The sequence below is a fragment of the Mesocricetus auratus genome, unplaced genomic scaffold (genome assembly GCF_017639785.1).
Source record: "Mesocricetus auratus isolate SY011 unplaced genomic scaffold, BCM_Maur_2.0 Super-Scaffold_100008, whole genome shotgun sequence".
Taxonomy (NCBI): Eukaryota; Metazoa; Chordata; class Mammalia; order Rodentia; family Cricetidae; genus Mesocricetus; species Mesocricetus auratus.
In genome coordinates, this window is record NW_024429192.1 from 17082989 (window position 1) to 17155077 (window position 72089).

Genomic DNA, 72089 nt, shown 5'->3' on the forward strand with positions numbered 1-72089 from the left:
TAGTATTCTTTGATGGATTTACAACCAAGAAAGCATTGATAAGATTTTCTATAAATAAACTACATCTCTATAATGCATTCACAATAGTAAATAATTTGCAGAGATCAAACAAATTATTGAGTTGGTGTCCCCATTTATAAATTGCTAAGTGAACAAGGAAAACACACATTTCATAGGTATTGCTTAATAATGCATGTGTGTTCTCAAAACTATTTTGTTAGGAGATTCCAAAAGTGTGAGAACAGTAGTGTGTATGCTTATACAATTGTATAAATGAATCAATCAGTTGACTGGCCTCAGATACAATCAAGAGAGATGGGAAACATTAAATATGAGTCTTTGCCAGCATAACACAGCAGAGTTTTACAACAAACTTTTCTTAATAAATACAAAAATACAAACTAAAACAATGTAAAGTGTAGTAAACACACAAACTGATAACACAGCCATGTCTAGTATTATGAAGTTACATGTGCATAACTTGAGTAATTGTATGTGCCAAGCTTTTATACTATGGCAGCACAGGTCTGCTTCTATCTACAATATCACAAACACAGGAGCAATGTGTTGTACTACGATGTAGTAACAATGGCAATATCACTAGATGATAGGAATTTTGTAGTCCATGATAATTTTATGGGTCCATCTTCACATGTGTATACAGGCATTAACCAGATTGCCATTTCGGGGCATATTTTGAGCCATAGACTTAACAAATTTATTTGTGTTTCTAGTTACTGGTTTGCTTACCCTGTTACCGCCTCAGGGGTGTCCTAGGCTGTTTTCACACTATATTAACCTAATTTAAGCCTTACTCACCTGGTAAACTGACACTGACAATCTGTGGCTTCTTCCCTAGGCATTGGACATGATCAGTACCCAGTGCTGTGTCGCTCTGCATTGTTTCCAACATCTTGTGTGACTTTCCTTGTTTCCCTTCCTTAGTCACTCTTCACAATGATTTTTTTTTCAAGTAGTCATTCCCTCCTGAAATGTATGGAAGACAGAATCTTGTTCCAGAGAGTAAACAATTCATCATGGTTTTGGTTTCTGGTTTTGTTCTTTTGTTTGTTTGTTTGTTTAATGACAGGTGTTATAGGAAAACGGAGATCTCCCAACATTTAAGTACTCGGTATTGACCATGTTGGGAAACACCAGCTAGGTGATTATTCTTGTTTAATAGTAAGCAACTTACTTGTCCAAGGTTTAATCATTCACTAATTCAAGAAATATTAAGTATCTACCAGGTGTCTGTAAGTGTGCTAAAACAGAGGACCTAGAGAGTGAGCAGACAGGTATAGCATCCAATACATCAACCTAGGGCGGTTAAGTCTTAACAGAAATAATCACAAAAAGTCATTTACAATTGAAAACCGAGACAAGTGCTGTGGAGAAAGGGTATGCAGTTCTATGAGCTTGCTAATTATGAATAAGCTATTTTAGACCAGTTGTCTCAATGAGAAAAATACAAAGGTTGACTTAAAAACAAATGTAAATACATCATAAAACTACCACACACTGTGAGAAGTTGATGAAACAAAACCCATCTGGAGAAGAAGGAAATGTCATGCGGTGACCCTGAAAGGATGACTGTTGCTCTTGGGATACTTGCTAATTTCAGTAGAGGCTCAGGAGACTGGAAAGGCTTCTGGTAATTTCCTGGGTTTGGGGGAAGTGTAAAACCCAAGGCAATAGGGTAGGTCTTGAAAACCCCACACACCCAAGTCTGCCTACTCTAAGGAATATTGACTATGCTCTTTGCCTTCAACCAGCACTGAAGACAGTCATGGCTCCACAGTCAGTGAGTGACTCAAATTTTCAGTGTTACTGCATCTGAGCCACCAATTACCTTGACTATGAAGTGTTTCTTCAGCTATTTGTTCAACTGCCATTGAACATGGCAGCAGTAGGAGGAAATCAAGAATATTCTTTCTGTTCTACTGACGCTTCTCCCCAGACCTAATGTGCAGTCAAACCTTTAATCACATTAATCAGTCAGAAACTAACTTGCTCTTGTCGATATATTCAGTGGCATAAAAGAATTCCAAATGACCTTAAGCTCCATTTTAGGTACCTGTAGTCTATACACCAAATGGAATCATTCCCTTTTTAAATACTAACATCTTCTAACAAACTCTGCCATAAGAGTGGGCATAGGTGGTAAAACATGCACAAGTAAATTATTAGGTACGGTAGGAGTAAGCTCCACTCCAGCTTCCATTCTGTCATCTCCAAATCTGTATTTTCAGTCTTTGTAGATATGATACACTGGATGATTCCTTGAGTAAAATGGCATTTCCAAATGGTTTTTAACTCACAAGATACTCTATATCAGTCATACTATGAGACTCTATTAAACCACAGTCCTTCCTGGGTCACAGATGTCCTCTACCTATCAATCACTTCATTTCTTTCTATGCAAGCTAAATTTCCTTGGTCAGAAGGAGTTTGGTAGACTATTAAATAACATATAAATACTCTGTCTGTGGAGTATGTTACTGAAAGAAAGGTGACTTAGGGGACCTCCTAGGATTTTCCAAGGAAGACCCCAACTAAGACTCCTAGCAATAGTGGATACATAACCTGAGCTGGCCATTGTCTGTGACCCAATTGGTGCCTAGCCCAATTGTCATCAGAGAGGCTTCAACCAGACTCTGATGGATAAAGATGCAGACTCATAGCCAAGCATTAGATGGAGTTTGGGGAATCCTGCAGAAGAAGAGAAGAAAGGATTGTGGGAGCCATAAAGATCAAGGACAACACAAGAAAACTCCCAGTCAACTAACCTGGGCTCACAGAGCCTGCATGGGACTGACCTAGGCCCCCTGCATGTCTGTGACAAATGTGTAGCTTGGTCCTCTTGTGGGACTCTTAACCGATGGAACAGGGGCTGTCTCTGACTCTTGGGACCCTACTCCCCATTCTGTGTTGTCTTGCCCGGCCTCAATACACATGGGGTGGGGGATTCTTAGTCTTACTGCAACTTGACATGCCATGTTTTGTTGATACTCATGGGAGTCCTTTCCTAAAAAGAAATGAAGGAGTGGATTTGGAGGTGGGAAGAGAGGAGGGATGGAAGGAGGGAAGGGACTGGGAGGAGAGGAGAGAGGGGAAACTGTGACTGGGATGCTAAATAAAAGGTGAATTAAAACCTAACACATCCTGCCTCCTCTTTAAGGGAAGTAGTCTAGATGGCTATGGGATTGCATGCAAGCTCCAGAGTAGTAACTATTGCTGACAATTGCAGCAAGGTCTTATTTTTGAAAAAAAAAAATACCCGTTTTTAGTGTGTGTCAGCATGTTTACTTTCATCAAGGACTAAGGAAACTGGGAAAGCCAGAAGGCTAGCATGACTAGAGTGAGTCATCTTGTTCACCTGTTAATTAAAAGCATCCCTCTCAGGGGTCTTTGCTGTCATTTATGTAGGATGTATTTAGTCACACTTAGAAACTCCATCCAAAGCTTCATCCATATGTGTCTTTCCCAAGATAGTTTGTGATCAATCTTACAATTCTGTTTCTTTGAGATCCCCGACAATCTAGTTATACCATTAGTGACTGACCATCAATCAGTATAGATGCTTACTTCAGGCTCTCTACTGAAAAGCAAAGTGAACAGTAAGACAAATTGAGTATCTGTCCACTGGGAGAACTTCCTTCCTGGACAATCCTTTGAGCCTACTCCTTAGGGAGGAAATGATGGTTCGGAAGCCTATTTATGCTATGTGCAGACATGGGCAGGGCCCTTTGCCAGTTTTAACCATGGGTTTCCATCTTCAGTCTGCTGGTCTGAGGAATTTAGCATGAGGATGAAATGCAGAGCAGGGAGGCATTGTGAGAGCGGATGAAATTGCATGTGCACTGATTTCTGCAACGGCTTCTGTCTGATCCCGGTTAAAGCACTTCAGTGAGATGATGGAAGACTTGTGGGTTATCCCACTTCCCTGCTGGTCCTAATCCATCATCACTGCCTATGTGTTCCTCTAACTTTATCTCTTAGAGAAACAAATACTCCTCTCTGGCTCTGCTCTACGTCGCTATGTCTAATTCTGCCTGTCATGACAATCACATCCAAAATTTTGAGTTAGCAAGCATATCTGTACAGAAAGTTCTTCCTTTCAGATATGCCAGTCTGACTCAACAACTCCTGAGACTTCTGCCACAAAGTGGCATTCTCCGTGACACTCTGTCTTTGTATAATTTGTAGCACTCTGGAAAGACTGCTCTGTCCAGACATTTTCTCCTTACACACATGGCCACTTGACAGATTATGCATTTTAATTCATTTCTCTCTACTTGAATCATACTATGTGAGAACTTTTCTTTTGTTGGTGTATTATTCTAGCATTATCTAATATTTAGGTAACCAAATTGTACTATTTCATGAATTATCTAATTTTTCACCCATGTCACCAAACAGCCACAATTGATTTTTCTACATGCTTCATGCATAAAAGCTACAAATTTTCATGAGTGTGTTCATGAACATATTTGTACACATGCATATGTCCACATTAACACCTTCCAAGTGGAGAGAAGTCAGTTCAATTTTCTTGTCTTTCCTAACATCTGCTGGGTTTTAGAACAATAATAGCTGTTTTTGATTCAAACACAATGTGATGCTTTGTTTCTTAGACAATTCAACTAAACAAACAAATAGAACTGCTCCCATCCTGAATTAAATCCAGAATCTCAGTAAGCTGTCCCATCCTGATAAAATGAACCTGATCTAAATTTATCGGGTCAACCTTTACAATACACTTATCCTAACATGGACATACAGGAGCAATTCTGCTATGAATTGGAAAAGTTTGCCACTCTTTCATTTCACTGGTTTGAATTTAAAATCATACCCAGTGCTTTTGAGGATCTGAAAATCCCTGGAAACAAAGAGGAAAAGAATGGGACAGACAACTAAGTGGTGTCAGGTGAGCCTTCAAAAGGCCACTAAGAATCTTCATGTCTTTTCAGAGACAGGAGAAGGGCTATCCTATACACTCCCCACCATGGACACCCATTGGAGAGTACAAGCTCCTCTAAGCAACACTCTTGACATTCTTAGCATCTGCTTCTTGATCACTACTCAAACTTTACATAAGACACATGGCAATGCTGAAAATTTGACTGACAGTAAATTTTGGCAACCTACAGGTTCAATGTATGTATGTTGGTTCTCAAGCTAATGACTGCAAGAAATCATATATTTCTTTTACAGAATCAAAAGAAAATCACCGGTTTTTCAATCTGTACCGTATAAATGTAAATCTATTTCTTTAAACTTTGTGGGAACTTGAGTAGCAAATCTTGTACACTGTAAGTTTGACTGAGTACTCCTACTCCCTTCTAGAAGAAGCTAATTAGACTCCCCAAACCTTGCTTTCATTAGTGGTACATTCCATAGTGAAAATTCCAATATACCATGTTGCTTCAATGTACCATAAGCAGTTAGGGATTCATTATTTATTAGCAAAAAAATTTAGTATTTGTATCTCTATTGGTGTGTTAGTTAGCTTTCTGCTACTATTTTTAAAAATATCAGAGGTCAAGTGACTTACAAAAAAAAAGATTTATTAATCCATTCTGGCATCTGTTTCACTCTAGTCAGGTCCCTTTAACTGTATCATGTGGCAGATGGCATCACAGTAAAACTACATATGAACTCAATCACATGGAAATACAGGAAGCCAAAGTGAGAAGGCGCCAGATTTTCCTTTTGTAGCAATCCTTTCTTGGGAACTAATGGGGATACCAATAAGAACTAACTCAGTCTCTTCCAACAGCAGCATCTTCATCAGACCTGACCTCTTAAGGATGCAGCACCCACAACGAGGACAAATCTCTCAACACACAAAGCCTCAGGGAGACAAACACCTTCCAAACAACAGTCAGATAGTGTCACAATGACGATGCACAACAAAGAATTCCTTATTCTTACTTTTATAACTTTAGGTTGTGAGAAGCTTTTCAATCTAGCTTGGGCTCAAATGCATCTCAAAATCTGTCCATATACCTCTCATCCTTCTCAAACCACCATACTCAAACAGCCAGATGATCAATCACAAAGTAGAAGTCAAGAAGAATGAAAGGTGTGAGGTTAGGGATGTGAGGCAAAGGAAAAAAATAAAAGTTCAGTAGTGGAGACACTAATGAGCAATGAATGAGTCTCTTCAATCTAGGATCAAGAGGACATTGTAGCCGGGCGGTGGTGGCGCACGCCTTTAATCCCAGCACTCGGGAGGCAGAGGCATGTGGATCTCTGTGAGTTCGAGGCCAGGCTGGACCGATAGCCTCCAAAACAATACAGAGAAACCCTGTCTCGGAAAAACCAAAAAAAAAAAAAAAAAAAGAGGACATTGTATATTGGAAATATATGCATGTATATGTGTCAGTATAAATGTTATATAGTTACAGATGTAAGACTATAAGACAACATCATAGAAATTACATTAAAAATGGGGACTAGTTGGCATCACCAATGGGCTGAGAATCAACAGATAACAGTTCCAAGATCCTTTATGAAACAGCTGGCTTGTTAGATGATAGCTATGTGATTGACAGACAGATAGATATGTGATAGATGACAGATAGATAGATAGATAGATAGATAGATAGATAGATAGATAGATAGATATGTGATAGATAGATACTTTGTGGTAACCAAAATGGAAAATGCTTACAAATTTATAAAGGGATAGATTATTATAATGAAGACAGATAGATAGAATATTATATAGTTCATATATCATTTCCATAGGATAAAAAGGAAAAGAAATTTGAGACAGAAAACAAAGTAAGCTGCAATGGTTTTTCCAGGAAATTATTACTTTCATTTAAAACCTCTCATTTATTTGCAGATAAAAATCACTTCGATCTAAACTAAATAATCATTCCAGATTCTTCTACACAAACAAAGGCAGGAAGTATAGTCAGGCTGAACCAGAAAATGAAAGACAAATTTGTTTTTCCTATCTCATCAGTTAGGAATGCTTCCTTCTGAGATTCTGCATTGTTCCCTTAACTGTTTGTCAGTGTGCAGAATCCTCAAATGACTGCTGTGGCTTTAATGCTTTATTATGCTGGCTGGTATCTCACATGATAAGTTCCAAAGACCTTCACCATCTGATTGGGTCAATATTTGTCTTAAATCCACAAGAGCAGAGCTGATTGGCTCAGCGTCAATCAAATTGCTTGATGGAGTCCACAGGAACAAGAAATGAGAAGTCAGCTGGTCAAAATATGGAATCACTGAATCCCACAAGTTGGTGCATTTTCTTCGAAAATCATGTTTAGTTCCATCATTGTTCATCATACATGCTTGTCTTAAAATTCAAATAAGGGCCAACAAGATGGATTAGAGGATAAAAGTGCTTGGTGACATGGCGGAAGGAGAAGCAGTACCAGCAAATTGTCCTCTGACCTCCACATGGACACACAGATATCTAGTAAACAAACAGATGTTTAAAACTGAGTAAATACAGAAGCATAAGGAAAAGTAAAAAAGCCCCTTCAATCCTACTTCTCTCACTCCTTACTATTGCTAAGTTTGCAGCCCATGGTGAGGGACAGAGGCAACTCTAACATATAAATCCAAAGAAGACCTGTATTTGACTTTCATGACACATTTGACACGTAACATAAACAATATTCAAAACTCAGTTCTCCCCTTTCTCAAGCATCCTTCTATTTGAGGTGGCTTTCCACAGATGCGGACTTCTCAGAATCTTCAGTTGCGTAGATATAACCACCGGCACCAAGTGCTGCACTGCATAAAATGAGTCTGACAGGCATAAAATCACAGTTAAGAGCAAATTTACATGTCTAAGGAAGCACTGAAATGCTGAGATAGATTCTGAAGGGCAAAATTGACCTGTTGAAACATCTGAACTACAAGATCCCCTCCCTTCTTCGGCGAATGCCCAGTACATACTTATTGAATGTTGTATCATGGAGGAGATAGCACAGAACTGAAAAATAAGACTGGCCATGCAGTACTTTTTTATCGCTATAGTTGTATACGTTATGCATTATCTCATGCATCCCTGTCTGTTCTGGAACTTCCTACCTAGTCAAGTATGACCTTGGCCTTCTAATCCTCCCACACCACTTTCTGGAGTGTTGCTACTACAAGCTTGGACCACAAGACCCAGTTTATGCTGAGGATTGAACCCAGGGCTTCACATAAGCTATGTAAACATTCTACCAACTGGGCTAACGCCCCCCAACCAATGTTTGAGTATTTAAAATTTGAATAATCAGAGAGAAAGACAAAAGACTATCCTGACTATCCCCCAGCCCCCAGCCCTCTGCAGAGGGAATGCAGTTAACAGTGTGGGCTGAACACCTTGGAGTGTTTTTCTAGACTAGATTTAATTTCTAGCTCATTCTTAGGTTTTCTCTTTCATCTTCTCTTCAGTGTGCCTGCTTTTCTTTATGCTGATGGCTCCTTGTCAGCAAGCCTGGCAAATTACATACTCTAATAGCTCAGTATCCAGGACTCATAAAGACTTTTTAATACAGTTCCAATGAGCTAATCCCTTAAATTCTCAGATTTCACCCATTTTTTTTAAAGCAGACATTTTATGAGCTGGTGAAGCAATCATTCAGAAACCTACATCTCTGAAGCGAAAATCGTTTTATAATGCGCTGTGTAGCAAACAGCTAGTCTTCCATGAGGACAGTCCTTCAAATGCAGTATCTAACATTAAAGCCGCTTATGGCTTATTTCAGATAATGGGAGCTGTCCAGTCTGCGATGTGTTCAGTCCTTTCCATTTATGGGGATCAGCTGTGCTAATAGTTGACTTGAAAATGAGCTGTGCACTGCAAATTAAGCGGTGAGTGATGAGAATGGGTGAGCATAGGACATTTACAAGGCATTTCCCCACAAAGAGAATATATTAAGCAGAATGGTAAATTCGATTTTTTTTCAAAGCAGCATATCACATCCTCATGAGATTCTGTGGTAAAGTTTATATGCTACCTACTAAAAAGCACTGACCAGCGTTGGGGATGCAGGTCAGTGGTGGTATATCTATTGGGTCCCAGCCCAATAGAAAAAAACAAACAAACAAAAAAAAAACTACTTTGTAAATTTGTCTAAGTTTTTGAAATAAAAAAATGAAAAATTTGAAAAGCATCTTTGTAAAGGTAAAATCCCTACATTCTGTCCTTCTGGTAATATTTTTCTAGAGACTGTCACATGCGTTATCTCATTATGAATGTGTCATGGAGTTTTTCTGATTCCTATTTTTTCTTCTAAAACTGGACATAACAATATCTATTTTGCAAGATATGTTGATGTAATCTGAATGTTTATGCCCCCCTAAATTGTATGATGAGCCCAATCCCCAATTCAATCAGAGTGAGGAGGTCATAAGTGTGGCACTCCTAAATGGGATTAGTGCCCTTTAAGGGACTAAGAGCTCAGGACTTTTCCCTTCTACCAACCCTGAGCACAGTGAGAACACACCAGTCTACAATCAGAAACCTGGAGAACACAGTGAGAACACACCAGTCTACACCCAGAAACAACCTTGAGAACACACCAGTCTACACCCAGAAACAACCTGGAGAACACAGTGAGAACACACCAGTCTACAATCAGAAAGGAACCCTGGGAGCACAGTGAGAACACACCAGTCTACAACGAGAAACAACCTGGAGAACACAGTGAGAACACACCAGTCTACAACGAGAAACAACCTGGAGAACACAGTGAGAACACACCAGTCTACAACGAGAAACAACCTGGAGAACACAGTGAGAACACACCAGTCTACACTCAGAAACAACCCGGAGAACACACCAGTCTACAATCAGAAACAACCTGGAGAACACACCAATCTACAACAAGAAACAACCTGGAGAACACAGTGAGAACACACCAGTCTGCAATCAGAAAGGGACCCTGAGAGCACAGTGAGAAACTGAACCCTCACAAGACACTTCATCTGCGGGAGACTTAACTTCAGACTTCCCAGCCTCTGTCACTGTAAGAAGTTTCAGTTGTGTAGTTCACCCAGATTCTGCACGAATACAATAGCCTGGTCAAAAAGGTATAGAATGTAAACAGCAGTGGTAGTGGTTTTGCCACTTAGCAGGCCCACCATTGATTCTGTTTCCATCCTGAGGCAGACTATTAATTTCTGTGCATACTGGCAAAACTTCAAAGTCTTTCTGACTTCCAATTCATTCAAAAGATGTAATATCTTCTGTTCTTTTGAGGGACGGCACTGAATCCTATTCTGTGCATTCCCCCGAGGAAGCCAGTTAAAATTACACACCAGCCATGCATAGAAATAACTGACTCAATAACGCATGCATAATTGGCTTCCGGGAACTATCTCTCACATAAATGACCTTCATTGAGATGTTTATCCATGAGTGAAAAACAATCAAAGATGTTACAGAATGTGTTTTTCAAAGGGCCCACAACAAACATTGGTGAGAGTTCCCTGCTCTGCATCTCTTTGGACAATGCTGTCCTCTTTAAGGATGAATCAGTGTCCAGTCCTTAACAATGACTCCTACTGGGCAAAATGACCTCTTCCATAGAGCAGCCACACGTGGCTACTGAAAACTTGAAACGTACTATTCAAAATGAAAAGGGATGGTAATATAAGCTGCCAAACATATTTAGAAAACACAGAATAAAAACTTTAAGGTAACTCATGAATAATTATTGTGTTGCTTAGATGAGATATCACATTGATATGCTGGATTGTGGCTTTGATGTTTGTGGTATTGGGACTAGAAGGCAAGGACTCATGACAACTTGCCATACATGGTATATTAGTAATGAAAAACATTAATAGTAGTCCTGACTGCTTAATTTTCATAATGTGGCTCTCCCCAAAAATATTAAGTTACTTTAATTGTTTGATTTATTCTTGTGGTGGATTATACTACCCTAGATAGTGTGAGAAGGACTCAGATATGAACTAAATGGAGAGAAAGAGAGAGAGAGAAAGCAATATACAAGTATGCTCAATCACAGAGAGAGAAAATATTCAATAAAGTGTTTAATATTGAATTGTGTCACATAAAATTTAGGCTGAAATACAGAAGAGAGATTTTGTGTTTTTATATGTTCATAGGTTCATGGGTGTACACATGGAGGGTATGTGTGCATGTGTTGTGCATGTATATGTGGGCAAGAGACATCAGATGTCTGCTTCAATTGCAATACACCTCATTTTTGAGATAGGATTTCTCACTGGCCCTGAAAGTCATTGATTTCAGTTAGGCCAGGTAACCAGCAAGCCCCAGGAATCCTCCTGTTTCTACTTCTCCAGTGATAGAATTGAGGTGTGCAAGCATTTTATGTAGGTTCTGGGGATCCAAATCCAGTTCCTCAAGCTTGCTCAGGAAGCATTTCACCAACTGAGCCATCTTCCTGACTGGGAAAAACACACAGCCTGACATATTTCCTGTCTACATACTACTTGCATACATGTGATCAAACACATCCTGTACAGTCGAAGCAATCAACCTTGTTCACAGAAGTGTAAACATGGGGCTTGTTATCTTATATACAGAGCCCCTAGCATTCCAGAAAGTTATCTGTCCTTGGGCAAGTCGGGCTTATAGGTTAAAGGCATTTTTGTTTTATAGATCGCTTAAGTATAGTAATTTAAACTTAAAACATACCTTTAGCCCTCACATATAGTGTTGGAGTAAGATTGGGAGGAGTGGACAAAATCATTTGCCTGGACAATCTATAGTTTGTATATCCCTGCTTTTAGGTGTGGGCAAAATGGGGGAATTCGCTCTGAGAAGCCTATCTAAGGTTTCATCAACTAGAAATCATTGTCACTTGGCCCTTTAATTTGGGAGGCTTAATATATAACGAAACTTAAATGTTTCAATCAAGTAATCAAACTGTTCCAGTGGAAATTCTACCACTCTCCCTCCTAGACCCCAAGACTATTTTTTACATGGCTATCCCACTGATGGTGAACCTGGCATTGCCAACTGTTGTTCCTATGGGCTATGTAGTTAGCATCACCACTGACAGCCCCTCCAGAAAAGACCCTTTGAACATTGCTACCCTCAATTCAGTGTCTGACTAACAGAGCATGAGTGGCATTCCCACGACCTAGCTTTTTATCACCATCTCTTAATTCTATTGTGCCATACTTTCTGCTTAACAAAACAGGGGTCTCACACAAAGTGAGCCTTAGAAAAAGCAAGGCTGTGTTTATATATTAGGTGATTAAAAATGGGGAGAGGTAGTATGGATTTTTTTAAATGTGATAATGGTCATTTATTATTAACCTAAAACCCTTTCATAATCCTGTTCTTTATGAGATGTTTGCTCAGAAAAAGAAACATTAGGATAAAGCGATTTCATACTCTGCATATTTCTTAAAAAAGAACCTTCTAAGACAGCAAAGACTTTGGAAGAATGCTTACAGAAAGAAGTTTAAGCCCTTTTGCTTCATGCAAACTCCAGTAGCAAGTGAGAGAGGTTTGAGGCCCTGTTTGGAGCTTCTAACAGGGGATTTCTAGATACACCCTTGAATGAAAATGTTCTTCCTCTACTGACAAAGCCATACTCTTCAGAAGGGTGCACAGGTTTGAGAGTGGGGAGTGAGTGGGAAAGGAAGTCTTCTGGACAAAGCCTTGGGGCTTGGGATGCACCTGGAACAGTGAGGGAGAAGGGAATTCTGGCCTAGCTAGACAGATGAGCTTAATCAGCTCTGATGATGGTCAAAGAGATAACCGATGTCATATCCATATCTGCTCACTCCAAGGGTGACTTGAATTAGTCGTGTAGGAACAGCAGGAAGGGTAAATACATATTTAAAAAAATGACTGGACTCTGACCCTTTCTCCAGGTGAGGAACAAGGGAGTGAAAACATCGGAGAAGAGTGTCTTCTAAATCTGACACACCTACCTGGTAGGCCAGCATTAGAGCAGAAATGGCAGTGTGGGTTGGGTCTCCACAAAGGCCATTTGCCAATGGAATTCAAGAAATAAATTCTCCTTACATCTAAGCAGGTCTCAGAAGTTATTTGAAAAAGACATCTGGAGACCAAAGAGGCTTGGAATTTTAATTCAACTTTAACTATGAGTCAGTCAAGTAAGGTCGCAGGGACTTCAGAAGATAGGTAGACTTTGGATGACTGACAAATATAACAACAAAAGAACAGACATCTCCTTCCCTGAACACTTTGCAGATCCACTGGGTCAAAACTACACAAAGGAACAATGTAGTAGTACTTTATTGTCTAGACCAAAGGCCCACAAATAAAGACACAGAGACTTGTTATTATGAAAGTTTTGCCTTTAGCTTAGGCTTGTGCCCAACTAGCTCTTATAACTCAAATTAACCTGATTCTGTTAATTTACATTCTGTCATGTGGCTCAGTTACCTCTGCTCTGTACCTCTGTATGTCTGACTTTTCCAGAGTCTCACTGGTGACTCCCTAGAGTGCCTAGATTCACCCCAGAGTTTTCTCTCTTCCCAGAAATGTGCCTATTCTCTCCTGTCTAGCTATTGGCCATTCAGCTCTTTATTTAACCAGTCACAGTGACACATCTTCACACAGTGTAGACAAATATTCCCACAACAAACAATAATAGTGTCATGAAAGGAAAAGAAGGATAGACTCTAGATCTGACAGATATAAACTTGAAGTGACTAAAAAGGCATGAGAAAGTCTACAGTTTTATACCATTCTAGGAAACAGGGCATATGAAGGAGAACAAGCTCAATTAGAAATGTTACCTCTTTCATATCTATGAAACCTATACTTACCATGGCTATAAAGGAATTTACTGTAATCTTAAAAGGACTACACATTCTCTGAGCCACAATATGTACTGTGTTAAAAGAACAGAAAAACATAAATCGCTGACTTAGCTGAATAGTGAATTACTATTTTCTTTATGCTTACCTTTCCCTCTACAGCAAGCTCTGCTCATACCTGAATGCTATTTGGATCATCAGAGTGGTTCTAGCCAATATTCTTTGTTGGGGACTGCTAAGAACCTTGAACAAAATGAGGTCTGTCAGCCATTTCTTGGCCTTCTGCCTACGTGACTGTGGGCACACATGCCCTTGAGACAAAGGAAATAGCTAACCACAAAAGTTAAATTTACACAGGGCAGCCCACCTGCCTAGCCAGGGGGAAGTAACCCTTATAGAACAATTGCCTTTGTTATCAAAAGGCTAATGTGTTCCTTTGGATGCTTTTACCATAATGATAGGCGGAAGTAACCCTTATAGAACAATTGTCTTTGTTAACAAAAGGTTAATGTGTTCCTTTGGATGCTTTTTACCCCTCCCTATTTCCTGCACCTGGCTTACGCTGATAAGCATTTGCGGAATGCAACTGATGGAAAATTACAGCTTCGTCTTTACCTTATTTGGTCTATATTTGAGTTGAGACTTGATTGGCATGCTTGTACCACCCCCTGAGTTGCTCTAACTATAAAAGCTATTTCACCCCCAAGAATAACCGCTCTTGATCAGCAAAAGTTGTCTTGAGCCTGTTTCCCTTAACCTCTTGAAGTTTGCTTTTTAAGATCGGATCTGCTCTTGAAGACCCACCAAATTAGTAGCGACCCTCATCACTTCATCCTTGCGGGTCGGGGGTCCCCTCCGGGGGTTGCAATTCTTGCTATAAGACAGTTCAAAGATGTCCAGGTGAGGCTTAGTTAACTGGTCTTGATTAGTCAGAAAATACAGATTAGCTATTGAAGTTGATCTGTCAGTTGGGGTAAAGTCAAGGAGAGTAGACTCATTCTCTGGCAGTGGGAGGATTTTGACTTCCCATGGGACAGTTAACAAGGACTGGGGAAATCTCAGGTGTTTCCAATGAGGGGATGACTGGAACTTTCTGGGTAGAAGATAAAATAAAATCTCTAAACATTCCCCCAATAAATAGTCCCTGTAACAAAAATTTATCTTGCCCCAAACATAAACAATCCTGAGGTTGAGCAATCTCAGGTACAAGTAAGCTAGAAGCCTATCATTTTTAGAATATTGGGGGACTCTGGAAGCTAACCTATCCCTTGGAATTGTTAATATTTCATGTACAGGAGATGCATCATTTTGTAAAGGACATGATAGACAGGACTCTAGAATTGTTGGGATGAAGGGCATCCCGTTGAAGAGTTCTTGGTTAGAGCATCATTGTTGAACTTAGTTTTAGTTGTAGCTAAGAGCAAGAAGTATACTGATAGCACTCAGCTCCCCTGTTTGAGTATGAATCCTGTTCTATAAAAAGTGAGGAAGCCAAAGGAAGAACAACACAGAGGAAAGGAAGGAATCTGGTAAAAAACAGGTTCAACATTTTAGCTGTGACAGACCAAGAAACAAATCACTAAGTGAAAAAATACAAAACTTAAATTATAAAATGGTCGCCAGATTGTCTGAAGAAATATTCTAACTTCTAAATAAAAGAAAGGCACAAATTATTTAAGCAATTGCTTTATTTAAATGTAGAATTCAATTATCCAACCAATAGTCATCAGTCTTCTGTGTGGGGGGGGGGAGGGGTGGGGTGTGTGTGTTGGGGATTAAACCTAGGGTTTTGTCCATGCTTGATAAGCATCCTACTAGGAAGTTTTATTCCCTAACACTTTTGGGAAAGTTTTATTGTGAGAGTCTCATTAAATTCACAAAGCTGGCCTTGAATTCATTCCATTGCCCAGGCAGGCCCATGAATGTATAATCTTCCTGCCCAACCTCTTTATAAGTTGAGTAATAGCCCGTGCTCCTTGTGCCTGCCTGGTCAGTCATCAACCCTCTTAAGATCTTAAGGAGTACTATGTAAAAGGACTAACGAGGTACCTAATTGCTATAATTTATAATGCAGTACATATTAACCCCAAACCCAAAGCCAATTTGCTAAAACATATCTGAAACACAACAAAACAAAAAGAGTTCAGCTACAACAGAAAACTGACTCAATCAGTACAAAAGGAGGAAAAGTCTTGTTCGGCTCACAGGTTCAGCAGTCTTAGTCCATAGTGAGTTGACCGTATTGCTTTGGGTTAGTGATGAGGCGGAAACCTGAGTGGGTTTCACACAGCAGGGGAAGCTGTTGGCTTTATTCCAGTGAAGAAGTGAAAGCGAGGAAGGGGTCCAGGTCCTAATGTCTCCTTCAAGAGCACACCTACAGTGTTCTTTCTCCTAGCGTAGTCCATTCCCACCGCCTTCCGAAAGAACCACGGGCTGGAAACCCTTAAACGCCAATGATAGCAGGTACACAATGTACGATTCTAATTACATGGCATTCAACACAGATAACACTAATTAATACTTAGAAATTTTAAAGTCATTGTCACAGAGTGAGGCCACATAGGGGGATGGGGAGTTTACCAAGGTGATGAACTGCTTTACATCTTGACAACAGTGTGGCTCACCTTGTTTCTGACAATGGTGTGATTTACACTTATAATGCTAATGGTGCATGAATTTGTTATAATGTGCACTTAGAATCCATATATTTCATCACATGTAAATATAGCTCAAAGAGTGGGCAACATATTTACCCTTAATGTCACATCAACTGAAAGATGTGTACATTTTCTAAAGTTCGGTTATTAAGTCACATTGTAGCTTAGTGGTTTTCAATCTTCCTAGTGCTTTGACACTTTAATACAGTTCCTCCCGTTGTGAGGAACCCCAACCATAAAATTATTTTCATTGCTACATAACAACTATAATTTTGCTACTGTTATGAATTTTGAGGTAAATATGTGATATGTGACCCCTTTGGGTTGAAAACCACTACTGTATCTGGACATGGTAGTTTATGTCTGTAATCCTAGCACTGTAGAAGTTAAGGAAGGAGGTTTGTTACAAGTCCAAGGCAAAGCCTGGCCTGCATAGTGAGTTCCCAACAAATCTGCCTTGCAGTGTGAGATCTAGCCTCAAACAAAAGACAAAACAAAACCTGAGTTCACTTGGGAGCGCTAGGGCAGGGAGAGAATTACGTCCAGCAGTGGAGACAGTAATAAGGGGAACTTGCACCTAAAGCAAGCATGTGGGTCCTGGGGTTAGGAGGGAGGGAGAAGGGTACCAAAGGGAGTAATGGGACAGCGGGGAACGGGGAACGTAATGGAGATACGTCATGCAAATGTATGCAAATTTCATATGAAACTCGTTGTTGTATATAAAATGTGCTAACAAAAGCCAAAAGGAGAATACAAGCTATGAACAAGAAGTCATCTCTCTCTGCTTCTTGACGGGGTATGCAATGTGACCACACACATCTGCCACCATACCCACTCCCACCCATCGGGACAGACCATAGCCCTTAGAACTAGAAACCAAAACACACCTTTGCTCCTTTAAAGGAAAAGGCTGAGCTGAGGGGACTCTGCGAGCCTAAAAAGATCGAGCTCCACCACCCCTTCAGACGGAAGTGCAGTCGGGATGCCCACAGGGAAGTTGTCTCACTGTGGACAGCTCTTTAACCCAGTGGGAACTGTTAAAGGTACACTGTCTTCTCTGCTATGTCTGATCTACGCCAGTGCGCAAGTGTGAAGAATCCATTCTTTTCTCTACCTGTAATTGTAAACAAAAATGCAATGCAAGAGGATTTTGTTTATAAGCTAAAGTGACTGGAAAATGTTAGCTATAAAATTAAATGTCACCCACTCCATTTTTATCAAGGACCAGTGTTCTGCTAAACCTCAGATGTTGCCTTAAAGGTAAAAAAGGAAGATAAAACCTGTAGGTAAAACATGGGCAAACCAAACCTTTTGCTTTTACAAACAAACTCAGCGTTACTCTTCAAGCCTTGCTTCCTAGAAACCTCGGAAGGCTAGGGGTGGGAGGGGTGACAGCATTCCTTATGATGAGAAAACAAGGAATTGGTATCTGGCAGGAGAAAAACTGTAAACTGATAGAATCTGGTGGAAAACCATAGTTTGGGGATTTCTTTTTTCAATTTTTATTTAAATTGAAAACAATCTTATTTTACATACCAATCCAGTTCCCTCTTCCTCCCATCCTCTCAAGTCTCCTACCAACCCCCCATCCCACTCCCCATTCACTCCCCAGGGAGGGTGATGCATCCCATGGAGGATCATCAACATCTGTCACATCACTTGGGGCGGAGCCTAACCCATCCCCTCCCCCCAAGGGGGTGTGTCTAGGCTGAAAAAGTATCCCTCCATAGGGAATGGGCTCCCAAAGCCTGTTTATGCATGTGTTAGGGATAAATACTGGTTCCACTGCCAGAGGCCCCATAGACTGCCAAGGCCTCCTAAGTGTCACCCACGTTCAGATAGCCTGGTTCTCCAGCTGTCAGACAGGGGTCTGTGAGCTCCCACTTGCTCAGGTCAAGCTGTTTCTGTGGGTTTCTCCAGCGTGGTCTTGAGCCCTTTACTCATTACTCCTCCCTCTCTACAACGGGATTCCAGGAGTTTGGCTCAGTGCTCAACTGTGAATCTCTGCTGCTGCTTTCATCAGCTACTGGATGAAGGCTCTATGATGGCAATTAAGGTAGTCATCACTCTCATTATTGGAGAAGGGCATTTAAGGTAGCCTCTCCACTATTTCTTAGATTCTTAGTTGGGGTCATCCTTGTGGATCCCTGGACATTTCCGTAGTGCCAGGTTTCTCTTTAAACCTATACTGGCTCCCTCTATTATGGTAACTCTTTTCTTGCTCTCCTCTATTCTCTCGCCTCAATCTTCTCTATCCCTCATGTTCTCCTGCCCTTCTCCCTCCTCTTTCTCCTACCTCCCTTGGTGCTCCCAATTTGCTTGGGAAATCTTGTCCCTTTCCCCTTCTCCAGGGAACTATGTATGTCTCTCTTAGGGTCCTCCTTGTTTCCTGGCTTCTCTGGGGTTGTGGACTGTAGGCTGGTAATCCTTTGCTCTATGTCTAATATCCACTAATGAGTGAGTACAAACCATGTTTGTATCTCCGTGTCTGGGTTATCTCACTCAGAATGGAACATTTACACAATGGAGTACTACTCAGAAAAAACAAAAAAACAAAAAAGAAACAATGACATCTTGAAATTCGCAGGCAAATGGATGGAACTAGAAGAAACCATCCTGAGTTGTTTGGGGATTTCTGAATGATTCTTGGAGACACTCAGGCTCAGTACAAAGACTCTGAAAACGATGTCTCAAACACTGTCATAAGAGAAGGATGCTCCCATTGGAGGCAGGAGCGTTTAAGCCACAATGGACCACTTGAATATTTCTCATCTCCATGGGACTGAACCGTACATCTGGCAACCAAAGTTCACCTCCTGGCTGATGTGAAGATATCTGCAGAAAAAGTAAGTGGAGAGACATACCCAATACAGCCCTCTAATGCATTTCTTGCCCTACATTCTTCTGTAGTGTGTGTAGGAGGGGGGACCCTTAAGAGCCATCCACCTTATTACTTTTTAAATGTTTATCTTATCTTGGGTGTGTGAGTGTTCTGCACATGCATCTTCAGTCCTCATATCTGACAGCAAGTAATTTACCCAGTGAACCACCCTCCCATTCCCCTACATTCATCTAATGATCCCTATGGAAGTCTAGCGAACCTGATCTCTAGAAACTCTCCTGATGGGCACTTCAATGACTCAGTACACAACAGAGAACACTTGACAGAATGGTAACAAATAAACATGCCTCTCATTATTGATGTCACAGTCAGTGCTCTTAGTCTCATGTTCATCTCTGTCACCATGGAGCTGTCACTGTAAGTCATTCTTCAATGCCACCAATAGGAACTGTAGATGGCATATGACCCTGGGTAGCAGTGGGACTGCCAAGAGCAGAGGAAATGCTTATGACCACGTTAAAAGAAAGATCCTAGAAATCCAAAATATCATTTGATCCAGGAACAGCAGATTGCTTTGTTAATATTTTCTCCTTTTAGAAACTAATCTTCTATTTTTGTTTTCCTTGTAAATATATACAAAAAAAATGGGTACAAAAATAATAAGTTTGCATGTGTTTAGGCCTCTGAGGTGAGTTGTCATGGCAGACAGAATGAGGTAGTACATGCTTCTCAAGTGTCCAGAAGCAAGAACAGTGCAAGGAGCCCACAATCCCTTTAAGCGGCCATGACTCTGGTGACTTAATCACCTCTTTTTTTTTTTTTTTGGTTTTTACGAGACAGGGTTTCTCTGTATTGTTTTGGAGGCTATCGATCCAGCCCAGCCTCGAATCACAGAGATCTGCCTGCCTCTGCCTCCCGAGTGCTGGGATTAAGGGCGTGTGCCACCATCGCCCGGCTCGTTTGCATATGTTTAAATGAAGATTCTGTTGCCTCTTTTATATCTAATTAACTACATCTAGTGACCATACACTACAAACCCAAAGTAGCTGTCATATCCTGTGAGAGAACTTGGTGATCATATGTAGATTTCATCATTCTTAAAGAACAATGATAAAAAGAGGGATACTTGGGCATAAATGTGCTTGAGATGAAGTTTGGATTACAACAGTCCATCTCCTAATGTGTCAGAAGTCAGTTCTGCTCATTATTGTGGGGATCATAGACCCTGGCCGGAAACCCACCCCTCCATCAGCCTGGGAGCAGGCAGCTGCGAGATAATGTTTACTGAAAACAATTCAGTGCCATAAAGCTCTTGATAGGGCTCTGATAAGGGCTGGCTCACTGAAACACCATGACTTTGATCCCTCCCAAGGCTAGATGCTTCTTCCTGCTCCCTGCTGTTTCTCCCCGATTCTGGGGCCGGAGATTAAACCACCAGCCAGGAGGGTGAGAAGTCTGTGAGAGCTGTGAGAGGTGTGTGAGAGCTCGGTTGGAGAATTGTGTGTGTATGGATGGCAGAAGTCTTTAAAAAGGGAAGCGTTTTTTCTTGGGGGATTCTCCTAAGCCGACTTGGGGAGCACAAAGTTTTCTTAAAGCAACCGACCAGTCTCTGTGTCATCTATTCCGACCACCTCGCTACATTCTCGGATGCAGGCTGCTCAGCAGGTGCGACACATTATTGCTCTTCTTGTATTTGCAGGCTGGTCTTGAACTACCTATAAGGACAATCCTAAACTCTTTATCCTCCAATCTCCAATCCCAAGTCTAGGCTATAGACAAGTGCCACCATGCTCAGTTTAAGTTGGTCCTGGGAACTGAACCCAGGCATTCAAGAGCTCTCAGCAACAACTCCACTAACAGAGATAAATCCCTGAAACTTGCCACTGCTTTTACTTGTGTTTTCTAGATAAACTATTTCCCTAGACAAACTTTTAATTAAGTCTGATACAGTAAATACAATAAGTAAGCCTCATGGTGAATGACATGCTTCTCAAAGGTGAGAGTCTCACCCTGAGTACGTATGAGTCATTTAAGTCAAGCCATCATGAGAGTTGACCATATTCTACTTCCTTTCCAGATCCAGGCATAAACTCACATGCTTGCCTGACATACAAGTGTGATAACCTGGGTTTAATACCCAGATCTCACAGTGGAAAGAGATAACCAACTCCTGAATGTTTGTTTTCCTCTGACCTACACACACACACACACACACACACACACACACACACACACACACACACACACACACGCACGCACGATACAAGCATACTTACACAAAGAGAGTGGGGAGGAACAGAACGACAGAGGGAGAAAGGTGTATAACAAAATAAAACTGTAGTGTTCTTTCTCACTTATCCTCAAAGCTATCATCTCTCAGCCACAAACTTTTCTGAATCACAAGGAAATCTTATATTTTATGCCTATCTCAATGCATACACCACCAGTGGAGTCCAATATCTGTCTAGATTTCAATTTCTGGTTTGAGTATTCCACACCCAGATGTTTGATATTTACATCGTGGGCTATAAAAGTAAACCTCTGGTAAAGTGTTACAGAACAGAACTTCCTCTAACATCAGATGTCAAATTTAAGCTTTCCTTTTATTGCCTTGATTTTAACAATAAGAACTGTATACAGTATAGTGACTGTATTTGATCTACTGTGGAGAAAAATCAGTATCTTTGTAGTTAACTCTGAGTCTTCTTCAAGGAATGCTCAGATGGAATTTATCCACAGGCTAGAAAAGCACTTGATGTGTTCTTAACAAGACAGTGGATCAGGATACAGCTTTCCCATCATGTCATATCCCTTAGACAGAAAATACCTTGAATGCAAATATTTGTAACCCAAATTTTCAAAGGGGTGCTTGCCTAAGATTAGAAAAGGTCATCATTGTAAACGCGATATTTCCTTTAGGATTAATAATTCCAATCAAGCAGCACTTGAAAAGGATTAGGCACTTAGAAAATTGATGAACAAAACTGAAATAAACCCACCACAATTCAATCCGAGTGGAAATTAAAAAGAACCCTAAAACAAATAGTCATTGATTTCCTGTTTATTAAAAAAGGAAAGAAGTAGCCGGGCGGTGGTGGCACACGCCTTTAATCCCAGCATTCGGGAGGCAGAGGCAGGCAGATCTCTGTGAGTTTGAGGCTGAGCTGGACCGATAGCCTCCAAAACAATACAGAGAAACCCTGTCTCGAAAAACCAAAAAAAAAAAAAAAAAGGAAAGAAGTTTAAATCCATATTTTAACCTTAAATACAGTCTTGAAGCTAGTACTGGGTCTAAGACTGGAGATCTGGTCTTTAGTCTTCATTAGCCAGTTTTAATGTATAATGTTTTTTGGTTTTTTTTTTTTTTTTGGTTTTTTTTTTCGAGACAGGGTTTCTCTTTGGCTTTGGAGGCTGTCCTGGAACTCGCTTGGTAGTCCAGGCTGTTCTCGAACTCACAGAGATCCGCCTGCCTCTGCCTCCCGAGTGCTGGGATTAAAGGCATGCGCCACCAACGCCCGGCTTTTAATGTATAATGTACAATGCATTCATTCCCACATTCAGCCAAAAACTTTATTGAGCAATGAAGCAGCCTGCATGTTTGTCCTCTTCAAGAAGCCATGATTTTTCAGTGGGACACATGGACACCCGGAAGAAAAGCATGGTTCTCAAGGGACCCCTTTCAGCGCAACCTTAGGGTAACCAGAAAACCTACACGGTGGCTTCCAGGTTACAGCCTAAAAAGACAGCTGCTGCGTTTCTGTATGTTCTCTTCCCAGCTATTTGCAATGCACACAATGAGTCCCAAATCTGGGAGAGAAAATCAGAGGCACCATTCATGTCTGAAGACTCTGTGGACAGGGCCCCCTACATCTAGACAATTCAGGAAAAAAACAAAACAAAACAAGCAACCCTGTCCTTCTGAGAGAAAAGTTATTTGGCATTTTATATTAAATGTGGCGAAGCCTAATCCTAATGGTACAAGAGCAAACTCTAAGGTATTAAATAAGTACTAAAGTAAATACAAATTAGAACATAATTATTAGAGACAACCTTTTGAAATTGAGCAATATAAAGAATGCCAGTGTGGTTCATGATTTCTTTACCACTTAGTTTTTTGGTTTTGTTTTGTTTCTTGCTTCTTGGTGTGTGTGTGTGTGTGTGTGTGTGTGTGTACACATAGTTTGTGTGGTATATGCATTTGCTAATCTGGATGCATGCACATGTGCTTGAGCGCTTGAGTTTGTATACGCATATTATGGAAGACAGAGGTTAACATAGGGTGTCTTCCTTGACTGATCTCCACTTTTACTTTGGGATAGGGTCTCTCACTGAACCTGAAGTTAGTTCATTGATTCACCTAGGCTAGCTGGCCAATGAACATTAAAGATCTGCCGATCTGCCTATCTCAGCCCTCAGATAACAAGTGTGAGCCTCCATTCCGGCTTTTTGACATTAGGTCTGGAGATGTGAACTCAGGTCCTCCTGCTTGTACAGCACACACTGTTACCAAGTGAGTTTAAACCCACTCCCTTTCTCTGGTAACAGCCACCACTTTCCTCTGGGGAAATTCTTCTCCTATGTCAAGAGATCAAGTTCTGTCTGGTCCTAGATAATTAAGGGGTCAGCTCATGAATTTAGAATCTGACTGTTGCAACTAGTGCCACCCCAACATGTTGCATGACAATGCTCCTGTCATTCAGCCGGCCCCGCCTACCTTTACATTGAGGCTGGACATTTGACTGCCCTCAATCTGTCACCTCCTTGGCACAAGCTAATGACCAAGCATTTCTAAAGATGTCACAGCACACAAGAACTGACACTGACCCACAGAACTCCATTTGTAACATATCCACTGATATCTCATTGGGGGAAAATAATACCTGCAAACCACTGGAGTGAAGCATAAGGTTGAAGGGACTAGAGAGGGGATGAAGGGGTAGGAGAAAGATGCAATGTGTGCCAGCTGGTGGAGACACACTGGCGAAGCTGTGGGGGCTATGAATGCAAGAACATGAAAGAAATAGCAGCATGTTAGTAGCAGGAATCCATGTGGGCTGAACTTCACTCATGAGTGGGGATGATTTTTTTACTATCAGACATATACAAGAAATTTTCAGGAAAGAAAGTTATATCCTCTCCAATGACACTGTGGGCTTATTTACATACCTCTTTTTCTTGCTTTTTGTCATGGAAGCCAGAAACAACAACAACAACAAAAAAAAAAAAACCCTGTTTTTCTCAAACCTGCTACCAGTAGACAAATCTGAGATGACGGTCTCTCAGGAAATGTCTTGCTTCCTGGCCCAAGCGAAAGATGTGGCTTACTCTCAGACCTTTCCCACATCTTCCATTGCTATCTTCTTTCCTAGAGGAAAATACGGTGCCCAACTACAGTGGCAAGCAAAGCTCAGAGTCTTGACAGTGACAACTGTGAGGCCGTTGGCCCTGTTGGTCTTGTTCAGACACACAAAATAAGCTCTTACTTGAATCGGTGCTGTTAATTTGGGGTTTTCTTCCTTGTATATCAAATGATTCGTAGCTATTCTAAACCCAAATTCAGGGTGATGTCTATTTTAGATCAAGCCTAATTATAGAGATAATCTTTGTTTATAGTATAGTTTTGCACTTTAGAGTCAGTAATTTGAGGGGCTTATTATCTTTGGGGTGTGTGTGAGAGAGGGGGGTATGTGGTATGGGGGGGCACAGTATACTGTGAAGGTCAAAGGGCAACTTTGGCCCCTGCTGTCCATCCACCCTGTTTGAGGCAGGGTCTCTTCTGCTCACTCTCACTGCATCCAGCAGACGAGCGCAGCTGAGTCACCAGCTTCCAGGAATTCCCGTGTCTGCATGATTACAGACATGTGTTACCAAGCCTGGCTCTTATGTGGGTTCCAAGAATTCAAACCCATTCGAGCAGCAAGATCTTTACCCACAGAGCTATGGTCTTAGCCCTAATTACTGGTTTTGAAAGGACTATATGTAAAGATAGCCACTCAGGTCCCTCAGTGCCTGCCTCTTGGATTTAGGAGCAACCTTTTGGGGTGATGGCTTTCCTTCTCCTTATTTGGCAGATGTGGTGCACGGGGAGGGGGGGGCTGAGGGGACAGTCAATGTGGTTTCTCAGTGATTTCCTACAGTGTTGTTCCCTCCCTCAGAATGGAAGGAGATAACCACCCTCCTGGCTATTCTCAACAAATTTTTATTACTTAAAACAGAAGATAACTATTTAATATATAAATGAGATTTTATCAAAAACAATAAACTGGAAATCCACTTGTAACTGTCTAAATGCTAAAGAGATTGAAATACTCATTCCTGTTAGGAGAAAGGCACAAAGCCACCTTGAGTTTCTAGAGGAGGGTGCCATCTGCATTTGTCTCAGAAAACTCTTTGAAGAATACACTGAGAAACTAGATGAAAGATCTGCAGACATAATAACCAGGAATTCTAGCCAGGATGAAATAAGGGGTACCAGAATAGCTCGTAAAAGAAAGCTGGCCACAGTATACAAAATGCCTATTTTTAAATACCGGAATGTGGATTATACAGCATGTAGCTTTTAATAGAAAGGAAGGCAAATGGGACGAGGCCCACGGTGCCCCTGGTCTAGGCCTAGAGGTGTCTCCAGAGAGTGGGAGGAAATGCCGAGCTGCAGTGAAGAGAGAGAGGCCGCATCTGGGGATGATGGGGTAACTGGAATTTGTAAGGACAGCATTAGAAAGGGAGACCTATGCATAGAAAGTGTTTCAAAGTTTTCTGTTGTTGGGGTACCCCGAATTGAGGAGGGGCCCCAAGCCTGATTCGTCACCCCAAGAATCAAGAGTCCACGTGCCAATTGATGCAACACGCAAGAGGCTTTAATTAGGCATCTGCAGATGGGCCTCTCGGTCAGCTTTTAGACCGATTGGCCCCGAGGTTCAGTTACAATCAGCTTTTAAAGACAAAAACCACAAGCTTTTGGGAGGGGTCCCTATCTCGTGACGGGGGAAGGGGGTACGTAACTGTAAATTCCTCAAACCTTGGCATAAGTAAATAGTGGTATCTCCTTGTTTCCCATTAATCTTGTTTGCCCATCTCTGACGCCCTGGTCAGTTCTTCACGGATGGCAGCCCATAATTGGCCTTTTGTGGATTTACACTGTAAGTCTTCGGCTGACGATAAAGCTGAGCATGTGTAGGATGAGGGAAATACCCAACAGAGAAAGAACAACCACTGGGGACTACAAGTCGAACCTCCACTGGAACTCCCGGGGGTGGGAGTCATCTGAGTTTGACTCAGCTAAGATACAGAATCTTTCCTGAACATCTGTGACATACAACAGAAAACCCAGGCAGCCATTTTTCAAGGTGGGGGTGGGGTGGGGACAATGATAGGCATTTACAAACTGAGTTTAGAAACAGGGTTGGACAGAATCGAGCTGAATGGCACTAAAATAGCCTCTCAAAACAAAGTCCAAACTCCTCTAAAACTTCATCTATTCAGTGTATCAATTTCGAAACATGCCCATAGCAAATTAAGCTCACTTGTGACCTAAAGCCCTATCTACCTACTATTTCATAGATGGATAAGTGTGCTGGCTTCAATAAGACTGGCCCCCATAGCCTCAAAGACTTGAATGCTGGCTCAGCAGACGGTGATACTATTTGAAAGGATTGGGAGGTGTGACCTTGCTGGAGGAACTGTCACTGGAGGTTTTCAAAAGCCCAAGCCAGGCCCAGTAGCCTGTCGTCCCACTGCCTGAGGATGGAGACACAGAACTCTCAGCTACCGCTCCGCTGCCTGTCTGCATGTCACCTTTCTCCCTGCCCTGTTGACAATGGTCTAAACCTTGCAAACTGTCGGCAAGCCTCAGTAAAATGCTTCCTTTTATAATTATCATGGTCATGGTGTCTCTTCACAGCGACAGAACATTGACAAAAACAGTAGGTAAGAAATCCAGCACAGTGTGGTTCCACTGAATGCTCTGTTTAGAGTTTCCTAAGGCTAAATACAATTCAGAAGTCAATGTGATGCTGGAATGAATTTCCCACAGATTAGGAGTGAGAGCCCATTCCTTGCCACTTCCTGCTGATGGCTACTTATATGTCTCAACCTTCCCTATTGTTTTGGCTCAATCTTTGGATGCATCCCTGGCATTAAAGATTTCTGCTTTTAAGGGTTTCTATGATTAGAGTCACTTATTATCATTCAGTACCTCTCAAATAATAGCCAAATGAAATCTCTGTACATATCCTTACACATTACTATTTCCTGTTTGTTTGTTTAAAAAAATAAAGATAGTTTATTCTAAGGTCGAATATGAGTGACCATAGCCTGGAGTCACAAACTTAAATTGCTCCAGATTTCATGGAAGTTGTTTCTTGAAATGCTCACCATAACAGAACAAAGCAAGTCAGAAATCAAGACATTTTTTAAAAACTGGGTGGAAATATCAGAGAAGCAGGTTATAGCCAGGTAGAGAAATCTCAGGAGGCTTCAGAGACTACCCGACAGCATTCTAAGTTGGCACTTTGATTGGTCCAGAAGAGAGTTTTGTTAGGTTAATACAGTCTGAGAAATTACATCTGTTTATCAGAATGCCCCCAGAGGCAAGAAAGAAATAGCTTTTTAGGGACTAAAGATAGCTCCAAAACATAGTAGCTGGGCTCCAAACCTGCAGCAGTCCAGCCTCTCCAAAGTCATGGACATTTTAATCAGCCAATGTAGTGAGCTGGTGTTCGAGGTTACAGGAGGGAGGGGGGGCTAAACTTCACCAACCAAGGGAAGGATTAAGGATGTAAATGAAGACAAAGACAGTGGCTCATTCTTACAAGGAGAAAGGCGTTTACTTTAACAAGAGTGGAGCCTTGCTGGGCGTTGGTGGCACACACCTTTAATCCCAGCACTCGGGAGGCAGAGGCAGGCGGATCTCTGTGAGTTCGAGACCAGCCTGGACTACCAAGGGAGTTCCAGAACAGCCTCCAAAAGCCACAGAGAAACCCTGTCTCGAAAAACCAAAAAAAAAGAGTGGAGCCTTATACACCAATGGCAGGCATGGTGGAAAACCACCAAGGTCAGAAGCATTCCCAGGGCCCTCCGGCAAAGGGTGGGCCAAAAACAAAAAACAAAAAACAAAAAACGGGAATTAGCATTTAGACAATAAGGATGGACAGAAAACAGGAACTTGCATGCAGGCCTTACTGGGATGAGGGGACAGAGGTGTTTTGCTAGAAGCTCCTAGTCACAAGCTGGTCAATAAACCCCCACGGGGAAGGGTGCAACAAGCCAATCAGCCTTTGTAGACACAGCTTCCTTCCAGAAATTCTTGTTCACAGTATAATTCCATCTGCATAAATGCTATTGACTATGTATTTATGTATGTATGTATTTTACTGCACTTTCTCTCTTCTGGGGTATAACTGCAGAGTATTGGACTTAGTTTGAAAGTCTACATCAAAACATCACTCTTAAATCCTTCGCTCCTTTGAATATATTCAGATTGTTCTGACATCACTTCCCTTTGGCTGTTGAATGCCCTTTGCCGTTTCTTGTGGTGTTGGAAGCGATCTCTCTCAGCTTCTCTTTGTCTGAAGGCGTCTTTATTTTCAAAGCTGCACTGTGAAAATGAAGAATTTTAGGAGTCTGGCACTGTTTCCATCTCTGGAAGCCTTTATTGCATGTGGGTTTTTTTGGGGTGGAGGGGGCTGCATGGTTTCCAATGAGAAACCAATATCAGTTCTCAGCTCCTCAAATACGGCTCTTCTCAGTCTACTTGATTCTTGTCTTTTCCTGTTCTTGTGCATTTGAGAGTCCATTGGTTCTGCGGTGCTTTTCTCTAGTTTCAGCTTTGCTGAGCTTCTTGGATATGCTTGATACTTTCTATCAAATTCAGAAGTTTCTTTGCACCAGGACTGAAGTCAAGCATATTAGTTTGGAGGCTGTCAAGCCTGAAATCACTAAGACGCTGTTTTGTTCCCCCATGTTTCCTCTCTGCCTTCTTTTCTTTCTGAGCACAGGTCTTTTCTTCTGCTCCCTCTAATCACCTTTTAAACATGCCCCAGTAAAGACTTCATTTCAGAAATATTCTTTGCGATGACAGGAACCCTCCTTTTCATTCTCAAACAATAAGGGTTGTATTTGTAAGTTTTGCATCACTGTAATAAAAGCACCTCACAGGAAACAACTTAAGGCAGCAAAGGTTTATTTGGTCTCATGACTTCAGAAATATTTCAGTTTATCCCGTGGAGCAGGGGAGGCAGTGCCGCTCTTGGCAGTTGGTGTAAGCTAAGTGGCAGTGGGGTTTCACATACCGGTGGACCAGGAATCAGAGGGCAGCCAGCCTGAGAGACCAGGCTAATGATTTTCAAAGGTATACTCCCAGTAATCCATTTCTACCAGCTACAGAAGTTTTTCCTGTCCCTAAAACAGTACCACTCATGGAGAGCACGTCTTAGACTTAGGCTATAACAGGTATCAATCCATTGAGGGTATATTAACAATCCTCAGTATATAAAGTGGCATAAGCCTTAGGAAAGCTGTTTTGTTATTTGTCTTTGAAAGTGAAACACACAGCAGAATGAGGATGCAGCTTACTGGTACAGAGCTTATGTAACTCTCCTGGATGTGATCCCCACACCCACATACACCCTGACACAAAATAAGCCTATGTTCACTGTATCGTCTATCAATTCCACCCAAGGGAACATATAGGTAAGATGGATCCACTGTTCTTGAAAACTGATCAGTCAGAGAGACTTGATGTAACTCATCAATGCCTGAAAAAAGTAATAGGTGTGCGTATTTCTTAAGTGAAGTAGATGAATCAGCAACACTGACTTCATGTGACATTATTACAAATGCAGAATTTCTGGTCCTATCCTAAATTCCCTAAATCAGTACCTACACCTGAGCAGACCCCCTTATATGTGGATTTAAGATGGTAAAGGGTTTTCCATGCCAGTGTGAGGGCCAGAGTTCAAATGCCCAGAACCCAAATAAAGCCAGAGGTAGTAGGTAGTCTGTAATCCCAGCACAGCTATGGTAACTTGGGATCCAGACACCCATTGAACAGCTAGCCTTGACTACACAGCTACGAACAACAAAGACCCTTTCTCAAACAAGATAAAAACAAAACAAAACAAAAACGAGGACAGACATCTGAAGCTGTCCTCTGACCTCCACACACAGGCCAGGTATGAACATGACACACACACACACACACACACACACACACACACACACACGTTTTGAAAATCACTATTATGGCCAGGTGGTGGTGGCACACACCTTTAATTCCAGCATTCAAGAGGCAGAGGCAGGCTGATCTCTGAGTATGAGGCCAACTTGGTCTAAGAGTGAGTTCCAGTAGGACAGGCTCCAAAGCTATGGAGAAATCCTGCTTGAAAAGAAAAACCAAAAGACAAACACAAAAATCATTTTTTATGGAATAGATGAGTAGAATCCAGATTCAAGATATTTTAGCAACTAGCACACCTCAAATTTTATGGGGATGACATGTGTCACAGTACGTGAATGTGGATTCATAGGACAGCTTTGTGGATACAGTTTCCTCCTTCCACCAGGAATGAAACTCGGGTTGGCAGGCTTGCCATAACAAACAAACATTTTAAGGGCTGAGGCACCTCCAACCCACGGAGCTGGGGGTCTTGTTCAGCCGCAGGAACTAACTTAGGGAATTTGGGATAGGACTGGAGATTCTACATTTATAACAATGTCACAGTAAGTCAGTGTCCCGGAGTCATCAATTACACTTCGGTAGCATGGGCACAGATGCTTTTCTGAGACGTGGATTAGTGGTTTTACTTTAGCAGCCTTGAGTTCAAGCTCCAGTTTTCGTTTCTAAGGAACTACGATAAGAGTTTAGTCACCGCTAAACTGCAAAATGAGAGCTGAGTTTCCTGTTTCTCTTCTGTGGGCTGTTGAGAAAGACTCTTATAGAAACGTAACTGAAAGAGACACGTAGACTTTTGCTCTAGGGATGGTTTAAAGAACCAAGCAGATGATGGAAGTGAATTTACATATTAACTAGAGAAAGAAAGTTTAGGAAGGGCGGGCACAAAAACAAGAGGCGGGACCTCGGGAAATGTCCTCGTGGATGCGCATGGGATGTACCATATTGCGGAGAGGGGCGCCTCATCCAGACAATCTGAAAGAAAAGCAGCTTTGTTTCTAGGGTTATACCTGAATCCCGATGCCTGAATTATCAACTTCTATCTCTTTCGGTAAGCCAACCAACGTAAGACAGTTCAGGGACAGCAAGTGGTCCACCTTCCTGGTTTGGAAGCCATCCACTCCCCACGCGGGTGTGTGTGTGCCTTTCTCCCCCACCCCACCCCACCCCACCCCACCCCATCCCCGTGCTCCCCGTGGGCAGGCTCCCGCAAGCCGCGCGTGGCTGGAGTTTGCAGGGGCTGGAGGGAGGCGGGTCGGACGGGTCCATGCGCGCCCCGCGGAGGGGCGGCGCGCGCTGCGCGCTGCCGGGGACCCGGGTGCGAGCGGGGGTGGGGGAGGAGGGGAGCTGTGCCAGCGCGGGTGGCGGGAGGCGGTCGCCGTCCTCGCGGCGGGGCGGGCACGTGGGGGCCCCGGGACTGTGCGCTGGCCCCGCCGCTCTCCCCGTGGGCGGCTCGGGGTGGCGCAGGCGGCCGGGGCGGGGCGGAGCGCTGTGCCGTCTGCGCTGCGGCGGCGGCGGAAACAATAGTGCGGATCTTGGCGCGCGGACGGCGGCCCGCGGAGCCGGACGGTAAAGCTCCTCTCCGAGCCGCTTCGGCGCGCAGGGCCGGTGTCGGGACGGACGGACGGACGAGAGGACTGTGTGCCTCGGGACCCGGATCCCACCCCGCACCGGCCACCCACGACCCTCGAGTGGCGCCCCCGGGACTCTCCGATCCGTGGCTGCCTGGCCCTCCGACGTGACCCATCCCTTCCCGGGTGTCCGCGTCCCCCCACGTGCGTCTTCCTGCGGCGGAGCCGGGAGCGGGGTAACCGAGTTAGCGGAACGCCTCCAGGCGCCCGCCGAGAAGTTGGCAAAGCCGCGTCCCAGCGGCTCCTCCTGGCCGCCCAGACCGACCTGAAGTTGGTTGACAGACCGAGTGTCTGTGCGGGAGCGACCCCGGTGGGCGGGTGTCCCCTATGGACAGCCTTTTCCCGTCCCTGTGCTTTTCACGGTGAAAGTGGGATCCTGTACTCCAAGCATGGCGATGCTTGCCCGGCGGGGCTGTTGCAAACGCCACCTTGATGGTTTTTCTGTGGGTACTGCAGGCCTTAAGCAAGTTCTCGCCGTGGTGTAACTTGCTTTTTCTCCTTCCTCACAGGGGCACTATGAACGAAGAGGAGCAGTTTGTAAACATTGACTTGAACGATGACAACATTTGCAGTGTTTGTAAACTGGGAACAGACAAAGAAACACTCTCCTTCTGCCACATTTGTTTTGAGCTAAACCTCGAGGGTAAGGACGCTGTGGTTTTTAACTGCATGCCATGAACTTTGTACAACTTTGGCTCAAATGTTTGAAGGTAAAACTGAAATTGCTTGGATGCCCGGAGATTGGGTTAAGTGATGATCCGGCTGGTCTTCTGGAAATGAAGCCAGAGTTTATAAACACAGTTATAAACTGAGGGAAATGTTTGTCCTTAAAACATCGTTAACCTCATTTTCGCCAAGATGAAATGAAGTGCAGGTATTGTCTGGTCAACATGAGATTTTTTTTTAGCACACGTGTCTCCCTTGTATTAAGAATCAACATGACCGTTTACACAGGCAGATGTAATTTTATTCCTTTCTTCCCAAACTTAGTCACTATTTTCCCATCTTGTGGAAAGCTTCCAAAATTTGAAGTAAAATCCATTACTTTTAGTCATTTTTAAAAACCAAAAGGACTTTAAATTTTTTCTTGATAGTAGTATTACTGTGCGAAGTTGGAAAAGAAACTCTTCAAAAAGTAAAATAAACCTTGTGCTGAAGGTTAGGTTGGTGCATAGTTATCTGGGCCCTGGATACCAGTAACTTGTTTACAGGAAACGTGGGATTTAACCTTAACTTCTCACATAGTCATAGTGAAACCCTGAATCTTTTCAGGTATGTCTGAATCTCACGGAAAGGAAATCTGAAAATTCCCAAAAACATAAAACTTGCTATTTGAATTTTGAGGTTTTAATGTGTCAGTGGAGAAAACTATACTAGATATTTTCAAATATCTGGATGTTTGAAGTTTCAGTTTGAAAATAGCATTTCATTTTGTCATTGCCTGTGTATTTAGAGATTTTCATGATCTTTTATTTATATATTTTTTGGTAAACATGCACAGGTGACGTGAACACACACACATACACACACACACGATGTGATTATAGACTTTGACGTTCCTGTTAGGACTTGTTCCTTGGAATGCTGTAGCTTCCAAATAGTGTGTCGTGGAGCACCGTAGAGCTGTGGCCTAAGTAGAATGCCTGTTGCCTTGGCTTCAGTAAATGTGGTGATTACAAGTTTACATTTTACAAGGGCAGAGGCATCAGAAATGGTCAGCTGCCGCCTCTGTGTTTTCCGTGGCAGAAACTGAGGTCTGGCTGGTGGGCTGCTCCAGGTTGCCGTAGCGGTGACAGCAAGCTGTTGTTGTCTGCCAGGCAAATGTGTGCTGGGATCACAGCTGTGCCAAGCATTGTACTAAGCGTCTTACTGGATTATCTTCCTTCAAAATAGCTCTGGGATGCCGGCTATTATTACTCATTTTGAATGTGATGGAATGGAACCCGAGAGACCGAAGCAATGCACTTTGAAGTCACATAGCTAGTAATTGATAGTCCTGGGCTTTGAAGCTTGGCCATCTGGTTCTCCTGTATGTGACCTTAATTCCATTGATCTACTGTCAATAGGTAGTTAATTGTAGAATGGATGCTAGAAATCTTTCCTGCTGAATCCTAATTGGTTTTGGTTCTGCTAGCTTTCCCTGACTGGTGCTTCCTGATAAGTAAATGACTATGCCATGATAAAATTTTATTAGAGACTCATAGTCATAATTGCTTTTCTAGCCCTAATGAATATACCTTTTTAACTAATGGTTTAGCTCTTGATGGGTGAGTGTGGCAGTATCCTGTTTTTGAAATACTCATTGTCTCAGTCCAAAAGACAGAAACAGAAACAGTTCTCGATCTGGGTTAGAACTGTTTCATCTTCTCTGTGTATTAGAGTTAAAATTCTTCCCAGTTTATCTGCAGTGTTAGTTCCTTGTTCCCAAATATATTTGAGTTTTTACTGCACTGATGAGGTACCTTTTGCAAACGTGTTTAGTATTGTTATTGTTGTAGAAAAATGGAGTAAGATTTCCACAAATGTCAGTCTTTAAATCAGTGTCCAGGTTTTAAATAATAATAATAGTAGTAGTAGTAGTAATGGAGGGCTGGCAAGATGGTTTACTATGGGAGAAGACTTGCTGCCTGGCTGAGGGTCTGAGTTCAATTCCTGGGTCCACCTGGTGGAAGGAAAGAACCCAGTTCTTCAGTGTGTCCTCTGATCTCCATGTTTGAGTTGTAGCATGCACATAAACACACACACACACACACACATTTTTTAAAAAGATGAGTAGGAAGAGTGATAGTTGCATATCAGAAAGTGTGTAGGTGATAGTCTTCATCTTTGTTAGTGGAATTATTAGTTTTTCTCTCCACAACTGGAATGCAAGAGGGACTTTACTAAGATGTTCACCTCTGCTAACTCAGTGTAGTTTTCTCTGCAGTGTGGTAATATCGCTGTTGCTTAATTTCTTTAAAAAAAAAAAAAAAACCTTTCCTCTAGGGCATTTCGCTTTTTTTCCCTCCTACTGAGAGCCCTAGTAAAATGAAAGTGTCTTGAGGATCATGGCAGTTGGACTAGTTTTTAGTTCAACATTCATAAATAAAAATGGCATTTTATATACTTTGGATTGTTTACATCAACTGAACACCAGTCTAATAATGGGCCTCTTGTTTAAAAACTGTGTGCATGCATGTGCTTCCAGAACAAAGACAAAGGAAGAAAGGGAATTGACAACAAGACAGTCTGATCTTATTGGAAGGGCTTTGTAGTCTAGGCAGGGCACTGAGTTGTCTTTTTTCTGGGGTTTCATAGTAGTTAAAAGGAAAGAGGGTACTAAGTAATTTTATGTTTCTAAGGCATAGTCCTATTCCTCAAAAAACCTAAAAATGTGTTTCAGGGCTTCAGTCATTAACTATTCATGCCTAGAACTCACCATTAAGATGGCTTGGGCCCTTGTAAGATAAGGACACAGATGATACAGATACACAGATGGCTGTGGCCCAGTTTTGGTCTAAGGTGCTCTAAGATTTTTTTTTTGTTGTTTTGGTTTTGGTTTTTTGAGACAGGGTTTCTCTGTATTGTTTTGGAGGCTGGCCAGAACTCGCTCTGTAGACCAGACTGGCCTCAACTCACAGAGATCCGCCTGCCTCTGCCTCCCTAGTGCTGGGATTAAAGGTGTGCACCACCAATGCCCGGCTGTGCGCCCCAAGATTTTACACACAGTGTTAGTAATCAAGTACACTCATAGACATCTAGTTTATTGTGGTAAATTCTCTAAACCTACTTCATAACCCAATCACCACCATTCCCTAAACGGAAGCCAGAGTGTTAGGAGCATGGAATGGGAAAAACTGTAATATATCAAAGGCAGTACCAGTCCTGGGACATGATCCAGGGAGGCGGTAGCTACTCCGAACTCTCTGGCTTCCCAGTCAAGTAACTTAAGCTTTCCTTCCTGTAGGGAACAACCCTTAGATAAAACTAAACCAGTTCCTGTTACACCGACAGTTTCAGTGCTGTTGAAGGCCACGGGGCCCTCCAGAACTGGAGTTTGCTAGCTGATAGGTGAGCGTTATGTGTCTGGCTTCTGTGTAGTGTATGTCGTCTGTCTTCCCTGATTTCTTGTCCTTTCATGGGAACGGAGGTTAATTCAGCTCCTGAATCTTTCCCAGCAAGAAAAACCTGTGTTTTGCCTTAGTGAAGTACAGATGAGCCCAGTGCCGACCTTTCCTGTCCCTCCATCCTTTGTTTTAAACCATAACTTTGTTCATCACTAGTTGGTGTTAAATCCTTGCTTCTGCTTGAGAGCCGGCAGTGGCTGTTTATTGTTTAAGGTCCTCTTTCTCCACTCCCTGCTCTGAATGCCAGCATCTCTCCACTCAAGCAGACTGACCACTGGTAGAGGCCAGGAGGAAGCAGCGAACTCAGCCTATCATCAGCCGGTTCCTCGCGCTTCCCACCCCATGGTGACGACACTACATATTAACTAAAAATGGTGGGGAGATGCTCAGCCCTCAAGAGTGCTTGCTGCTCTCACGGGGGGGGGGGGCGGTTTGGGTTCCCAGCACCCACAGGGTGGCTGCCAGCCATCTGTCATTCCACTTGTGAAAGAGCTGATGTCATCTTCTGTGGTCACCAGGTACATATGATACACACACAGACTTGCATGCAAAAATCCATACCCACAAAATCAATCAGTCAATCTTTAGAAGATAAAAGGAAATAAAGATGCCACTCTTAGTTAACCTGAGTGGAAATCCTAGTGCTGTTTCTGCACTTGCAGTGCTCCTTCCTCTCAACTGCTCTTGTTAGCACCGGAAGGGACGGAGTGCTTTGGAAATGATTTTTTTTAGTAGCAGACCCCGAGGCATAAGAGACGGAAATGGAAAGTGGATTTCACTGGTCATGAGCCGAAATTATAGACTGTTTCCAAAGAAAAGTAGCTGAAAGCAAACTGGGCATCTGGTAAAGGTTTGTCTTAACCAAACGCTACGTGGCAGGAGCTAGGCTCAGATTCTTACGCCTGACCTACTTTTAGTAGCCTATTTTCGTGACTTAAAACTTTTCTCCTTAACTTACTAGTCTCAGTAACTTAAAAGTCTGGGTGGAGTTTGAAGTTTGGGTCACCCACAAATGTTTGTCGTGAGGGCTTATTTGTTGAGATTTGGTTTGGTTACTTGTAACAGGAAAGGACGTTGAAATGTAGTAGTGAAATAAAGTGGAATGGGTAGTACATTTGTCGTATCAAAAGTGGGGGCCAGGAAGATGGCTCGGTCAGTAAAATGCTTGCTGTATAAACATGAGAAATGTTGAACCCTATCTGCTGTTCGAGTGAGAACTAGGTTTGGTGGCATGCACCTTAGTCCTAGAGCTGGAGAAGCAGAGCCATGAGAATCCCGGGTTTCACTGATCAGCCAGTCCAGCTGGTCCATGAGTTAGTTCCACACTCAGTGAAAGGCCCCGTCTCTATAATCAGGTAGAGTGGTTGCCCTCGACGCTACCTTGCACCTGTGTGCTCTGACATGGACATGCACATGCCCAAAAGGAAGTTGAGGTCGGAACCCCGGAGTTGGTATCTCCACTCCAGGAACGGAAAGCCCCAAGCCTTGGGGTATGTCTGTTTCATTTTCCGTAACAAGTAGTTTCCATCTTCAGGCTTGTGTCACAAGCCAGGGGGACTGAGGTTACAAGAGAAAGGACTGTGTCAACATTGCCACCTGTGTGAAAAAGGAGCTTTTCCCTGAGTTCCACCGGCCAATTTCCCGCCCTTATGTTCAGAATGGTCAAGAGTTGCTGCTCCAGATAAAATTGATGTTTTACAAAGAAGGGTATAGTATATATTGAGTAGGCAACTAATAAAAAGGGCCACACAAATCCTTTTGCTCCCCCAGTACTAAAGGTTTCACTATAGTGGAGGCAAACTGTTTCCATTAGTGTCCAGATGAATATTCTAGCCTCGGGGCTGAACTGGATGAGAGTTTGGTGGGTAATGGGTTGCACTGTGAAGACTAACATATAGCCATACCTAAAGTGGTCTTGCCAGAAAGCTGTAAGGATTTTCAATTTTCTTTTTACTTATTTTAGTCCATAAAATGTCATAATTAATCCAAATCCCCAGGAAGAGTGCCCTAGATATTTATTATTAGATTAGAATGAGTTATACCTAAGTAATTTAGTATATGTTAAGCGGGGACTCTTCCCTGGCTTCCCTCGGCCTCTGTTCAGAAGAGACCAGTGGCGTGCTCCCCGTGCCCTGGGTGTCTTTGCAGAGACCCGAGAGCCGTCACTCCGCCACTGCTCTGGGATTGAGCGCCTAGGCCAGGTCTTCCATTTTCTATTTGGCTTTCCTTCTCGGGACACCAAAGCCAACACTGCTGTCCTGATTGCCAGTTGTCACCTCCAAGACAGCTTCATATAGTTTCCCTTCTTCGTCTTGATGCATTATGCCAGACTATATGTTAACAAGCTCAACTGTCATTATTGTCATATGTTCAGCAATGCCTGGCCGTGGAGTGTAGGTCTGTTTCTTTGTCCCGATGGTTAGAATGGCCCTGCACAGTGACTGTTGATGAGCTGGGTGACAAGGAGCACGGCTTCCTTCTCTGTACCTTTGAGGTCCCAAACTCCACACAGTGATACATACCCCAGGTGGAAATCCCCACTACTGTGAGACCGGGCAAGTTCCTCATCTGCACTATTCAGTTTGTCTAGAAGCATATGCTCATCTACATATGCAACAGGAAATGACTAAGGCTTCCTTCCTCTCCTTTAGTGATAATCTGTAGCAAAGATGTCGTAGACATGAGTGGGGAAATTGGAAACCCTTTCCTTATGAACTGACTTCAGTATACTCTGGCAATTGTAGCACTAACATGTAGATTTCTCCCATCTTAGCCAAACAGAAATAACTTCATCGTCATTGTATGTGACACAATGAAGGCCCAGAAGTAAGTAAAAGACACCAAAGGGCCCATATCCAGGTCGCTGGTACCAGAGATGTTAGACCTATTCAGCCCCTGGGCAAAGGGTGTTTCTTTGCCTTTCTTACATTTACATTGGTTTGATCTTACATCCAACCCTCTGTAATGACCTCTGTGGTAGTGACATTCTCTTTGTAATAGGAGCACCTTCCCTGTGATAGAGAGATTCCCTCTGTGACAGAGGTATTCGTTTTCTCTGATGGGTCCTTCAGGCTGCTTCGAGGTGTGCTGTATTTGTTTTGTTCGCTGAAACAATGTTGGTGTGTTTTGCCCAAGTCCTTACAGCCTCAACCATGGTCTTTGTGACGGTGTCCATGAAGCTGTCTAGCAGATCACCTTCTGTTTCTCTCCCTCCCCTCAAATTGCCTATATTTGCAGCTAATTTTAGACATCTCCAATCTTAACGGTAGATTATTCTACCCCACGTGTCAGTTTGGAATGACTGGATGAAATAACTGAAGTCCTCCCTGTGTTGCAGACCAAAAGTATTGCCGTTGGAGATGACATATGGAGGTGGTAAGGACTTACACACCTTGCTGAATTATGCAGGAGGGCATCTCCACAAAACGGCTGTGCCTGTTAAAATCCTTTAGGAAGTTTAATTCCTCAGCTGGGCTGAGGTTCATGAGAGTGATTTTGGAATACAATAGTCGAGGCGGGAAGATTTAGTGCATCTGAGACCAGCTCAGGTGCAGATTCAGAGCCTGCCTCACACAAACGAAAACATTCCTTCAAATGAGCAGCCTGCTCGCCCTACCTGCCACCACTCCCTCCCTTCAGTTCCCCCTTTTCTCTTGTTTGGGACAAGATTTTGCTACTATGTAGCTCTTGCCTCTGCTTCCCACCAATGGGGACGAAAGATGCGCACGTCGGTAGTGTTCTAGTGGCCTTTTTATTGCACCCTTCCCTTGGGGGCCATGTGTCCGCTTTATGGCTGTGGGAACTTGGCTTGTGTGTTTGTGTCCTGCAACCTTTCCCTTTCCCTGTGTGACTCCATAAAGACCAGTTGGAGTCTGTTTGATTTACCGTCAAGTGTTCAGCCATCACAGAAGGACTAGCAGAGCAGTACATTGAAGGTAGGATTATCATTACTTTTAATATCGCCCCACACTGCTAAACTGATACCAGGCACTCTGTCATTTAAAAACTGTTTTTGTCTCGTTGTACAAAGAGTCAGTTTCCCTTAGTTTTCTGTTTGGTTAGCTCAAAGTTATTTTTACCCTAGAATTATGAGAATGTAGTCATGACAGATAACCACACTACTTTAAGATGTTTATCCCACCTAAGATAAAATGTAAGTCGGTGTTTGCTGCTCCGACATTATTAATAGGTTCCTGCCTTCATCTCCATTGCAAATTTGTTATAAAAAGAAATATTTATAGCACTATGATCAAAATAAAGAGAAGCTAAATTGTCTGCTGCTAAAATACCACATTTGAGTGGTTCATATTGGTCTGAACTACAAGTTAAAATTTTACCTTTTGACAGCATAACTAAAGAATCTTATGAAACACTTACAAAATACCTACCTGGAGCTTGAGGGTCAGTGGTTCAAACAAGGTGTCCAGTAAGTAGTCTGGGGTCTCTTCGTCTCTCTTAACCTGTAAGAAAACCAGTTTCTCAGTCTGAACCTTAACTGGGGAGATGGTGATTGAGGAGACAAAAAAACAAAACAACAACAACAACAAAAAAAAAAAAACGGTTGAGACAATTACTGAGACTCTTAGTTCTAGATCCACTACTGGGTCTGGCTGGCTTGTCCCCATTCATGTGGTTGCTGCTGTTATCAGGCTGTCTTCAGATAACATTCATGCTTTTAGCTTTCCCATCGAAAGCTAAAAGTTAGTGTGCCTGTATGCCACATGGAAATGGATATTTAAAAGTGCCAAGTCTGTTGTGTCATAATTGAGTTTTTTGTGATAACATTGATACAAAATGTAGAATAAATGTTAGAACAATGAGTTAAACTTAGCTAAAGTGGACCACTTGAATGTGTGGGGTTATTTGAGAAAACCCTGCATGGTGTGATTTTTATCTAAGTGTGCCAATTTAAATGATCTGAATTTGGTGTATTTTCATGTACTTGGGAAACAGACCTAGTCTTTCTATTCTGTGTAGTTACAAACTTAGTGTCCTCCATTATGTGAGGCTCCGGAAAAGACAGCTGGGGCATCCAGCCATGCATGCCCTCGTTCTAATCCTCTTAATCAGTTGTCTGTGGCCGAGCTGCCCTGTCCTAGTCAGTAGCCTGCCCGATGTGGTTACATTCTAATGAATTAAAATGAAACCAAATTCGAAGTTGAGTTCCTGGGTCACACTAACCTCATTTCTGATATTAAATATCAATGTGACTGGTGTCTGCAGTATTTAATAGCTTAGACAGAGCATATACATCATCATAGACCGCTCCCTGGTTAAAAGATCAGGCATACAAATTAGAAAGTAGACTGGGGGGGGCTTAATACTCTTTTAGTAATAAACAGGTGTTATGTAGGTGTATTTATTTTCCCAACTTTCCAACTGTTCGAATGAGAAAGTAGAACATGCCAGGAGAGGGATATTCTTGTTTGCTTTGTTTTTGAAATCATTTGTAATTTATACACACTGTCGATACATTCATGTACCGTGACATCTCTGTTATTTGATGGTGGGGTTTCTATTTTGACATAACTTCTCTGAACTCTTAGCTTACTAAAGTGTTGCCTTATAATTTGTTGATTGAAGTAAGCCAATTTGATTACCTGCTTAATCCTCTTAACACATAAAATCTTCAGCCTGGCGTAACTAACCCAGAGCAGAAATATGCTGCCTTGTAAGACCACCTGTTGTATGTCTTTCTCAAGTCCGCAAGTCCCAACTATGGGAACGTCACTGACCCCATTGCTGTGCTGGCTAACGTGATAGCCAATAATTCCATCTGCTACCCAATGCAGAAATACCCATTTACCTTGCTTTCAAATGCTATGTCAGGACCTGCAACATGACAAACTTGATTTGATCTTTTAAGTGTCACTTGAGTTAGCTAAACATGGGAGAGGTACAAGAATAGGTTTCTCCTTTACTACAGTATCCCTGAAGGCACAGGGAACAAGGAGGAACCTATCCTGGGGAGTGTAGAACTTTAGTTTCATGTCTAACCATGGCAGGATACACAACCTGAGCATCCTTCCACTCACGGCTGCTTGGCAACAATAAAAGGGGAGTATCCTTTTGAACCATAGCTTGCCTTATGCTTGCTAAACAAATGCATAGTGATGTAGTTAGAGAGGGTGTGTGACAGCATTGATCTAACCAGTCAATCCAGATGAACGGTAACACACATTGAGCTGACCTGACCTGCTCCAGAGCCTTTGATGTCACACATAGTGTGAATGCACTCAGGCACTGGTATGGAGGGTTTTGATTTGAAGAACGAACACTTTCTCTGTTCTCATGAGAGTTGCTCCCCCTCTATATAAGCCAGTGGCTCAGAGAGTTGATTTAATAGCAACCAAGAAATCAGTAGTTGTATATGAATGCAATGTTTTGTTCTCCCCCCCTAACAAAATTTGTGAATTATGGACCCACTCAGTGCCACCCCTACTGCCGACATGGCTTCTTTTATGTTCTGTTTATCAACACTGGTTATCTGCTCCTCAAGTAATAAACTTCTATTCATTTTAATCTTCTCTAATGGAACCATGCTCAATCATTTTTATAATGAAAACAATTTATAATGTAAGCAAACATGACATTACTTAACATATGTGAGTATTTCTACCAGCTTAGCAACCAAGGTATATTCATCAAAAGAAAACACTGTAAATCCTTAGAAGATTATCTAAGCCATAACTAAACTCTCTTGCTTGATTTTTATAAATAAATAAATAAATAAATAAATAAATAAATAAATAAATAAATAAATAAAGACACCTGTCCTGCCAGTAGGAAAAACCCACAAGATCAGAACAGGGTCTAGTTGATCAATGAATGTTCACCAGGTTGTCAGGTAATGTGATTGAGGAACGCATAAAGTCAAACTGCGGCATCAGTGGGGACAGTGTGTGAGACCATGTTTGTCCTCAGTGGGGACAGTGTGCATGACCGTGTTTGTCATCAGTGGGGACAGTGTACAGGACTATGTTTGTCATCAGTGGGGACAGTGTGTGAGACCATGTTTGTCCTCAGTGGGGACAGTGTACAGGACCATGTTTGTCCTCAGTGGGGACAGTGTACAGGACCATGTTTGTCATCAGTGGGGACAGTGTGTGAGACCATGTTTGTCATCAGTGGGGACAGTGTGCATGACCATGTTTGTCATCAGTGGGGACAGTGTGTGAGACCATGTTTGTCCTCAGTGGGGACAGTGTACAGGACCATGTTTGTCCTCAGTGGGGACAGTGTGTGAGACCATGTTTGTCCTCAGTGGGCACAGTGTACAGGACCATGTTTGTCATCAGTGGGGACAGTGTGTGAGACCATGTTTGTCATCAGTGGGGACAGTGTACAGGACCATGTTTGTCCTCAGTGGGGACAGTGTACAGGACCATGTTTGTCCTCAGTGGGCACAGTGTACAGGACCATGTTTGTCATCAGTGGGGACAGTGTGTGAGACCATGTTTGTCCTCAGTGGGCACAGTATACAGGACCATGTTTGTCATCAGTGGGGACAGTGTGTGAGACCATGTTTGTCCTCAGTGGGCACAGTATACAGGACCATGTTTGTCATCAGTGGGCACAGTGTACAGGACCATGTTTATCATCAGTGGGGACAGTGTACAGGACCATGTTTGTTATCAGTGGGGACAGTGTGCATGACCATGTTTCTTCACAAGACCAGCTAGTAAATCTCCAAGAAAAGCATTGTTTAGTTGATTTCACTACTAGTTAAAGAGGCTAGGATGGATAGGATGAGAAGTACAACTCTGTAAGAGTTTTGGCATCCAGAACTTAAAAAACATGACTTTTGGAGTTTCCTCTTTTTTAGAATGAAGTGTTTAGCCGGGCATTGGTGGCTCACGCCTTTAATCCCAGCACTCGAGAGGCAGAGGCAGGTAGATCTCTCTGAGTTCGAGGCTAGCCTGGTCTACAGAGCGAGTTCCAGGACAGCCTCCAAAACAATACATAGAAACCCTGTCATTTTAGTCCCACAGTAAGCAGGTTAAATAAGAGCCCAGAAATAGCCTCACTTTTAGGAGTAACAGTGGCATTTTTAAGAGTAACGTAAATAATCGTGTTTCAGTAGTTTTTGCCCCTCAGGGATCTTTGATAGGCAATTTCATTTTAAAGAGAGAATTAAAGAATGTAATTGTGAGGACAGCCTGCCAGATGGGTAATCAGAAGAGTTTTTAAGACATAGAAGGAAGGTTTAGGTGAAAATTACTTATTCTGGTTTGCTTTCTATTGCTGTGATAAAAAACACTTTGTCAGCTGTGTCAGGTTGACAGCTGAATGGATGGATGACAATCCATCCCTTGTCACCTTTGACACACCACTTTAAACCATAACCTTTCCTTTCATATTTGTCCCTAAGGTCTTATTGGTAATACTCGGTATAAAATACAGTACAGCCTTAAAAAGTCCCACAGTCTTTAGAAAATTCTATCACTTAGAAGCTCAGTTTCTCTTTAAAATTACAGTCTCTAAAGTTTGGGCTCCTGGAAAATCCAAAGTAAGTTAAATACTTTGTTACTTTAAGAGGAAAGAACCAGGGCATAAAAAATAATCATACGTAAGTAAAACCGAAGTCCAGCGATGTAATTCTAAAATCTGGTAGCTCAGTGCCTGAAATCTGGGACTCACTTGGGAGCTTGGCCCCAAAGGGCTGTGGCAGCTCCCTTCTCTGACTCGGCCATCCGTATCCCACACGCTTACCTCGCAGACTCAGGACGACAGCTCCAGTCCACGCCTGCTGCTGATGCTGTCCTTAGTAGATGCCCAACAGTCCTGGCATCTCCAGTATCCCGGGTCTCCACCTTCGCCAGTGGCCTGCTCTGACCTCTCAGTGTCATGCCTCAGCTTTTGTCCTTGACAACTTCTGTCCTGAGGTCTCCGATAATAGAAGTGGTCACTTCTCCCGTGTTAACTTCTGTCCTGAGGTCTCTGATAATGGAAGTGGTCACGTCTCCAGTGTTAACATGAAATGGTAAATTAGAAAAACATATAACCACTTAAGAGTTTATGTAAGATGACAGGTATACTGCTATTATAAATTGAGACACATTTTTTCTATATGAAAAATTAAGTATCTATGAAGTAGTCATGGTATTATCGTTTTAATTCTTTGTTTGATCTTGCATGGGATAGTTAAAGTATGTTTACAGATATTTTCAAATTGAATTTTAAAATTTAGCGAGCGAGGTAAAAATTTTATTATAATCTAACCAAAAATATTAAAAGTTCGGATCTCACTGGATAAGCAGGAGTTTATATGAATCAGCCCTTGTATGCTTACGTGAGTTGCAGTTTAAAATACCCAATGAAGTAAACTTCATGATTTTCTTGGCAGACCGATACCACAGGAATCTATTTATGTATTAATGCCGCTTACCACTTCTCAGTCATCCTCTAAAGTGTAGGAATGACTTCACTGACAGGTGCCCTTAATTGTCCTGAGTAAGCTGCCCAAACTGCCTACTACCCTTTAAGTAAGACCTGCAGCTGGTAAAATAAGGTTTGTATTGCTAGTGTTGATGCTGCTGCTTTTTAAATATCCTTTTAACTTTCCCTGGTGTAATTAACCACTTCTTATTGCAAGGCAGACACTGGGACCAGGGGTTGCCGATGAGTAAGCTAGATAATGACCCCTTTCTACACAGAACTTACCTGGCAAGAAACAAAAGCCAGTGAAGAGGCCTTTGCAAAATCCCCGTGTAATAACTAACCTAGGTGTGTAGGTTAGAGAAGACGTCTTAGAGGAAGTGAGAACTAGAGAGAAGATGTGGGTAATGGCCCGGGTTTGCAGTGGGTGAAGTGGGGTTTAAGGTTTTTATGAATGAGGAAAGAGGAGGGGGAGGGGGAGGAGGAGGAAAAGAAGGGAGGAAGAGAGCTTTAAGAAGAGTAGCGAACATCTGGGCATGGGGCAGGAGGACTCTGAGGAGCACTGCTCCACTCTCTTCCTAGACTGGTTGGCGGTTCCCACACTCACGGAGAGACTGGGATTTAAATGTTGAGAGTGGAAGCAGAGGAGTCTCACTCCGACATGGTGGGAGCCTCTGGATCATGGAAGAGCGAAAGCTGTAGGTTACACCAAGCATGCACGCAGGGTGCAGAGCTCATAGGCCACCCAGGATGAGATTTGGGGCAAGCTGACCAAGTCCCGGTGGATGTTAGTTAGCATGGCATTTTTATCTCTCTCTTTATGCCACTGAAACACAAATTTTACATTATCTTGCTATTTATCAGACTTTCAATTTCTAATAAAATTGCAGTTTGAGCTTTTAAAGGTAACAGGGAATAAGGAATGTAACTTTCCATGTCCCTTGAAATGTGATTTTTAGTTTTGTTTGTTTATTTTTTAACCTAGCATCTCACTGGCTTTCCTTAGTCCATTTTCACACATATTTAGACTGAGTCATTCTGGGAGACAAGTAATTTAAAACTCTACATGCCTGATTTACCTTCAGTATGGAAGACTGTTTGACTTTAATAATATGCCTTGAATTATAAAAAATGTATGACTATTTTGAAAAACATTTTGAATTTGAAAATGTATCCTAAAAGTTCCACTAAGAAAACTGGGAGCTATAAAAGGATAGTCAAAATATTTCTATTTTTTTTTGTATGTCATGAATACTTATGAGTTGAATTTATACCAGCTAATGTGCTGTATGAGTAATAATTGTGTGTAATTCATTTCTTCTAGATAAAATTACCTTGATAACTGTTAATAGGTGCAAAATTAAGCTGGGAAAGGTGTAGACATTCTGGTTTTCTTACAAAGTAAATTGAAACAGTTGATTGCATTTGTAAGGCTTTTGTGTTTATATATATATAATATATTTATTTATGTATTCTGATTCTGGTATGTATCTTCCAAGTAAGAACATAACTAGTTAATGAAGTCCCATAAACCCTCGGACATTACAGATATTCCCATTGCTCTTGGTTACCCTCTAAAACTTGGTGGTACGATCCTGTGCTAAAGATGGCAATATCAGTCTGCCCCCAACCTGTATATTTCATCCCTACTGGCTGTCGTCATAGTGCTGCAAGGTACTGTGTATGCTACCAGAGGAAAAACATAGTCTTGTCGGGCTGGGAATAACGACCGGCCTGGCAAGACATGCGCACTGGTCAGTAGTGGCAACAATGTTACAGGAGTAACCAGTCGTTTCTGGTTTGATGTAAGGCCAATTCGGTCAGACAAAACTCTTTTCTGGTACCAAAATTGATATACTAGACCAAGAACCAGTGGCAGGGTAAATCGTAGGCCTGTGGCTGGGTAAGAATAGGGGAGGAATTGAAGAAGAGTGAATGAGTCTGGATTTGATAATATCCTTTTTAAAAACAATTTTCTTAAAGAATATGATTAATGTATGTTTTGTTGGCAGAATACCTTTCTGGGGTAAATGGGTTTAATGTATGTAATCGTGTTCATTTGTATGGGTGCACATGTGCAGATTCATGTGTGCATCGTGTGGAAGCCTGAGGTTGATGTTGGGTGTCTCCTGGGATCACTCCATTTATTAAGGCCAGAGCTCACTGTGTGCTCTGAGAATCCAAACTCTGGCCCTCACACTTGCACAGCAAGTCTGTGCACTGAGGCCTCCCTCAACCCTTGAGCACTTTTTAATCGAACATTGTAAGTTCATGAAGATTAGGGATTGCTGGGAACTACACCTGACTACAGTATGCAGAGTTATACTGTATGTACTGCGCCAGTAGACTGAGACTCAAAGACTCATGGTTTTCGAAGGTCTTTGCTAGTCATAAAAATATTCCTGTTGAGCTGGAGCTATGGCTCTGTCAAGTAAAGCCCCTGCTGTGTTAGCATGAGACCTGCCTCTGGTCCCTAGAATGCAGGCCAACTAGGCAGAGAGATGGGCACAGAGGTTCATTGGCCAGACCACTGAGGTTCAAGTTCAGTAAGGATCCTGCCTCAAGAAGTAGAGGTGACAGCACCCAGGAGAGACACACTTTGGTGACCTTGGGCTTCCACACATACAACAGCCTGTATGAGCACACATACACGTGCAAGTGAACCCACACAGTGGTGAATAAAAATATTTTGAGTATAATGCGATTAGGCTACATTTTGTGTTATCGGTGTCAATACTCATTAATCTTTTCCTCTAATTTGCAAATGAGTTCTTTCACTACAATTCGTTTGTACTTAAAGCGATGTTTTATTAAGAAACTTAATATTTTCTGGGTTTTCATCCTGTCTTCTTTGTGCTTTAGGAGTACCAAAGTCTAATCTTTTACATACCAGATCATTGCGGGGCCATAAAGACTGCTTTGAAAAATATCATTTAATTGCAAACCAGGATTGTTCTCGATCCAAGCTTTCTAAAAGTACGTACGAAGGAGTTAAAACCCTCCTGACTAAGAAGATAAACTGGATTGTACAGTATGCGCAAAATAAGGATATGGATTTGGATTCTGAGTGTTCCAAAAATACCCGACATCACCTGTTTAATTTCCGGCATAAGCCAGATAAGAAGTTACTTCCTCAGTTTGACTCTCAAGTGCCAAAGTACTCTGTGAAAGGGATGGCTGGGGACACGGGGGGACTCTCAAGCTATAAACAAAGAATTTTGGAGCAGAGGGAAAATACAGACTTTGGGCTTGCTATATTGCAAGACTCGGATGCACTGTGGCCTCACAACCACAATCAGGCACAGAAAAAAGAAGAGACGAGCTCTGGTCCAGAGGATGTCCAGACCCAAAATCCGCGTTACAGCAGAGAGGAGCGTAAGTAGTGTGGGAAGGAAGGAGGTGGAGACTGGAGCTTGTTCCTTTTGGGGGGGGTTGGTTAGTAGTTGGTTTCAGTTGGCTAGATCTCTCTCTCTCTCTCTCTCTCTCTCTCTCTCTCTCTCTCTCTCTCTCTCTCTCTCTGTGTGTGTGTGTTTGTTTTTAATGCAAATTTATAGACTTTTTGTGAATATAATATTTTAGTGACAGATTCACCTCAGCAAAATTGAGATGGCTTAAAACTTCTCTAAAATTGATATGTAAAATAAGATTGTTTCTAATTTAAATAAAAAAGGTCAAATGGGAAAAGAAAAAGAAAAAACTTCTGGAAGGTTCTTGAGTATGTATTACATACTGAATTTCACTGGCACCATCATTCATTTTGTCACTTCTAATGACCAAATAGAATGGAATTACCACAGTGAATTGAAAGTTCGGGGTTGCTACTGTTTGTCTAACTGGAGCTATTGGCCAGTATACATCGTCATGTTGCTAACCTCTTATAAGACTAATTGGTTACGAGGTCAACTTAAAAACAAACATCTGGCAATTTACTAAAGGGTAGAAGGTAATATGAACATTGATTTTAGAATTTTAAGTGACATCTTTTTTCTGTATCTTTTCTACAAAATTTCACTGGGGTGATTTTAATTGACTTAAAATATTTTAGCTCCAAAGGGACCTTGACTATGTCTTTAGACCAGTTCTTGATTCTTCTTGTAAAGGTTGTTTTACTAGACATCTCACATTATTTCAAATATGACATTATTTAAATTAGACATTCACAATATTTTAACCCCGGGTCATGCCTTATCCAAAGCTTCCTCAAAGTCGTGTAAATGGACAGTGACAGAGGAGCTATCAGAGTCCAGCAGTCTGACTACGCTTCTTTTGACTTATTTGAAACTCTTACTTCCTGTGGATGATGGAGGTTACTGGTAGTGGTATATAAAGTGTGTTTCTTACGAGGGTTTCATGGTTAGAATTTGGTGTACCGTAAGAACCAGCCCTTTCCTAGGTTGTCTGTGGTAACAATGAATGTCTTTTCATGTTTCAGTGAATTCAATGACTCTTGGTGAAGTAGAACAACTGAATACAAAGCTCCAACAGCAAATCCAGGGTAAAGAATCAGTCTCAATGCTTTTTCTTCTGTGTGAAAAATGCTGCTACAACATATTCCCTATAGTTGAGCATTGCTAGTTTCTGCAGTATTTAAATTTGGAAATGAAGATTTTCAGACCTGTTGAGGTTTCTGAGGCAACAGTAAGGGATAGTTTCATTAGGACCTTAAGGAAAAATAATCTTAAGCAGAATGGAGACGGCAGCCATCAGTGACTTCATTGTGGGTCACGCACTCGGGTTATGTGTCCCGATAGTTCCTTAGGACAGTATTATTAGCCCTGGTTATCTATAGAAACTAGAAACGTATGAAACACATGAAAATAGTGGCCACTGCCTGTTGTCATCAGCTTCAACTGTAACTAAAACATAGCTGACTTTTCCTTCCCAATTGTTTCCATTCCTTTTTCACCACCAAAACCACCTGCGTGGATTACTTTGAGATCCCTGACAATAAATATGTTTTGTTTATAAAACAAGCAGTTACATACTCGTTATCAGCTATTTAAAAAAAAGCAAAACACTAATAATTCTTTAGTATCATCATAGACATCAACACCTACAGTAGTCACATCCCCATTGTCTTTTCTTCCAGCCATTGTCATTTAAGTGAGGCAATTCGTTGAAAGTTGCTTACAGAGATTATTCATTCAGTCAGTAGCAGACTTAACTGCAAAACTTGTAGCACACAAGCCTCTGAAAACAATAAAATAGCACTAGTTATCCCAGTTTACGTTCCTTAAATACTTACTGTTCTTTACAAGTAGGGCTTCATTTAACTCTCTCGGTGTCCCTGTGAGCTGTTTGCCATGTGAACTTACCCGTGAAAGGAAATTCATGTAGAAGCTGTAGATGACTTAGCTGAAGCACACACATACACACATGATTGTCGGAGCAAAGATTTGGGAAACCCACGTAACCTGTTCCAAGCATCTTGGAGTTTCTGGGCCTGAGTATTTATCTGATAAGTCATTACATACTGATTGAACCTATTAGTAGGTTATAACGGAGAAGTGGCTCAGGTGGTGGCCGCTATTTCTGCTCTGTATACGACAGTCTTTCTCAGCTTGCCCTTGATGGAGAAGAGATGGCATCTCAGTATCTATAAGAAATGTAACAGGATGATCAATTAGCACTGATAAGCTTAGGAGAAAACCTCTGTTTTCCTTGGCATCAATTAGTTTCTTCTTAAATTTACCCAATGCATCCTACCTGTATTTCCTTAAAATAGAAGTCTTAGGGTTAAACGCATTCCATGCACTAAAACTGAAACTACCTTTTAAATCCTCAACAGAAGTTTTTGAAGAGTTAACGCAGCAAGTGCAAGAGAAAGACTCTTTGGCGTCTGAGCTCCATGTCCGCCATGTTGCTATCGAGCAGCTTCTCAAGAACTGTTCCAAGTTACCATGCCTGCAGGTGGGGCGGGCAGGACCGAGGTCACATCTGCCCATAAACAACTGAACTAGCTGAACGTAGCGTCTGTGCTTTACCCTCTGGTAGTCTGCCAAGCATGTGTACCTCAAATATGTTTGAAGAAAGTTATGGTCCATTTTTATGGTTGTTGTACTTGCAAAACAAAAGATAATAATTTATTATCTTAATCTAATAAAGAAATCACTCTAGTCTAGGGTTAATCATTTGGCTTCATTTGGGGACTTTTTCTTATAATCACTAAATGCCCCTCCCTAACTTTTACCATGTGTGACTAAAATATACTGTTACTGTCTGTTTTTATTGGACATTTTCCATTGTAACTCAGCTGTCAGAACAATAGAAGCCTAATTAGGTCTTATGCTAAATCTTAACTACCAGAGATAATTTTTGAGAAGGAAGTAGAATTCATAATATCACCTTATTTATGAGCAATATTTTAATATTAAATTTTATATATAAAATTGCTATTTTGGGTATTTTTCATTGTCTTTGTAAATGTGTATGTGAATGGCCATGTGTATTTGCACTTTCATGTGTGAATATGTTGCCCCTTAGGAAGATCACTGCATTTTGGGGATACAGTGTTTTTATAACTGCTATCTTTCGTTCCAAAGATAAATGTGTTTGGATAGTATTTGGAGAGAGCAGTCTACCTAGCTGAGCTGTCTTAAATACCAGTAGCATTTGAAAGTGAGATTGATCACGCTCTAAAGCAAATATCCAAGGAACTAAAGCACATTATTGTTTTCTAAGGGAAGCAGCTCTGGATTAGCTTAGGAAGGAAATACTACCCTGCTTCTTGTGTGTCAGTCTCCGGAAAAGCAGAAGCCCACTTCTCTTTTCTCTCTTAACTCTCATGACTTTCTCTGCTGTGTTTGTTTTGGGGTAGAGTGAAATCATCTCTCAGCCCTGAGTCCATTGTAGCGGTGTAATTCCTGTCCTCAGACGGTACTTGTCCTGTTTTTTCTTTTTTGGGAGGGATAAAATTATGTGTGCCTCTTCTCATGAAATTCCAAATTATGCTAGCAATTATCACTGAAATTAGTCAAAAAAAAAGGAAAGAACCTTTCAAAGTTTTAAAATCTAAAGGGAGAGAAGGTTGTGGGACAAAAAAAAGTCAACACTCAATAAAATAAGCCTATTTTTAAAAAGATATTATAAGCTACTTAGATTCTAGATTCTTAACTAATAAAAGCTGTGACCATCCAACATTAAGACAGGCTCTAGGTGGTTTTTAGCTGGTGCTTAGAATGCGTTTGTGTGGTAGTTCTAAGGAAAGACAGCCCATTAACTTGGCAGCTGCAGGCATCAAGATGACTTCTGCCTTGGTGTTGACAGTCTGTCTGGGCAAGGGCCAGACTTCAATGTCAAACACAAATAGTATTTTATTTGACTAATCAAAAAGAAATACTTCTTGTAGCAAAGCCACCTTTTCCTAATGCTAAGATGTACTAAATTGGCCTGGGTCTGTGCCTTAGTTGGTACCCCATTGTTTCTGCATCTTCCTGAATAAAACTGAACTTTGAAGCTTTCTGGAGGGAATTTTTGAAAACTATACTGTTTTGTTTCAGTGTTTTGAGTCATCCAAAATGAATTTAAACTCTGGAGAGTGGAGATGAATGCATTGCCTTAGTTTTGATAAGCTTTACAGTGAATGTGTGCAATATGGAAGTATCTACATTTACAAGCCGAGGAAAGATGTGTCCTGATTATGCCAGGAAGTATTTTAGTGCTTCGTTGTTATGGTTACATTTTCAAGTCTGACTGTTCTCCTGCTTGGCATAACTCATTAAGAGTATCAGCAGCCAGCATATTGCACACATTTGGGCTTCTGTCTTGATGGTGTAAAGGCAGTCAGGGCAGTCATGGGAGGCTAGGATTCTTAGTATTTGGTGTGTGCAGTACTTAGTGTTTCCATCATAGGAGACATATGGTGCAGTCCTAAATACCAGTGTTATCCAAAGAAAACGTTTGCTGAACTCTTTGGAGAGTTTTCTGGCAAACATTTAGTTTACAAAGGAGTTTTGACTGATTGAGATTTTCCCACGTACCAACTCATTTCATTCAGATATTTCACCTGAAATGTCACAGAATGGTGCTCCTGAGTCTATATCTGGTGCTGGTAGTGACACTAGTACTCATCCCTGTGAATTTTGTTGGAGTATAGTATTTCATATTGTTTACCTACCAGTTACTTGTAGTTGGTTGTGTTGTTGCTGGTTGTTTGTTTGTTTTGAGACAGGGTCATGCTACGTAGCTTTGGCTGGCCTAGAATTTTCTAAGTAGGCCAGGCTGGCCTGGTGTTGGTGGCATTTCTCCTGACTCAGGAAGAGATACAGTGCTGTGATTCAGGTATACATCCTACACCTCGCTTCACATGCTTTCCTGATTGAATATGCAATTATTGTATAAGCATAAATAAAGTTGAGAACGGAGTCGAGTTACAATTTAGGGAGCTATGATCTATCACAATGGTTTCTATATTTGGTTCTTTCTAAATAGTTGTCAGTATGTTTTGAGAAAGTTCAGAAGAAACTCACATGATTTCACTGTTTAAAAATAACAGGAGACAGAGTAATAGTGAAGCCTTATGTTTCAGAGCTTCTGGGAGTGAGGAGTGAGGTAAAACTTTGTCATAGTAGATTTCATAGTTAAACAAGATAAAGAGTTTTAAAATCAGAAGTCAAATGTGATTTTAGCCTTTTGTCTTTAAAGACTGGTGTTTTTATGTGCCTGATGTACATCAGGCCCTGGGTTTAATTCCCGTTACCTTAGTAAATACACAGGGTTTGGTTTGGGTTTTATTATGTTGTCCAGGCTGGCCTCAAGCTTACCATCACTCTTACTGCTTTAGCCTTCTGAATGCCAAGGTTCAACATACACTGCCATTGTCCCACCTTGTAACATTTCTCTTTAGATTATAGACTTATCCTTTGACTCTAGTATTAGTTTCTGAATTACTTAGGTGGAAAAGGCATTCAGTTGAGACACCGTGGTGGTAAGCCCAAGCAGTCGCTTTGTCTCATAGTGGGATTCTTGGATACAGTATTGGTTTCTAAGCTATATGTTCATTTCACCATAAAGTGCCCATTTTTATAAACACTTGAGGATTATTTCTCAAAATGTGTTCATGTTGGCAAGGGATTTCAGAAATATATTCTGTTGCTATGTGGTAGGTAGTGTATGATTCCTTGGTTTTGTATTGTATCATATCTGCTATTGAAAATGGCTTTTACCTTTTTCGATTGTCTGTATAATGCTTATCTTGGTGTTTACACTTCGGAGACCTGTTAGGTTTCTGTTAATTTTTAGACTAATTATTCTGATCCATTTGTATTAATGTTTACCACTTTGAGTTTTATTTTCTTTCTTTTCAGGAGAAACCTGCTTTCCTTGTTAACATTGTATGTAGCACGAAACAGGTGTGCTCAAACTTAAGTAGGAATCTTAAAGGTTTATGTAGCTTTTTAAAGGATTCAGATTTGTGACCATGAAAAGTAATTACATGTACATGAAATACTTTAAAGGTAGACTATATTGTTACTTTAACTTTCTTTTTTTACCTTTTTGCCAGTTCATTTACTGACAAATGTTACTATTGGTCCATGCTAAAGCAAGATATGTGACTATTTTAAAAGTTCATGAGTATAAAAACTTGCCCTCTATTACCACTTTAAAGCAGAGACTTGATTTGATTTTGGGCTGATTCCATTTTTACCTTGACCAGATTTTTTTTTTTTTTGAGGAAATTCGGTTTAAAAAAAAAATCACTGAAGGACAGAGCCCTGAATAAATGCCCTTGCCACGTTACTCTTTGTGGTGATGGGCACAGAGGGTTTATGGGCTGGAATAATAGGACTCTGTGAGGAAAAGGGAGTTCACACTGGGCTGAGAAGAACGTGACTTGGCCTTGCATTTCATGTCATTCACCTGCATCAGCCCTCACCTCCGCAACCTCAGGCTGCATCTGCCTTGATGTGAATGGGATCATGTGGGTCTGGAACGTCAGGGTTTTTAACGCTTGGTTTATAAATCATACCTTACCTTCACCATTATTTTTAGTTAGAAGGAGTCTCTGTTATAATTACTTGGTAATTTTTCTGGAATTTCAAGTTTACCAACGTGAAGCAAAAGTGTCATAGAGATGTATTTATTCAAAGTGCACCAGCTACATTTGCTTCGGGAGGGTAGTTGGTTTTGTTTTGGTGTTATGGTGGTGTTTTACTTTTCCCCATCCTACTGCTTCCAAAAGAGGTGGTTTAAAGAGTATTTAGTAGTGATTGTGTGTGTGTGTGTGTGTGTGTGTGTGTGTAGAGAGAGAGAGAGAGAGAGAGAGAGAGAGAGAGAGAGAGAGAGAGAGAGGTTGCTTTAAACCTGACTAGCATATGCTGTAGTCATTGAACTTAATCTCTGCTGTTAGAAGTTTATTTTAAACTATTGTGCTGACATTTAGAAAATGGAAATGAAACTGCTGTGGTTAAAACTAAGCTTGTTTCAAAAACATTTATTTAGTCATCTGGGTTGTTACATGCAATAATTTATATATTTGTATTCTGCTTTGAAACTGTAACTAGATAAGCTTGTCTACTATTTTTAACTTTACAAAAATAAAACATATTTTGTTATCTATCTGATAGTGCCAAGTAATTTTTTGTTACATTAATTTATTTACTGTATGTGTGTGTGTTGGGGGCAGGGGTACACCCAGCCACCAGTCCCAGAGATCAAGCTCAGTAGTAGTAATCCTCCTCCTCCTCTTCCTTCATCCTTCCTACTCCTTTTTTAAATCAAATAGTTGACCTACATTGAATGTTTTGTTCAATCTAACTCTGCTTATCAAGTTAGCTGTTTGTGAACAATTTGAATTTTTTATTCAAGTTGATCTAGTAAGAATAAAAGTTTAGGGGGCTGGAGAGATGGCTTAGGTTAAGAGCACTGGCTGTTCTTCTGGAGAACAAGGTTCAACTGCTTATAACTAACTCCAGTCCAATTGGTTTTCCAGTGCCCTGTTTTGGCCTCCAAGGGCACCAGACACACTTTGTGTGTGTGTGTTGCACAAACATACAAGCAAGTAAAATATCCATATACATAAGGTAAAAATTTGTAAAAATGAATAAAGCACGAGCATATTTCAACTGGCTTTTTAAAGCATGTTTAAAACTAGGAAAGTGTAGTATTCAAGATCACTGTGGTTAGTAAAGAATGAATCAATATTAAATTAGCCTTTAGCCTTCATGGCTTAATTTCTATTAGGACTGATGAAATGACTTGTGGTTAAGAGCACTTGCTGCTCTTCCAGAGGACACATCCCACTGGCCATGGTGCAAGGTCAGAGGACAACTTCTTGGCGTCCTTTTTCCTTCTACCCTTTATTCTCTGGGTCATCACTGTCCACTTGTGGATGATTTTTAAAGTCATTTTTATGTTTCAATGGAAATAATGTAAAACTGGGAAACAAAGACATTTCATTTGAAAGGTCAGAAGTAGATTACATGGTAATGTCTGAGAATTGAAACACTGAATGTGTTGGGAAAATGTTAATTGCCTTTGGAAGTGTCAAAAAATCCAACATTCCATGCCTATAGCCTAGCACATTTTGGGAGGCAGAAGGATCAGGAATTCAAGTCATCCTTTGGCTATGTAGTGAAAGACCCCCAGAGTGGGGAGACCCTCACTCAAGTCTGGGGATAAGCCAACGCCCCAATAATTCAAGAGAGACCGTTCTTGATGCAAGCACACGAGGTTTATTCGGGGAACCAGTGCACTGGGGCCAAGCTCATAAACCTCACAGGGGCAGAGGAGTTCAATCCCCAGTAGGTGCAGTCTGTGGGCTTTAAAGGGGAAAAACCATAAAGAATGGGGGAGTTAGGTAAGCATCACAAAGGATGAGGAAGTTAAATGATAACAGGAAGTTTATAGGTTATCTCAAGCAAGCATTCTTTGGGCTTTGTACAGGAATGTGGTGAGCTAGTTCCTGGATCAGGGAGTGTTATCTTTTATCACCGGTTTTTCAGGAGAGGGCAGAAGGACAAGTTACTCTGTGATGGGCTAGTTGCTAGGGGTCTAAAAACGTTGAGTTGGGGTCTTTTCAGTAGCAAGTTGGGAGCCAGACTCTGCTATATGTAAAAAACAAGTCCATTAACGGTCAAGTCATAGTACTTCATCAGGAGAGGAAATATAGACCAGGAGTGGGGTCTGTAAGTGGTGCTGGGAAGAGCACCAAACCACCAGTGAACTTGTCCTATTTACCTTCTACTTTGTGAGTGACATCAGGGAAAATTAATCTTGACTTCTGAGTCTGAATTCACTAAATTTTATTCCTACTCAGTTGCCCAAACTGGAGTTTCAAATTAGGTATAAAATTGTTTTCCTTTATTTTTGTCAACGATCTGTTAGAACTCATAATTCTTTACAGTGCCTGGAGCCTGGCAAGTACCTCTAAGCACAGTGGATAAAACAGAAGGGGACCTGAAGGCAGAAGAATGCCCCTTTTATGTAAATGATATCCTAAGTAAGAAGCCTCTTAAAAGCTCTGCTTCTACAGTCTGATATAAAGGATATCTTAGGTCCTTTTCATCTTCAGATTCTAGTTTTATATCAGCAAACGTTTCTATTTATCAGTGTTCTATTTGGGTGGTGTGACAGGGGCTACCAAGTTTATCTCTAGATACAAAATCTCGATATCCTAACCACTTTGCATATGGACTCCTGTCGGGACCCGAATATGATATTTCATTGTAGGCCTCGGCTCAATTCCAAGAGCTGGAATCTCCTACTGTCTTTTAGATATTGGCTTGTTACCTTCAGATGGCCTGGCACAGTGGGGAATGCCTTCTAGTTTGTGTAACAATAGACCTAGGCCCCACACCCATCATGGGGACATGCCTGGGGTCCAGTGAGGCACACCACCTGAGGTCCAGGGGTTTGTGTATTTGCATTCTAGGACCATCTCTAGGGTTAAAGGAAGTGTTTCCCAGTCAGCCCTATGTATATGACAATAGATGTCTTTAGGCAGTACCCTTTCTAGAAAGCTATATAAGAGGATGCTTGAGTAAACCGTTGTCTCCAGTACAGACTGTGAGGCCTCCTGAAATGACAAGATGTCTTCGTCTTGTTCTTAATGCCATCAGGTAGCCAGGACTTCTCTGATCCACACTCCCCCCCACTCAGGGTCGAAACCGGGGCTGTTTTGGCTGGTTCTGAACACAGCCCCAAAGACCTCAGTCCAGGATAGATGGCCCCTGCATTGTAGGGTTGATACAGGCCTGACCCCAGCAGGTAATAATAGTTCATCACTTCTGGAAGTCTGGAACCTGGGAGCAGGAACTGATACAGAGGCATGGAGGAGTGCTGCTTACTGGCTTGCTCAGTCTGCTTTCTTATAGTATCCAGGACCACCAGTCCAGGGGTGGCACCACCACAGTGCTCTGGCCCCTCCCCCATTAATCACTAATGTTACAAATGCACTACAGGCCAATCTTTAGAGGCATCTTCTCAGTTTCGGTCCCCTCTTCTCACATGACTGGTTTTATCAAGATGACATAAAATTAACCAACACAGCCACTAATAACTAAAGGTGTTCAGTTTTTACCTATAGGGCTCATGGAAGGACTGGTCCAATAAAACCAGTGATGGTCATGGAGGGATTTGGCCTGTAGTCTCCTTGGTAGGACTGAATGACTCCCAATTCATTGAGTGTCTATGAAATGGATGAATGTGTAAAAATGTCAGAGGTAGTACCAGGATTGAGCATCTTCTAAGATGTGTAAGGAGGTACCCCACAAAGTACCTGAAGCCCTCTTCCAGGGACAGATTAATACATGCATTAGCTATATTTCTTGTTGCTGTGATAAATTACCCTTTCTTACAAAAAGAACTCAAGGAAGGAAGGACTTGTTTCACCTTACAGTTTGAGAAGATATATGTAGTCCACTGTGGCAGGTGGGCAGGAGGCTGAGGAATCTGGTCACATGGATTCCACAGTCAAGAATCAGAGTGTGATGAACTTTAGTGCCTGGCTAGGTTACGTGGTCCAAAACTTAAGCCCAAGGAATGATACCACCGTCCTTTAGGGTGTGTCTTCCCCCCCTCAGTTAACCTGACAGAGATAAACCCTCACTGGTGTGCACAGGGGATTGCAGCCTGTCAAACTGACAATCAATATTAGCCATCACAATGCCATTCTTTCCAGATTCCTTATTCTCCACTCCGGCTCCCTGACTATCTTGAGCCTCTGGTAACTGGCACCTGCTTGGCCCCTATTGCTCCTCCAAACTGGTTATTCTCTAAATTTCAGGTTTTATCAGCGCGGCCCCTCATTCCCCAGAGTTTCTCAATCAATCGCTTGCGCGGATTAAACTCGAGATTCTTTTCACTTGTCAAACCCCAGGCGGCACTGATGCTGCACAGTGCTTCACCTACTGGCAGAAGCTTCTCACTGGCCCAGAGGCCTCTTCCCAAGGGATGTAATGATGCTGCTTCTTAGCTCAGAGATCTTTGAGGAAGATTAGCACCGCCTACAGAACAAAAGCCAATGCCCTACTGTCCCGTATCTAGAAACTGTGTGACATCCACATAGTTTCCATTTTAATGATTTCCTCCAAGAAGTGTGTCTAAACTCCGGAGATGGGGTTCAGTAGCAGAGAACTTGATTAGCCCCGCACAGGACCCCATTGGGTTCAATCTCTAATGCCAGGGGGTGGAGCCGGTGAGCGGGCAGTTTGGCAGGCTTGGTGCAGAGAGGGTGAACTGGGAGTACAGAAAGCTGCAAGCTCAAAACTGCCTTCGGCGCTGTACTTGCTCCAACAACTGGCCACCTCCTGAAGGTTCCACAGCTTGCCAAACAGTGCTCGCGAAGGGCTCCAACAGGCCTGGGCATGGCAAACATGGATTTAGCAGGTTTCGCCTTTTACCCTCTCCAGCCCTTGCTAAAAGCAGTTAGGATACATTCCTAAAGCTAGCACGGAAGGTCCATTCCCATATTTGTCCAGGGACTCATTCCTGAGGCAGAACACTCAGGTCCAGCAATCAACCTTATTATTTGGCTCACATGACCAATCAGGAGTCAGCAGCTCACCCTAAAAAGATTTGCTTAAAAACCCACCCGTTAGGAAGCACCTGCTTGCTTCCAGCTGCTTCCAGCCGCTGCCTTTGCAGCCCACGCTTTCCCCTCCAGGAATGATAAATCTCCCTTGTGCTGAGAATTTGGTATCTGGGTGTGTCCCGTACTCACTTGGGGGAGGGGCTCCCTTACATCTAGGAGACCACGTGTTCAGATATCTGCATCTGTAGGGGAGAGTTCTCATTCAAACCACCACACAAAGGGATTTTTTATAATTTAAGTAAATTAAACTGATTAAATTGAGCTCCACTGGAACAAATCCGAAATTTTGATACATCTGTCTCTCAAGAAGAAAATTCACAAAAACCCTTATGCAACAGATGAAATTTCGAGTTTGGGATTTAAAAACAACTTTTAAAGCTACCGCAAATGCCATATGGGGAAAATGAGAACTCTGTATTTTAATTTATTCTTTTTTTCGGATTGATTTATTTCTATGTGTTTGCTTTTTCGTACCACATTGTGCCTAGTGCCCACAAAGAGCAGGAGAGAGCACTGGATCCCTGGGAGCTTGGACAGTTGTGAGGCAGTACATGGGTGCAGGGAATTGAACTCAGGTCCTCTGCAAGACCAGCAGTGGCCCTTCACCTATGAGCCATGTCTCCACACAGTATTCTCTTTCCATGGATACGTGTTCGTGTGTCTTTGTTCATGTGTGTGCACATATGTGTGGATGTATGTGGAGGCCAGAGGCTGGCCTTGGGTATCTTCTCGAGTTGGTGTTTACCTCCCCCAGCCCCTTGTTTTTTGAGTCAGTGTCTCTCACTAAGCCTGAAGACCACTGCTTGGCTACACTGGCCAGCTAGCCACCATGGGGGCGGGGGCACCCTGTATCTTCCAGTCTCAACCTCCTGCAGTATAAGATTATAGGCTTATGCCACCAGACCCTAGCTTTTGCATTGGGGGCTGGGCATACAAAATCAGCACAGCTAACACTTTACCAGCTGAGCCATGTCCCCAGCCCACTTTTCCTTTGTTGGTTGGCTTGTTTTACAAGCAGGTTTTATTTGTCTTCTCAGTAACTGCTACTGCCCCGGACAGAAGTCTGAGACTGTCCTGAAGGCCCAATCATTACATGTTAGCTGGTCACTTTTCACTGGGAGGAGTTTGGGGAATTTCTGACCCAGAATGAACTAGCTTTACAAGAAAAGTCAGCACAGAGAAAGAAAACCAAGCCACAGCTAGCCACAGAGTCTCATAGCTGTAACTTCAAAGCAAAGAGCAGGCAGTGTGAAAGAAAAAGGCTCTTACAGGCGGAGGAGGCACAGATCTGAACACCACTGGGGTAAGAGGAAGTTCCCAGGGGCAAGGGGACTGAGGATATTGCCACCTGACGATCAGAGGTTCGTTTCTAAGCCTCCTTTGCCACTACTGGGCAACCATCTGCCTCTCTTAGACTTTGTCTTATAACCTGTAAAAAGTGGGAGTGAATTTGATCCTTTAGGAGCCCATGTCCAATGGCTGTGACGAATGTTAAGAGTGCAAGTGACAACCATTCGAGCTCGTGTGAGCAGCAGAAAGGAGCTGAGAGGCCACAAAGGAAGCATGGTTTCATTCACGAAGACGCTGGAGCCTATCCAAGGAAGCAAGCAGAAGGTGGCCAGGATCAAGTGGTTCATAAGCAGAGACACAACTCTCTACATGCGGCTTGAAAGCATTTGACTTGGAGACAGGAAAACGTCCATGAGCTTTAACACCTTGTTACTACTCTTCCACCCTTCTCTGTGAGGCGAAACTATTGAAGAAGAAGTTTGGGTGATGATACGACGCAATTAGAGTGAGTCACCCCTGAGAGCACACTCCGGAAAGGCTGCTTCACTTTCATCTTCGCAATGCAAAGGCACACGATAAGCTAGCACAACAGTTCAAGTCACAGAACTATCTTCTTTTCTCAGCTAACACCTTCTCTACCATCAGGAGAGCCAACTGCTCTTTCTTGAAGGAATCATGGGGATATCACTTTGTTTATTGGCTATTTTTATTTGTTTTGACTCTTCTTTTATGACGATTAGTTTTACCAATGTCATTGGATTAAGAGATAACTGAGAAATCTGTAAGGCACCACACTGGGGATATCTGGGAAGGTGTTCCTAGATTTGGTTGGCACATGGCACAGCATGCTCAGTTCATGGGCAACAGGTCATTGGGACTAATTCACATAGCCTGGGATGTTAGATGAGCACTGATGTTCCAACACTGACTGGGTAAATTACTAGATATCTGGCTCTCCCACTGCGACTGTGTTTTGTTCCTTTCAGCCCTGATTAGATGGCTGTGAAACTAGCAAAGGCAGCATCTGGGCCTGCTGCTAACTCTGTCGGCTGCTGCCGCCATGCTGCTTCAGACAGAAACTAGAAACTGGTGGAGGAGGTATGAGTGCCTACCGAAGATTGAAAAGCCTCCTGTGCTTAAACAAACAAACACAACCGTGCAGGGAGCAGCTGGCCAGCAATACGCAAATCCTGTGCTGCTTTTTTCTTTCTCACCTCTACACTTTATAAACAAAATTCGAGGCAGTAAACCCACAATCTTCATCCAAGCATGGAAGGCATCCCTGTCTCAGACTGATCTCTTCTCCACATTGATTTCATCTCAGAAGACAAGATGAGCCAACATGTGAAGTGTAAGCATCACAGCCAACAACTAGATGTGGAGACGGGCTTTCTGGAGCCTGATCTGATCTTGTTTTATTTTCTTCCAGCAGAGATCTTTATTTAAGTTAATCATTGACCACTCAAGAATAATACGTGTGAAAGCAGAGCTGTTGCGGTTTTATCTGAAAGGAAACACACTAGCTGGAAAAGCTTCCTTTAAATCCACCTTAGTGGCTCTGCTTGTAGGCCTTGGAACCGCCACCAAGATCCTGGAGGCAACTCTGAGAGATCTGAAGGGGGGACAGTGCCAGAGCGCCATTTAGGATCATCCTCCGTTGCTGACGACACTCATGCAATCTACATTTTCTTATCACAGACAGGAACCAAACTCCCCATCTCCTGATTTTATTTCCATAGCCTCCATGGCATATGTTGCCTTCACCTGGACATTTAGATGGCAGTTGTTTCTTTTCCTTCTTCCTTTCTTTCCTTCCCTTCTTCCTCTTTGTCCTCCTCCTCCTCTTCTTTTTTTTCTTTTGTCTCACAAGAGGCATTTCTTATGGACGTTTTCTCTGCACTCTGAGGGTCACAGAACCAGTCAGCAGAGAACAGCATACTGGGAAAGAAAATAAGCAAGGCAAGCTTTTTCCTGAGTCAACGGGAACCTTAGAGGTTTTCACCTTAGAAGACAACCAGGATAGAGTGAGAAGAGTTCCCGTGATTATAGCATGGCAATGTGACCTCCTTACATCAAAACTCCAGTGCCAGAAAAATTCACTATTGTGAAATTTCAATGTCTATAACATCTGTAGATCTGTAGCTATTATCTGCCAGGGGTGGGGAGGAGGGGGGGCATAGCCTGTTGCTTCTGACTGGTTCTTCAAAGTAGAAGAGATACAGGTACTATAGTCAGACATTTGAATACTTGGATATGATGTGTTTGAGATTTCCTATAACACAGGAAATGGAATGAGATGTATGAAAGCCTGTGTTCCTCACTATACAAGCATGTTTCATGCAAGAGGTCATACATTTGTATATTGCACACTGGAACCACCGAGAAGGCTAAACAAGCTGAGTAAGAAAGGAGCTCATGGGGAAGCTAAGTCCAACTTCATATGTGAATGAACTTGAAATGAGAACACAGACGACTAAACAGGATCGGAAACCCCTAGTCCTTACCGCTAACTTGATGCAGGTTACAAGTAAATGGAGGCCCTATCCAATTACCTCTGCTGGGTTTCCTGTCGTGCTGAAGAACAGGAAGAGAGAAACAATTCTGCTAGGCAAGAATTCTCATCTGTAGGTGGCCTGTGGTTTGGTGGCATGGCTGGATGTCCTGATCAGTCTATCCAACACTGAAAGTGCTAGAAATAGTATCAGAGAAAACCCAGATGGTTGTGTGGTTCCTTTCTCTGTTTCTAGAACCATTCAGTTCTAGAACTGTTATCTATAGTAAGGTAGGTGTCCATGGGGGCTGGCAGGGTGGGGGCAATCAGGAGGTCTCACTTGTGACAGTGTCAGAGAGCACTGGGAGCCTGTCAGTAAGGAGTTAGAGCCTCAGAGAGCAAACACAGAAGAGAGAGGCAGAGGAGTCAAAAGAAGATAGATTACCCAGAAGAAGGCTGATCAATATGGAAATATAGTAAAGGTACCAGAAGCCTGACATCTCCACCGTAAGGAGAATTGGAATGAACCTATGAGTCTAAAATGAAAATAACAACAAAGAAGAAGGGTTTAATTTGGCTCACAGTTCAAGACATAGTTTCTCATTTCAAAGACATGAGGATGGTCAGGGAAGGCACCATAGGGGAAAGCGTGGTGACAGAGGTCAGGGAAGGTGTGGCAACAGGAGCAGCAGGAGAGGTGGTCTCATTGCATCCACTCAGAAAGCAAAGCAAGATTGGGAAGCAGAGCGGGGCTGTAAAAACCTCAAGGTCTGCCCCGAGTCATGGACTTCCTCCAACAAGCCTCCAGCTCGTAAAAGTTCTTTTCAAATAGTGCTACTAACTGGGGATCAGGGATTCAAAGTCATGAGCCTTTGGGAGACACGACACACAAACCACAACATCTGCTAAGACAGAGCAGGGATACAAGCTCATGACTCTCTTCTCTTCTTACAAAGACATTCATTTCATCATAAGGACTTCCTCTCATGACCGCATCCAATCCTAACGACCTCACAAAGACCCCGTCTTCTAAAAACCATTAGTTTTTAGGAGTCACATTCAAACCACAGCAGCATCCTATGCAACAATCTCTCTATATCCCTGAACAAACTCTATGGATGTTTCTAGAATACTCTCTTTTTCCTTGTAATGTTCATATTAATTTTCTGGGGAAAAAAATCCCTAAATATCTGTGATCATATAATACTTTACAATATTTTAGAGACCATTTGTTTAGGGTTAACCTCACCTAAAGACTGTAAATTCCCTAAGCGCAAGAACACCTCCTGCTTTTATATCCTCACTCCCTGCCTAGGGATGGTAATAGATGCCATTAAATTAATGTTCAAAGACTTCAATTTATGAAGGCACTCTTTTCAGTTTTTGATAACTATTCATTTTGGTTATAGTGGTAACTCACTCACAAATAGTTTTATTTTAGAAGTAACCTTGCATGTTCAATTTCCTAACATTACAAAATTACTTCAGATCCACTTCCAGGTCACTAACCAAATATCAAACAGAAGATATGGAGTCAGTGCACCTTCAGTGAGTCACTCTCCTGAGGCAATAGTGCTTGCCACACATTTATGCTTTAGCTTTTAGATAAAGGCCCCTTTTGGTTTTCAGAACAGAGTAAAATTCTTGAAATTGATAAACCTCATTATAATGTGAGCTTTCTGGCCCAGCAGATCCCACTGCCCTTCTTGTCCTAAAGAAACACACAGATGCTATATTAGTTATAAATCTGTTGGCCATCGACTTGGGTTTCTTATTGGCTAGCTCTGTCTTAATTATTAAGTCATAACTACTAATCTGTGGAGTGCAGCTTGCCCCGCCATCCGCCTGGACCCTGCCACAATTGCAGCCCCAAATAAACACACAGGAGGCTATATTAATTATAAACTATTGGCAGTTTGCTTGTTTCTTACTGGCTATCTCTGACTTAAGTATTTAACCCATCTTTGCTAACCTCAGTATTTCTCTTGCCAGAGAAAAGAGTCTGGACCTCTTATTACTATGGCAGCTACATCATGACTCCCTGTGTTTCTCCTTCCCAGAGTCCTCCTTGACTCCTAGTCCCACCTATCTTGCTTCCCTACTGGCCAACAGTGCTTTATTGACATATACACAGGACTTCACCATCACTAATCCATGCATTTCTACATGGTCTTATCTTACCAGAGAATGCCAGACCTGCAACTCCTTTGCTTGCTAAATGATGACTGCTCAGTGTCTCCACAGAGAAGACAGCAATTTCCTGTTTGTCCCTGCTCATATCCTGATTGTGCACAGCTATGTCACTTCCTGCCTGGCCAATCAGCCAATCAGTATTTTATTCATTAACCAATAAGAGAAACATATATACAGTGGAACTTCCCCCATCACACCAAGCTAAGTGTGGTCAGTGATTAAAACCTAGTTAATGCCTTACAAAAGCACACTGCATCTGCATGTGTTATTCTAATCTTAGAGCTGATATTTACCCCCATTATTGCTACTCAGGAGTTGTCAGATCCAAATTCTATCAGTGATGTGTACACAGAGTTTCATGATGCACATTTCTGGGGAGTCTTCAACTTCTGGCTGTATCACTTGTGACTTGAAAAAGTCCCTAAGAAAGGGCACTATGTTTGCTAGTATTTTGTCAATTTCACACAAACTAAAATCATTTAGAAAGGTGGAAATCTCAACTAAGAAAATGTCTTCATTGGAGTAGCCTACAGGCAAGTGTACTGGGCATCTTCTTTATTGACTGATGTAGGAGGGCCCAGCCCCTACAGTGCCACATCTGGGCAGGTGGTACTAGGAGGTATAAAGAAGGTAGCTCAGTGAGATTGTGGGAGCACACCAGTGAGTACTAGTCTTCCATGGGTTCTGCCTCAGCTCCTACCACTGGGATACTGCCTTGAGTTCTTTCTTTGACTTTTGTCAATCATGTACTATGATCTGGAAGTGTAAGCCAAATAAACTCTCTTCACCCCAAATGATATGATTTTATGATCATGGTCATGGTATGTACCATAGTAATAGAAATCAAACTAGGACAGACTCCAACACTTGTATGAAAGGTCATCCAGGAGCAGGGGGTGAGAGACATAGCTACTTAGAATGTATCCTAATAGCCTAGATGTCATGTCAAAATAGATGTAGACAGAATTCTCTGAGTGTTCTTTTGTACCCTTACTTGAAGTATAGACTGCTCTATTTAAAGCTAATGAAATACACACAAAGTTGTAACTGCAATAACATATGTGAATACATAAGATAGGTTCTTTTACTTTGTCTGAGTTGCAGTATTATTAAAGAAAGATCGATGAACTAAACTTCCAGGAGACTTTGGAATTGATGTTAATAAGATTGTAATATAATCCCAAAGTGTCATGGGCTACTCTGTTTTGTTTCTTTGGTTGGTTTTTGTAAGCATTGAATGAGTTAGTCTTGTTAGAAAGCACAAGAGGTAGATGCTATTACAGATGGGAAACTGGAACACAAGATTGAAATGACCACATTATGCCAGACAACCAATAGGGCGTGGAGAAGAAACAAGACTTTCTGGATAACAAGGCTTCTGTTAGTGATAGTGTGATTATCTGAAGCTGTTTTATGCATACTAGCAAGTGTTCTATCACTGAGACACAACCCTAGACCCAAGATTTAGGTTCTTAATCACTTTCTTCAATATTTAGGAATAATATAGACTTATAGAACATACTGTTCTCATAACCTTTCATATGTTCCAACTGGTTAGGATTTTAAATATCAAACTAGCCTCATAAGTAACATTCTTGATATAATTATCTATTATGAAGTGCATTGTATACTACAGTCAAGGGGAATTAAATGGTCCAGATCATAAATGATTTTTTTATTTTAAAAAGTAGGAGTTAATCAAAAGTGCTATATCCTCAGCTATCAATTGAAACCTATTCACAAATCTACAACTAGATCATTAAAACTTCCATTGTTAACAAGCACCTGAACCATAAGTCAATGGTTCTGTAGTCCCCTTCTTACTGCCAATAAAGTGAAAACGTTTGTTTTGAAAACAGAAGCAAAAACTGTTGAATTTAATGTGGATTTAACACTTCTGATATTGAAAAGTGTTCTCTTTGGAAAAGTTCAGGAAACACTATTCAGTTGATCATAAGTCTTGTAATATGTGTGACTTGCCACAAACAATTGACATAAATGGATGTTCCAACAGGAAACTGAGAGCAGCTGTGGGAGCCAATGAGTCAGGTTCTCGGGAGGTATGCAGGTCCAGCCTCTGTCTATTACCCTGAGCTCAGCAAAAATGCCCAGCAAACACAATTACCTTTGTAATTTCACAGCTCCACTTCCATGACCCAGCCTCAAGATTTCATTTCTCCACCCAGAATGAGAGTGTATCTTGAGTGTAGCTATTTTCCTGCCTGCAGGTTTTATGAGGACAGTGAATTAGAGTATATTGTGCTATTAAACCATAACAGGCAGTAAATTACAGGGTGAAAACTGAAGCAAAGCCTGCTGAGTGGGTGATATTTTTTTAAGTGAATGGCTACAACTTATTCTGAATTAGCAAAGAATGGAAGATCTCTTACAGAGTCGCCACTATAATTCATCTTTATTTTGCCTCTAGTTCGGCAACTGCAGCAACTTGAGAGAAAGAGCTTCCACTTGGGGGAGGAACCTGGAAAGAAGAGTGCTCTAGCAGCGATAAAAGCTACCCTCAAACACAATCTCTCTAACTCTTAGGATATTGTTTACTAATTGACGGACAAGCATGCAGGGGAAAGAATAAAACTCAAAGCCTGCCATCCTCTCTGCATTCCTGGAACTGCTACGGATCAATAACAACACAGGAGGTGGGGAAGGAGACAATCGCAGTAATGCCAGACACAGTAGACAGTAATGCCAGACACAGTAGACAGTAATGCCAGACACAGCAAACAGACGCAGGCAGACAGACAGTGCGGAGACCACCTGAAGACCAGGGGGAGTTCCTTAGGCTGCAATCATATCTGTACAGCTGTCTAGCACCCATTCACCCCAAAAGCTGGAGAAAAATTTCACAGACAAGAGTTCCAGCATCTCTGACCGAGAGAAAGATTTAGTGGATACTCTGCCTTCCTTCAATAGTGACAAAAGGGGTCCAAAGTGCTCCCTAAATAATCCTGACTGCCAGCAGGTGTATCGTCAGGTGAGGGAGGCTTACTAGACCCTCAAGGAAGGAGGGATGGGTAAAGGTGTGGCAGGTTCAATGACAGTTTTGCCTTTCTGAGTAAATAAATTGCCTTCTATTTGAGAATTCTCCAATGCAAGGCTTTTTCCAAACATTTAAAAAGATAAAAGTGCAACTAAGCCCCTCCCCATGTATTAAGGCTAGAAAAAAGCAAGCCAGCATGAGGCATAGGGTCCCAAAAGCCAGAAAGAGAGTCAGACATACTCCCTGTTTCCCCTGTAACAGTCCCACGAGAGACCAAGCCACACAACTGCAACATATATGTAGAGTGCCTAGGTCAGTCCCCAGACATGGGAGGGCTTGCTGCAGCCTGATATGCCATCTTTTGCTGATACCATGGGAGACCTACATTTTCCTAAACAGAAATAGAGGAGTAGATTGGGAGTTGGGAGCAGGGTGGGGGAGACTAGGGGGAGGGGAAACTGGGACTGGGACATAATGAGTTGATTCATGACTTGATGGGCTTATACTATGGCAGCACTAACGGAAAGTGGTCTATGGCAGTTTGGATGAGAAATATCCCCGAGAGAAGTGTGTGTCCACATACTTGTTCCCTAGCTTGTGTGCTGCCTGAGAATTCTGGATACCTTTTAGGGGGTGGAGCCTTGGTGGATGAAGTACATCACGGGGGGGGGGGGCTTTGAGTATTTATAGCTTCACCATACTTCCCATTCACTCTTGGCTTCCTGAGGGATGAAATATTCTCAGCCAGCTCGACCACCTGCTGCAATGCCTCCCTTGCCATCAGAGACTTCCCCTCCGGAACTGCACGCCAAATAAACGCTTTCTTTTACAAGTGCTTTTTGGCCACGGTATTTTATCAAAACATCTGAGAAATAACTAATACAGGGCTAAAGGTAAGAGGCAGGGCTTAGTTGCAGGAAGCAGGTTGTTCTTGAGGTGTCCCTGGGGGTTAGAGCTTATGCTGCTCTCTGCCTGTATTCCTACCAGACTATTTTCTGTTCACCAAGTGAAAACCACCTTTGCCACACATTTCCACCCAGGTTCTCATTCAGCCCAAGCACACGAGCTCAGCATTGAGCCCAAATAATTCCCTCCCTTGTTTCTGTGAGGTATCTGTTCACAATGACAGGAAAAATAACTAATATGTAAGCACACAACCCCCAAATTCCTAGGTGAGGCTCCAGATTTAAGCACCAGATTTGGGCCCCCATCCCAATGTGGCAAGAAAGATAGCCCAGGATGTTATGGGAACAGACTCCTGATCGAAATTATACAAATCATAGTCTGGCATCTATTTTCTCTTCCAAACATGACTAAAAGCATTTCCATAGTTAGGGTCAGAAGGACTTCATGGACATGTGATCTGGACAGATGCATAGGTCTTCCTCTTGCATGAACCCATGCTTACATTCTCCAACTGATGTTTTATAATTCTTAATTTTTAAACAAGTGATTTCTCCTTTTTATTCGTGCAGAGTCCCACAAATTATGTTCCTGTAACCCCAGATTTTCAAAATCTTAGCAATTAAGACCAAGAAGTTTCTAGGTCTGTGTGGAGCCTGATGAAGTGTTCCCATCCCAGGCATCACTATTTCAACAGTGTATTGAAATTACTTTGAAAGCTGACTCTCAAGAACTACCAACTTCCTGTGGGAAAGAAGGGCCATCATAAAAGGATTCCTTTGAGCCTCATCACCAGCTTAAAGAGATAGGCACAGGAGGATTACAAGTTCAGGCTTGTGAGTCCAGGTCAGCCTGGGCTTATAAGACCCTGTTTTAAAGAAAGAAAAGAAAAAGAAGGGGAAGGTAGGAAGGGGGGAAAGGAAAGAAGGAAGGAAGGATAAAGAAAAATAGATTATTCACCCTTTGATTGACAGATTCAATACTCAGGATGATCGGCCACCTGTGTTTTAACAAGTTTCTCAGGGAATTCTGTTGCTACTGAGAGCCAGTGGCTCATGAAATCTGAAGCAACTACTTCTAGTTCTAAACATAGTACATTAAAAATCATGATAAGTTTCTCCATCATCCAACCTGCTGAGGAAGGTTACATCTTTATTGTCATTTATTTAATCATCCAGAATTACTTCATTATTATTATAATTATTATAGCTGTAACTATTATAGCTATGACACTGGGCAAGGCGTACATGTGGAGGTCAGAGCACAACTTTGTGGAGTAGGTTCTCTCTGTCCATCTTATGGTAGTTTGAATGAGATGCCCACACATAGTCTTGGGCATTTGAACACTTGCTCTCCAGTTTGTGGTGCTTTAACGGGGAGCTTAGAAGCTGTGCCTTTGTTGTCAGAGTGCATCACTGGGGTTGGGCTTTAAGCGTTCAAATCCACTCACTAGTGCCAGTTTGCTCTCTCTGCTTCCAGTTTGTGGTTCAGGACACAGCTCTGAGGCTCCAGCTCCAGCTGTCACCTTCTGTTCTGCCATCACGGACTCGTATACCTTTGGAACTGTAAGCCTAAATAAACTCTGCTATACACTGACTTGGTCATGGTGTTTTATCACAGCAACATAAAAGTAATTAACACACACCTTTA

At 42.0% G+C, this 72089-nt stretch overlaps 1 protein-coding gene across 5 annotated transcripts; it reads left to right on the top strand.

The window, feature by feature from the left end:
• Positions 1-31321: 31321 nt before the first annotated feature.
• Positions 31322-56093, top strand: CUNH21orf91 (chromosome unknown C21orf91 homolog). Of its 5 annotated transcripts, none has more exons than XM_040750564.1 (5): positions 31322-31472; positions 32562-32695; positions 48399-48911; positions 49969-50031; positions 51325-56093. In XM_040750564.1, the coding sequence occupies exons 2-5, from the start codon at positions 32569-32571 to the stop codon at positions 51489-51491; spliced, it is 870 nt and encodes a 289-aa protein (XP_040606498.1). In that variant the 5' UTR covers positions 31322-31472; positions 32562-32568; the 3' UTR covers positions 51492-56093. The 5 variants fall into 5 exon arrangements, with proteins under 5 accessions (XP_040606498.1, XP_040606499.1, XP_040606497.1 ...); XM_040750565.1 differs by lacking the exon at positions 31322-31472 and adding an exon at positions 31917-31990; XM_040750563.1 differs by lacking the exon at positions 31322-31472 and adding an exon at positions 31980-32228.
• Positions 56094-72089: the final 15996 nt, after the last annotated feature.

Coding starts and splice junctions, on each gene's coding strand:
- CUNH21orf91 (XM_040750564.1), top strand. CDS start 32,569: ATGAACGAAGAGGAGCAGTTTGTAAACATTGACTTGAACGATGACAAC. Junction 32,696..48,398: donor TTTTGAGCTAAACCTCGAGG/GTAAGGACGCTG, acceptor TTTGTGCTTTAG/GAGTACCAAAGTCTAATCTT. Junction 50,032..51,324: donor GCTCCAACAGCAAATCCAGG/GTAAAGAATCAG, acceptor AATCCTCAACAG/AAGTTTTTGAAGAGTTAACG.